At 39.3% G+C, this 72,089-nt stretch overlaps 1 pseudogene; it reads right to left on the bottom strand.

Annotated features, from left to right (window-relative positions):
- Positions 1-21,838: 21,838 nt before the first annotated feature.
- Positions 21,839-31,285, bottom strand: LOC123322320 (annotated as a pseudogene).
- Between the last annotated feature and the right edge of the window lie 40,804 nt (positions 31,286-72,089).

The following is a 72,089-nucleotide window of genomic DNA, read 5'->3' on the forward strand; positions in this document are numbered from 1 at the left end:
CCCTGATGAAATTAATTCTATTGAAAAATACCCAACCGGGTAGTCGTAACAAATATGCAAGTAACTCATTAACTTGACACAATGAATGAGGCATTTTTCAAGTATTTCAGCCCACCAACCGTAACGAGTAATATTCAACAAAACAAGTCCTTCTATTTTATCTGCACAGTTTACCCAAAAGTGAAAAATGGTCTGGCCGAGCGGCGGCCGTTTGCGGGTTACTTTACGGCCCGGTGTACACATCCGATTTTTCAAAATTGGGCGGCGTTGCGGGGCCGCATCAATTCAATGCAATAGTTTGCTCCGCAACGACTCTGGTGTAACAACAATTATTAAGGCTCACAGTGTACATAACAGAGGGATTCCAAAATAAACAAGCTACAGGTCTTGTTTTACTAGACGTCGCCAGAGAATTCGACAGAGTATGGATGAATGAATGAAGGATTAGTATATAAGATGAGATGTGCTGGATATTCGATCAAAATATGCAAGTTGATCAGGAATTATCTCAAAAATAGAAGATTTTACGTGAAAGTGGGAGGAGAATGCTCCTCAACACGAGATATAGAGGCTGGAATACCCCAAGGATCAGTACTTGGGCCACTTCTGTACAACATATACATCCATGATATTCCGAAAGATCCAAGAACCATGCTAACGTTATATGCTGACGACACAGGCATAGCAACTCGACACCGCAACCCAGAAGTAATAGAACGAGTTCTACAAGAGACGATTGACGAAACAAATGACTGGTGCATAAAGTGGAAAATCAAGCTCAATGGACAAAAGAGCCAAGCAATATTACTACAGAAGGGAAGACTGCGACCCACAACGAAACTGGATGTTGACGGCGAAGAAATCGACTGGAAAAATGAAGCCAAATATTTAGGAATAACGCTTGACAAAGGACTTACCTGGAAAAGTCATATCAAACAAGCAATCGACAAAACGAAAGCAGCGATGAATAGACTCTATCCTCTGATAGGAAGAAGAAGCCACATGTCGAAAGAGACAAAATTGAAGATAATAAAAGCCGTTGCTAGGCCTCAACTGACTTATGGATCAGTTGCCTGGGGTTTCGCAGCAAAGAGCCATATCAAAAGAATTCAGGCCACTGAAAACAAGCTGCTACGATGTGAAATAGATGCACCTTGGTTTGTTAGGAATAGGCAGATTTATAAGGACCTGAAATGGGAAACCATAACGGAATTCATGAACAGAAAAGCAGAGAAATTATTCAAAACAGCGAAAAACCATCCGAATCAAGAACTCAGGAGACTAGTGGACTACGACCCAGAGGAAGACAAAAGGAGAATGCGAATTTACCGAAGGAGACCACGAGATCAATTAAAAAGAGATTAAAATAACAACAGAAACTTATTGAAAAATTCAATAAAGTGTTAATCCAATAGAGGATAAACACATAAATCCCAGCACGATAGTGTGCGAGAAGAAAACCGACCAAGAAGATGAACGGTTTATAGGCAAATGCCCGGAACCAAAATTCAAGAAGCAGTTGAGGGTTTTTAGTGGGTCTCGAGCTCAGGTAGTGAGAAACCCCACACTGTTTCCCCTCAGGAGAGGGTGGTTCGTCTGTCTTGCAGATTTTCCTCCTGCTACACAAAAAAAAAAAAATCGGAGTCGTTGCGGAGCCTGTGAAAATGACAGTTCTATGGCCGTTCCAGCGCCGCAACGGGATGGCGGTTGGTGACGGTGGTGTACATCCTCCCATCTGATCTATGTACCTCCGAGTGTACCTCAGACCGCAAGAGCGGCCCCGCAACCTGAAAAACCGGATGTGTACACCGGGCTTAACGGACACCTGCAACGGGCCAGCGTATATGTGTCGCTCCGGTCGTTGGTCGGCCCGATGTCTTTCACGGTCCGGCAACCTTCGATGTGCCGATGAATATCTGGTAATCGGCCGATTAGCTTTAGTAGCGTTGTGCCGTCGATGGCATAATGCCAAAATAAATTTTTTTATTCTTGTTATAATCATGTGGAAAATAACTTATTCAGAAAATGAACATATTTATTACACAACTTACATCAAAAAGTCTACATATAAAAATTCTTCTTAATAAAAATTTCATATTGAAATATCTTTTTAGGTTTGCTTCTTCCGATTGGCTCTTCCCCCTTCACGGTCCGGTGCATTTCTCAACCAATTTTTTATATTGAACTCTGCTTCCTTCCTCGAACATTCCTTTAGAAAAGGGTATTTCTTAATCATTTTGAAATAAATAGGAGTGTTCAATGTACTCAATGAAACATTGAATTTTAATTCAAAGAAAAAATGATGATAACATAATGAACCATTTCTGAGATGAATAGAATTTGTAACGTAATAATTTATGAGACGAACTGAATAGAACTGGCATTAATGTTATTCGAATTTTGTGAATGCAGCTCGCAGCTCCAGCACAGCGGGTATTTGGCGACCGGTAGATAGACTGGGGCCCTCTCCTGGGGGTCCGGAACCGGCGGCGTCACTTCCTCCTCCAGGTCCACCTCCTCCTGCAGCACCAGCACATTCGAATCTCCCATGTCGAACGGAATAATCTGGAAGCACACGGGGTAAAGGTCTACAAAAACAGAAAAGGCAGCCTTCAAATTAGTTTAATTCGGAGGAATAAAAAAGAAAAACAACAAAAATCAGATGTTGGCCGGGATCTTAATACACCGGTTCTGCCCTCCCACTAGCAGCTTTACCCGGTAATACCGGTCGGTAGGCCAATTTACCGGCCAGGTTTTTTATTTCCGGCGTCCAGTTCGCTCCTCCTATCGTGGACAACAAATGGCCGAATTCGGCCAACAATTCCTCCCTTGTCGGCGGTGGCGGCGGACGAGTTGGGGTAAAGAGCTTATCGGTCTCACCACCATAAGATCTTTTTGTTTGTATTTGCCAGAAGCGTCCTTTTCAAAACCAACATAGGGCTTCCCAAATAAGCACATATTTGCGTTTTTCTGTCTTTTATACTCGTTGCTGTTCCTCTTCCCCCTACATTTTTTCTTTTTTCTAACTGTTCCTTCAGTAGCTGATTGTTCATTATTTTCAGCTTGGAGGACGGTGGCTACTCTTATTGAATCATCCGTTTCAATGGATGTATTGCAGCCTTAAAATTAGTTTAATCTGGCGGAATTAACAACAAAACAAAAAGAATAATAAAAATCAAATGTTGGCCGGGATCCTGATCCACAGGTACTGCCCTCCCACTAGCAGTTTCACTCGGTAATATTTGTCTGTCGGCCAATTTACTGGGCGCAGGTTCCTGGCCAGGGTTTTCATGTACGGCGTCCAGTTCGCCTCTCCCGGGGGTATTTGAGACAGTAAATGGCCGAACTCGGCCATCAATTGCTCTCTGGTCGGCGGAGTAGTCGGGGGCAAAGGACTGATCGGCCCGACCACCACAAGGTCGGGGAATAGGGAAGTTTCCATTCCCTCTTCCTTTGTGGTGGCCTCATCTTCAATGGTTTCGTAGATTTTGGCATTCTCTCTATAAAACAGTTGAGGGGTTCATGGTAGGGTTTGAGATCCTTGACGTGGATCTGTCTGACTAACTTTCCGCGTTCATCCCGCAAATCATAAACTACGGGCGATAGCACTCGTCAAACAGTAAATGGTCCGGTGAATTTAGGGGCTAATTTTGCGGTAAAATCGTTAACGGAGCGCGAAAGAGGATGCACCCACCTCAATACCCTATCACCGATATGGCATCTCAAAGCGCGGTGTCATAGGTCATAGTGTTTCTTCTGCTTGTTGAAAGCCTGGGCCAAGTGCCGACGTACTAGAGTGAAGATCTCCTGTAGTCTACCCTACTGCGTTCTTGGATGGTGGTTGGACAGGGTCGGTGTCATCGGTTTCTCTGTAGTTCTTGGTGGCCTCGCGGTAGATCGTCTTTGGTGCTTCCAATTCTCGGCCGGTTCAAGAAGGCAGAAGAAAAGCCCATGGGCTCATGTCGGGAGCTATTGATGGCGAAAGTGAGTTCATGCAGGTAGCTATCTCAATTCTTATGGTTGTTCGCGAAAAATTGCGCCATCATGGTCTTCAAGGTTCGGTTTGTCCTCTCTACGGGATTGCACTGGGGTGTATAAACTGGTGTGACTCGATGTTGAATACCCTTCCATCTTCCATCACTCCACGAAAAAGCATACCGGCGTACTATGGTCCATTATCGGAGATGACTGTCTTAGGGCACCCGTAGCTAGTGATGATTTCTTCATAGAGAGTACTTTTCGTAATTTGTCCAAATGCTCCTCAAATGTTGAACCAAAGACAATGATATCCTCCAGATATGCAAACGCCCGGGGTTCCATATCTGGTCCGATGATGCTATCCAATAGTCGTTGGAATGTTGCGGCCGCTGAGTGTAATCCGAAGGGCATAACTTTGAATTGGAACAAACCCTTAGAAGGCAAGATGAAAACGGTAATTGGTCGACATTCTTCTGCTTACGGAATCTGCTTATATCCCTGCTTTAGATCGATACTTGAAATATATTTTTGCGGCTCGAGTTCGTTCGAGTATGGCCAAGAAGTATGGTAGTGGGTACGCATCTTTACGGCTGACCTCGTTTACTTGACGAAATTCGATGCAAAAGCAGAGATTTCCATCCTTCTTCTTCACAATAATGACCTGGCTGCTCCAAAGGCTGTTAAAAGGTTCGATGATTCCCTCAGCTAACATTCGATTTACCTCTTGTTCAATGAGCTGCATCATTTCGGGATTTTGAGGCCCGTAACGTTGTTTTATTGGTTCCTTCTTCAGGAGATGTATTTTGTGTTCCACTAGCGTTGTCGTTCCTTCGAAGTCGTTTTCTACTGTAAGAAGGCTGAACTAGTCGAGAATTGACCCTATAATCTTCCTATAGGAACGATTCAAACATATGACAACGTCTCGATTTGTTTTCTCTAGGACAGCTCCTTCTAGCCCAAAATTACGTGAACTACTGTATATCATGTGCAAATACCTGCAAAAGGGCCCCCAAACTGTTGGCGGTGTCAAGTTGCCTGTCAAATTCCCCCTGACTCGAAGGCAAAATTTCATCGATATAGAATTCATCATTAATAAAATCGGTAGGTTGATGGCCCTCGTTAGGGGACTTGGGTGACTCCACTGTTAGATTTTTCGGACTTACGGGATTATTACAATCAGGTTTCGACTGACAGTCTTGAACGGTTGGCATTTGCTGGTAGTGAGAGTAAAAGCAGCTCTCGGTATAGTACGAATAATTTTTCATTCTCACTCATCGATTAAATCCAAGGACTTAAAGTGATCCTGAAGTAAATCTAATAAATTGTCCACAGTTGTTTCCGTTTCAAGTTCGACACATAGAATATGCTGAACTTTTCTATTCCTTCAACAGACGAATCATCAGAACAGCTACCAACAACCAAGACTCGGTTACGTGTTCTAGTTATTCTTTTGCGGGATACAGTAGTCCACTTTTCATTTCGCCTTGCAGACGAAGTATTAGGTTGATCAGAATCTACAATTCTGGTGTCTTCCTCGATAGCTGCGATTGATCTTCTCGAACTAGTTCTCACAGGAGCGTCAGAAGTTCCTGCATCCGCAACTGTGTGATACCCGCGCATGCCCATACAACGTATTCGTACGTTTTTCGGAATCAGGAAACCCATCCCCAGCAAGATATCATGGCTCAGCCTCGGCATGTACATCAGGGGCATCTCGTACAATTTTCATGTTTGATGATGAGTGGAAGCTTAACGGCCAACGGTATTTTTGCTATACTTCCGTCAGCTAGGAGGGCGTTCGGTATCCGTTCCTGGGTTGTTGACAGTCTTTTGGTCTTACACAGGTTAAATATGATCTGGAGGCTCCAGTGTCCAAAAGAACTCGGAAAACATTCCCAAATATCTCGACGTTGATGTTAGGACACTAGTCTCCCTTGTGTTGGGCGGCGGCACACGAGGCAGGGAGAAAGGGGATCCGGTATGGCCCCGTAACAAACCTTTCTCTGCTTGGTTTGCCGACCTGGGACAGTCACAATCCCGACTCATAATTACTATTCGTCCGCATCTTGAACAAAATAATAGTGGCCGGTTTCTACAGTCCTCTTAAGTTGCCGGTTTGTCCGCATTCCCAACAAGTCAGAGACCTGGCCGGATGCTTTTGCTTGGCGGGATATGTCGCTCGTGATCCCTTTAGTGTTGTCTGTCTCTACAGTGGCTCTCTGGATGTCGAAGGGTCATTCTAGTGGCGAATTGCCCTTTTCTATAATCAAATCGATATAGGCCTTGTTGTGGTGAGATGGACAGCTTGAAAGATTCCCTGGACAAGTTGTCCAGGGCACCACTGAAGCTCCAACAACGTCTGTGGGCTCTAAGGATAGTTGTGATACCGAGCATCATGTATCACCTGGTCCATGGTCGTGTTAAGTTTGGACATCTAAAGAAAATGGACAGGTTAACAAGGAGGACAGCTGTGGATTATTCACTCTGAGGTGAACGACTGTGCAGTTTTTCATTGTTTGAAAGGCAGATGTCGACCTCAAAAACATTTACTTGCGCAATACGAGTTGAGTTTTTTTGAAAATTAAAGCCCTTTTGATGACTCCATCATTCTTATTGATTTCACTCTGACTGTAAATCATATTGTATACTCCTATTTGGAAAATCGACTCATCAGACAACCTAAAAGTCTCAGACAACACTATGCATTCGGGAAGTACTCCACACAACCACAAGATGGCGTCAAATGGTGAAGATGAGTTAAATCGTCTTCAGTCTGAAACGGCGAAAATTAGCAGTATAAAAGAGAAAACTTGCAGTCATTGCAGCAAAAAAGTTCTAGATTATGTAAAGTGTCTAAAGTATCCTGTTCGCCTGATCCATCTTTTTGTAGGAGCTGCGTTAGAAGCTGTTGCGGTTTCGACTAGATTATCTTGTGGCACAGGTATCCTGAAACGACAAGGTCTAAGACGTAACTTAAGCAACGCAGAGAGCCATTTTCTGCTCAAGCCAATGTTTAGGCTTAGTAATTGTGGGAAACAGAGTTATACCGCTCATGTTCGATCGCCAGAGCCTCGTTCGTAAGAACAGGGTGCACCGCAAGTAGGTGAAGTTGGCATTTGAGGGGAGAGGCTATAAAACGCATCTTTCCCCTTCATGCACACCCCTGATATTACTTACTCAAATGGGCGGCACAGCGGTAGCAGTCAGAAGGCGGGTGCGAACACTTTTGCTTCATTGTCCCAGTTTCCTGGGACAGGAAGTGAAATTATTGGTCCACTGCTTTGTTATAAATCTATAGATAGTGCAACAAACGATAATGAAAATGTTTAGTACAACATTATGTATCTCTAAGGCGAAACAAAGTTCGCCGGGTCAGCTAGTTTAATATACCGGGTGTCCCAGAGCTTTTAGGCCAGCAAATATCTCAGTTACCTGCGGAAAAAAAAAATTGAAAAAAATACTTGTCGTAGGAGACCATACGCTCTTTCATGCAGCATAGCAATATCCACCCCCTGACAAACAACCCCCGAGAAACCACCCCTAACTTTTGTTTTTCAAATGGCACCCCCATGTTTGTTGTGCTTCAACTTACAGTTTTTTCCATTTCTCATTCAATGATGTATCATGGTAGCTAGAATGGCATGCAGAATTATGGAAAATAAAAATACAAATGAAATACGAATTTATACGCTCAGCTGTAATATCACGACTGATACCAATTTGTCATCCAGATACCGTAGGAATAAAACAAAGCACAAAAAGTTCTAACATTTTATTGACTCTTTTTTTTCAACATCCACTTTTTCTTGTCTCTACAATGTGGACTAATTCGATCAGTCCAATTAACAGTACCCACTAACGAATTCAATTTTATCGAATGACTATCTTTACAACTACATATTATGATATATCATTGATTGAGAATTAAAAAGAGCTGTCAGTTGAAGCCAAACAAACATGGGGGTGCCATTTGATAAACAAAAGTTAGGGGTTGTTTCTCAGGGGGTGGATTTTGCTATGCTGCATGAAAGAGCGTATGGTATCCTACGACAAGTATTTTTTTCAATTTTTTTTTTCCGCAGGTAACTGAGATATCTGCTGGCCTAAAAGCTCTGAGACACCCGGTATAGTTCATATCGCTTTCTCAAGTTGGTAGGACTATTATAGATACATTTTTTATGGTTCTGATTCAGTGCATATCGCTAACAATGCAGTTTTTTGATTTATCCCAACCTACCCTTTGAATGGGGCTTGCCAGGAGGTTTCTTAAAAAAGAAAGATATACCGTCATATACATATATATTCGAATTCAGGATCAGGAAATTTGATTTCTAGTCTACATATTCTTGATAGGAAGAGGAGAAATATAAGGCAGATGATCCATATAAAAATAATCTTACTCTGTTAGTCACAGAGAAGATGTGCAAAACCTGAGCACGATTTATAATAATATACTTAGAAGATGAGTACTGGTCTCGTTAAAAGTGTTAGGTCCAATTAATATCATTATGTTATATCCTTATGTCGATGTCCTTGTCATAATGAAGGTGACAAGTAAAAGTTTGATTTCTGAATGTTTATTAAATATATGCGTACAATATTTTTTTGTCGTAACTAGAAAATGTATTCTCACATTAGGTTATATTGTATGCCTTTTATTTATATATATTCATTTTCAGCCATGAAAAAATACCTGTCGCGAAACGTCGGCGTTGTTGCAAAGTAAACAATAGAAATAAAATAGTATCCTGCATTCCTTATATTCTCCTTAGTCTTATAAACACTTTCTTGGTTAATTACTTTCTGTAATTGATGAAATTTTTATTGGAATTTACTCCCAAATTTTCACTACATCAATAATTTTAGTTGGAATTCGATATTTTCACCAAGAACAAATTTAAAATAATCCTGCCAAATGGTAGGGAACGATGTTGATATATAATTTCAGAATATTAGTGCTCTAGCTACCCATGAATGATATTCGAAAAGTTTGAAGAGAATCAACTATATTTAAGTTTTGATATAAAACATCTGAGTGAACATTTGTCTCCGAATTCTCTCCGTATCTTAATATTGATTGTGGTGATTGAAAACGTTAAACACTCTCGAAATATATCACAGACCAACACACATTTTGGTGCCTGCGATTTTTTAACTGTTCCTGAGTAATTTTTGGATGCAGAATGTAAAAAAGTTCTCAGATTTTGTCTATTAGATCTAGTTTTTGAGATTTTATTAAAAATTTGTGTATATAATTTACGTTATAACTGTTATAATATATAATATTACTATTGACAGTTAAAAAAAACAAAGACACATGGATTTAAGTATTAATTGCAAAAACTTAATTCACATAATTACATTAGTCACTAATCACATAAAAATTTTCTTTTATACGATTTTCTAGAATGGAGTTTACTAGGGCGGTCTCGCTGAAGGCTCCAGCAGTAGTCCGCCATCATGTGGCTATCCCATCGTCCTTGATAACGATCTTCCATAGTTTTAATGTCCTGATGGAATCTTTCCCCCTGTTCTTCACTACAATCACCTAAGTTTTCTGGAAAACGATCTAGGTGGCTGTGGAGGTAGTGAACTTTGATACTCATGTTACAGCCGAGAATATTGAAATTTGAAAGCATAGTTTCCACTAATTCTACGTAACTCTCTGCTTTATGATTGCCAAGAAAATTTTGTACTACTTGAACAAATGAACTCCAAGCGTTAGATTCAGTCTCGTTCATTGATGTGGTGAATTGTGGATCTTTAACAAGTTGCCTTATTTGAGGACCATCAAATAGACCAGCTTTTAGTTTTTCCGTGCTAATGCCAGGAAATTTACGTGACAAATACCCAAAACAATTTCCATCTCGATTTAAAGCCTTCACAAATTGCTTCATTAGGCCTAGCTTGATATGCAAGGGCGGAAGTAAGATTTTTTTCTCTTGAAACCAAAGGTTCGTTGATCACGTTTTGTATTCCTTGAATCATGACATCTCTTGAAGGCCAATTTTGTTAACCCAGTGCTCATTTTTAGCTCTGCTGTCCCAAAGGCACAAAAAAAAGGATATTTTGTATAACCACTCTGCTGTTCAAGGAGGAAGTTAATCATTTTTAAATCAACACAAATTGACCACTGATGTTCTTCGTATTTAATTTTTCTCAAAACTAATGCTATTGTTTCATATTCTTCCTTCATGGTAGTAGAATGACCAATAGGAATTGAGCCATATTTGTTACCGTAATGTAAAAGAACACATTTTAATCTACGTTTTGAACTGTCAATAAAAAGGCGCCAATCATCTGGAGTGTATTCAGGCAAACCCATTTTTTCTAAGAGCCCTTTTATATTGTTACAGAATACCAAGTTATTCTCCTGAGTGAAAAAAGGCAGCAGATCCTTATCTCTTTTACGATAAAATGTAATATTAGTACCTCGACAAAGTAGATTTTTTTCTTTTAATCTGGATGCAAGTAATTCAGCGGATTCCTTTGAGAGATTCAGGTCTCTTATAAGATCGTTTAGTTCTTCTTGATTGAAACACTGCGGAGTTGCTAAATCTGCTTCAAAATCGCTGTCGTTTTCTGATTGAATTCTTTCAACTTCGTCAGACGTTGATGTTTCTGTATCATCTTCTGTCAGTTCGGGTAGACTGCTGAATGATGGAACGGGTATTTCTTCCGAATGCACTACAGGCCTTCTTGCAGAATCTAGATCAGGATATGTCCATTTGTGTCTATTGTTTCTATTTATGCCTTTAATATTAACGAGACAAAAAAAGCAGTCGTCATGATGGTTTCGCGGTTCTCTCCAAACCATTGGTACACCAAACTTTAGGCACTTCCTCTTCCCAGTTGTCCACTGTCGCAAATATTCAACACATGTTTTACATATGGAATGTGGGGCCCAAGATTTATCTTGATCTCCTAAATGCACGCCAAAATAGGCAAGATAAGCTCTTTTCACAAAGTCAGAAATCGTTTTTCTGCTCTTTTTCAAAGTGTATTCACCACACACATAACAAAAAACATCGGGATGATTTACACAGGTACGTCTGCTTGTGGATGCCATTGTTTCAGTTTAGTGTCTTGATACTACAAAACGACCAAAATTTACACAAAATGATAGCACAACTTTTTTTGGGAAAACTCAGTAATATACTAAATCAAGTACAGCCAAGCAGGTATAGAAGGATCGGGTCATAGGCAATTACAGGTATAAAAGTAATTAAGAGCATTGTATTGAGTAGTTCCTAGTATAGGAACATTGGGTCAGGGACAATTCCAGGTGTCCATTTGGCTAATTAGATTCTGGGAAATTTCTATTTTGACGATTAAGTACATATTTATCTCTTTATTTGTTGTCCTTTATCAGAAAAAAATATACCATTTAACCTGTAACGTGTATCTCAGAAACTAGAGCTGATAGAAAAAATCTGGTGGCATTTTTGGAATCAGCACATTAAAAACATCTAAAATCAGATGTTAGATTTCCGGCACCAATTTTTTTTTTCATTTTGTTGGCCTGTAATTATTTCCTTTTTCAATCGATATCATTATCTCAATATTGTACTGCGTAACACATAATTGAAAACTAAGTCACTTATCTCCAGAAGATGAAGCATCACTAAATTCCAGTAATGAAAATCATAAATATGTTTTATAAGAACTATATAACAACAACAATAACAACATATATTTATTTCAACAATTATCACAGATACATAAATGAAATACAGTGATGAAATTGAAACAAGTCAAAACAGATATATTAGTCCTTAATTGACCGACAATAATTATAAAATTCCTCTACATTATAGGGTTCCATATTGAGTATGAACTTGCGTAACTTTATCTTAAATAAACGCATATTGTTGGTTTGTTGAGGTGATCTCAGAAGAGCATTAAAAAATCGCATACAACTATATTGGCAGCTTTGCTGCGTGAGAGTAAGCGAACATTTGGGGAGGAGGTAAGGCACCATCCTTCTAGTATCGTTCGAATTAGAAAATTGTGAAAAGAGATCTGGATGCGTGCGAATAAAACACAAAGACCTGAATACAAATAACCCTGGCAGCGTCAGAATGTTGTTCCTTCTGAAAAATCCTCTACATGATTCTCTGTAGGGTAGTCGTAAAATGGATATATTTGAACCATATATCTCAGTCTTCCATTTATATATTTTTTTTTGGTCAGGTTTGCATTGCATTGAAAGAAATAATTTAAGAGCACTCACAATATTTATTTCATTTAGAAAACTTGAATATTCAAATACATGGAAAATGAAGGAAACTGAAACAAACTATCAAAAATAGAAGAAAACAATTAACTGAAAAATATAAAATTTTCTGTATATAAATGAAACAACCGATATAAAAATATATTTTCAATTAATGAATTAAACTATCACAGTGAGAATGAAAATTCCTTATCTTTGATATGAGACATAAATGGACTCTGTATCTGTATCTGTTCTCTCCTCCAGTCTTCGTAGGACTCCCAATCAGAATCACTTGATTCTTCCTGTTTTTCAACATCGACTTCCTTCAAAGTCTTTTAACGATTTGAACATCTTATATATAAGTCTAATTCATTCTTCTGCGAGAAGATTTTTAGCTTACTTTTAGCTAGCTTCAGAAGTTCTTTTTCGAATCCGTATCTAATTTTACACTATCTTCTTTTTGGAACTGAAAGAGAAAAAACTTTTAGAAATGATGACACCTTCTAATTTCTAGCAAAATATGATTTCAAACTTTGAGGTCTTGAAATGATGATTGTTAAGGTTATTTTACAAAATAATATAACACAATGATAATAATAAAATATTGCACATACGCACGAAAGAACATAATCTACACAAACTATTAAATTTCAGAAAGAATCACGAAAACTTCATTGAATTTAAAAGAACTTTTCAAATTAGTACATTACACGGAAGAACATTCAAAACTTACATTTCATTTTCCTCTGTGTTTTTCTCTTTATCGGAGAGGTTTTCATTCATTTGCTTCATATACTCAGTCGTTCAACAATGACATATTTATGTCTTTGTGAATCAGTTCATTGGTATGATACCAAGGTGTGCAAATGTTCTGGATTCTTTGCAATTTGCGGATGTTTGAGTCGGATGTTTCCTTCCAGCTCGCTGCTGCGTATGTTATTGTCGGTCCTATAACTATCTTGTATATTCTCAATTTATTTCTTTCATCTAAATTGCTGTTCTTGTTCAGTACTGGGTAGATATAGCTTTTGATTCTTCTAGCTTTGATGTTTATTCCTCTGATAGGTGCATTGAAATTGAGTTTTTCGTCCAATGTTACTCCCAAGTACTTGGTGCTCTTCTTCCATGGAATTGGGATGCTATTCATGTGTATATTACGAGTAGGTTTGGATCCAGCTTTTATATGAAGATATCTCAGATATCAAAAGGATCAAGCTCTGTTGGAGCCCTTTCCAGGTTTTCGGGCTCGTGGTGGTGGTCGGGTCCGGGTCGCTCCTCGGCTCCCTGCTATTGGTTGGATTCCTGCTCTACCCGAACTTCCTGTCGGAGCAGACGGTGTTCTTCTGCATTTCCCATGTACCTGCGTACAGTTCTCGCCGTTTCGAGCAGTACCGCCTTCTGCATGACTCTATAGATATTTTCGTCCAACTGAACGCGAACTTCTGACATCCCCCGGTGATGTGCTGGACAGTTTCATGTGTCGCACAGCCATAACGACAGCTATCGTCCGCCATTGAGGCATCCTTGGCGATATATTTCATGTAGTTCCTTGTTGAAATCACCTGATCCTGGATGGCGAGCATGATGCCCTCTGTCTCAGGAAACAACCCTCCGGAAGTCAACGAGTAGTTCGACGCAGATATGTCGACGTTCTCATGGTTGACCTCGTTTTGGTGTCTTCCATGCAAAGGTTTGCCAATCAGTTTCTGCATTTTACTTTCTGCAGAGTGTTCGACGGTTTCCAAGTGGTCCTGCTGTAGCTTTAACGAACTAGAACTATCAGCAACACAAACAACTCGGTGGAGTTTTGACGAAGTAGCCTTGCTCAGGAAATATTTTCGAAGTCCTTCAATTTCAACAATTCCTCTACCCCCAAAATGTCTAGGCAGCTCTGTCAGTTCTATTGAGCTTTTGGCGTGATGTTTATTGTGTTTAGTCAGCATCGTCCTTATTTTTCTCTGTAAGGCTGCTAAGTCGGTGGTGGCCGAAGAGATGATACCGAATCAGTAGCTCAGCGCCGAGCAAGCGTAGGTGTTAATCGCTTTTATCAGATTATTATTATTATTATTATTATTATTTATTTGATGAGAGTTAAGAAACAATTCTATAAACTCAAAGAATACAAAAAAAAAGTAATGCAAAGAATACAAAAAAAGAAGTAATGCATATCCCGAGAGAAAAAGAAAAAAAAAAACAAAACTTGAATGAGTTACAACTTGAAGATAGAAAAATTATAAATATTGAAAAATATTGAATGAAACAGATGAAACAATGCAACGTCCTCAAGATTGGCGACCCTGCATCCATCCATCGTATCTGTTCTTGAAATTGTTCACAGAGGTGGCATCCACGACGGCAGATGGTAATTGATTCCAAAAATGAAACACTCTGTTGGGAAGGAAGTGTTCCCTCTGAGATGTTTTGAAATTTTCCCTCTGCAACTTATATCTGTGGCCACGCAAACGTACATCGTTGTTAAGAGAGAAAATTCCACCGAGATCTACATTAAAAAGGCCGTTGAGGGCTCTATATGTGATGATGAGGTCCCCTCTAGTCCGTCTTTCAGAGAACAGGGGAATATTCATAATAGAAAGCCGTTCGGGATAGCTAGGCCGCTGCACACCATACGGGATTCTAGTCGCACGACGCTGGACACTCTCGAGTAGTTCCGCATCACGAACCAGAGACGGGGCCCAAATTGGACCGGCATATTCCAGGATTGGACGGACATAAGTAGTGTAAAGAATTCTGCAGGTGGCCGGGTCGCAACGGGAAAATGATCTACCCAGCAGATAAAGGACTCTTTTCGCCCTGTTAACTGTCTGCAAGATGTGATCAGACCAGGAGAGGTCATGCGAAATCACCACTCCAAGGTCACGATGAGAGCTCACGGGAGTAATGGCGTGGCCACTAAGAATATATTGAACGCCAGGATTATTCTTTCCCATGTAGACCACACAACATTTAAGTAGATTTAAGGGTAAAGACCATTTCACAGACCAGTTGTAGAGGGTGTCAAGATCCTGCTGAATGACACCAGGATTACCGAGGGGATTACCAAAGATCTTAGCATCGTCGGCAAAAAGTGAACAATGGGATCGAATGGTTCTTGGCAAATCCGACGTATAGAGGAGAAAAAGAATTGGACCCAGCACTGATCCCTGGGGGACCCCACTAAGAACTGGTCTAGAGGTCGATAGAGAATCTCCCACGCGAACGCGAAAACTACGATCAGAGAGGAATGACCTGATCCACTGAAGGAGGGCACCCTGAATGCCCAAACCCTCAAGTTTAGAAAGTAAGCGATTGTGTGGAACGCGATCGAATGCACGAGAAAAATCGAGGTAGACTACATCTACAGGAAGACTGTTGTCCAGCATCCTCGACCATTCATCCACACACATCAAGAGATTGGTCAACACAGAACGGCCAGGTAAGAAACCATGCTGTTCCTCCGGAATCAAGTTGTTGTCGAGCGCGAACTGAACGACTCTCTCCAGTATTATCCTTTCACATACCTTTGCAGCTATGGGAACCAAGCTGATGGGACGGTAGTTTCCAGCATCCAATTTATCACCTGATTTGAATATAGGGGTTATAAGCGCCCTCTTCCAACAGGCAGGTAGTGAGTGGGAGGAAAAAGATTTGTTGAATAAAATGGATAAGGGTTCAGCCAGGGACGATGCGCAGCACTTGAGAACCTTCGCAGAAATTCCATCCGCCCCAGGAGAAGAAGAGATGTTCAACTGTTGGAGATGCTTCAATACGATGTCAGGAGTAAATTCAACATCATTTAATACGGCACCCGGGTCCCCAGTCGACAGCTTCGGCAAGCTAGGAGGCTTCAAAGAAAAGACCGACTCGAAGACGTCCGCCAACTCCTCTGCGGACTGCATTGGTGAAGAGGTGACATTTCCATGTTTGTCTCTGACTAGTGGAATGGTAACTTTTGTTTTCAAGGATGACCTCAGGTATCTGAACATTCTCTAACGATCCCTCGAAGAGACCAATTTAGATTCAAATGTAGACTTAGCTCTTTTAATTACGTCTGAGAGATGTTTGGAATAGTCTCTGTGCTCTTGGTAAATATGACCAGACTTACGACGCATGTATCTCTGCCATATCGCTTTCTTATGTCTGATCATCTTGAGGATGGTGTTATTGATCCAGGGTTTGGTAGGAACACAAACAACTGTCCTGGACTCGGAGCAACTATCAATCAAGGCCTTAGTTGTGTCCAGAAAGATGTTCCACATTTCATCAACGTTGGCACAAGGCGAGAGAATCCTCCCCCAATCCACATCAAGAGCCTCAGCAAGGAGGTCAAAGTTTATTGACTTGATCGTTTTTTGATGTCTAGTACTTGATGAACCCAGTGACAGGTGAATCTTCGATGAGAGGGTGACATGATCTGACCTGCCGAACGGAGGCAAGTAGTGAAGCTGGGATACCAGGTCTTTACTGTTGACGAGAACGAGATCGAGGAGCGATGGATTTTGATTTGTCCGAAATCTGGTGGGCTCGGTGACTAACTGAGTGAAATTGGCGTCGCGCATCAAATCAACGTAGGGCTTTGAGGACGAGTTACACTGTCTTCCACCTGATAATGGCCACTGTACGTCGGGTAAGTTGAAATCACCACAAAAAAAGACATTCGCCTCCGATGAGGAGAGTTCAGCAAGAGAATTGCAGAAGTCAGTATCATAATGACATTCACGGGGTCTGTAAATGCAACCAATTGTCAGCACAGCGGAGTTTTTATCGGAAATTTTAATGAAAACATTGTCTATACCAGGGTAACAAAAAGAGAACGAATTCAGAGTGAAATCTCTGCTTATATCATCGCTGCAGTAGATACAAACTCCTGCATAACCAATCGTTGTTACGCTGTCACTACGAAAGATGGAGTAACCAGGAATTGACACGGATGCATCAGCGACACCAGGGTGAAGCCACGATTCCGAGATCAGTATAAACTTGGGGTGGTAGTTTTTAACAAAAGATTGGAGCTCAAGAAGTTTGGAGTGCAGAGATTGGATATTTGTGTAGACAATAGTCCATTCTGTGAGAGTAGAATTCAGTTTTTTGAGGTTTTATTGGCAGAAGATACTATGTTGGGGACCCCCCTCACAAACTTTATGTCGATGTTGGTCTCACCCATTTCTCTTCTATGTTTGAGCTGACCTCTTAACATATTGAGTTCAGACTGCTGTTTGGGAGTTTTGTCGTCGGATATAGAGACTTTGTTGTAGGATGGATTGCTGAGCACTACCTTCCAGTTACGTAGGATTTTTTGTACGATTAGCGGATTTGAAAAGGAAACCTTGATTGGTCGAGGCCTGGAACCACCAGCCCTGCCAAGACGTCTACAATCCAAGTGGCACTCATTTGCAGTTGGTAGAATGAGATTTATAATCTCAGAAACAGCAGCGCCGTCATCGACTGACGCCACCTCAGGTATGCCCCTCACCAAAATATTGTGAGATCTCCGAAGCCGGTCAAGTAATTCCGAATGGTCACTAGTGACGACAGAAGTAACAGAAGACGCGGCATTCTGGTTGAGCTGACCAACTCTGTCAACAACAGAAGAAATATTATCTCCTAGGCGTTTGGAGTTTTCGATAATGGAAAGTATCTGTGACTTGCACACCGCAATATCACTCTCATGTTTATCAATTGAGGCTGTTAAGACCAGTTCTCATTATCCTTCTCAATCTTCGGGTAAACTCCTCCGTTAATTCTTTCTTCATCTGGTTCTGATTGATTTTTCTTGCCTGTTTTATGCCTAGATATTTGTATGTGTCTTCTTCCTTTAATGCTACAATTTCTGTACCTTCCTTGAGTTTGAACCTTGAACCTTGAGTCGACATTTTTCTAGTCCAAACTCCATTTTGATTACTTCCGAGAATCCTTCCACAATTTTCAGCATCTGTTGCATTTGTTTTTTGGTACATGCGAAGAGTTTCAAATCGTCCATATAAAGGAGATGATTCAGTTTCATCAAAGTTCTACTGCCGCTCGTGATGGAAAATCCGTTGTTCGTAGAATTCAATCTATGACAAAAAGGATTCAGGGCCATGCAGAACCACAGCGAATCTCCTTGGAAAATTTCGCGTCTTATTGGAATAGGTCCTGTTGTAATTGAATCATCTGCTGCTTTCATTTGAAGACTAGTAAGCCAGGTTGACATGGCGTTTTTCAGGAACTATTGGGATCCACCTTGTAAATCTTCACGATCGTCAAGAGCCATTCGTGAGGTATAGACTCGAATGCTTTTTTGTAGTCTATGTACGCAGCGTAGAGATTCCTTCGCTTGGAGAACGCTTGATTGCAGATAACTGAATCTATTATTAGTTGTTCTGTGCAACGGCGGCTGTCTTTGTACATCCTTTCTGTTGCATGGCGATGATATTATTCCTTTCGCACTGGTTGTGAATTCGGTTTGAAATGCACGATGTGATTAATTTGTACATCGTTGGAAGACATGTGATTGGTCGGTATTTGGATGGGTCTTCTGTATTCCTTTGGTCTTTAGGTAACAGGTATGTTGTGCCATGTGTAAGGAATACTGGCATTCTTTCAAGATTTTCATGACATCATTTATTGCGGAGCAATTTGTCATGCATGATGTAAAGTTTCTTGATCCAGAAGTTCTGTAATCCATCAGGCCCTGGTGTTTTCCAGTTGTGTAGTCCTCTGATAGCTGATTCTACTTCTTCAATTGTGATCATGTCATGCTGCATCGGCTCATATTTTATAGCATAAGATTTTTCATCTTCAATGACTTCAATCCATCCGTTATCTCCATTGAACTGAGGTTTCGTTGATAATTGTTCGGTCCAGAATTGTTCAATGGCTTCCATTTCCTCCATCAGACGATGTGAGTGACCGGTAGAAAGTTTCTTCCGACTTTTCGAATGAATTATTGTCTCTTTTCCGGCTATAATTGCTTTTATATCTCCTCAGGCGTTCTGCATACAGGCTTAACTTTAGCTTCAGAGTGTCGAGGCAGTGGTGAGCTATAGCATTCTCCGTCTCTCGTTCTGTGTGTGTCCTGTTTCTATCCGTGATCTCTTTGGCAGCTTTCACAACCTTTCTTCCTCGATTCCCGTTCAAGTACTCCGTCAGTCGTCCAATGTCTCTTCTTAGCCTTTCTGTTTTGTGTTGAAGACATTTCTGCCATGGTGGCGCGTGCAATTTGTGTAATTTTGGACCATCATTGTTCGTTCGGCGAATTTTCGGTTCTCGATGTTGTTAGCGTTACACAGTAAAAAACTAGATGCAGATATTCCAATGAACTTCCGTTCTGAAGGTACTCAGGTAAAACGTCCTTATTCAAGATGTCAATTATAAGTGACAGTTTCTTGGATGTATTGAGTCGGGGAGGTGCTATTCGATGAAGAGGATCTGTTCCTTTCAGTTCGGCAAAGTATCTCCTCATGTCAGAGTCTACTTGTCGGTGGAGTTCTTCCCTATCGTCTTGGTGTTCTGGCTCACAAGATGGACTTTCAGCGTCAATTTCTTCTGGGTGTTGTTGCCCAGGCATGTGAATTTCATCAGAGGTGTTGGTGTTGCTTTCTATTGCTGGCGGACGCTGAATTTCTTGTTTAATTGCGTCGATTCGGGCCATTGGTATTAGCTCATTTCTCAGAATTACGCGGTACTGGTCTGCCACTCGTTGTTCAGTGACATTGAGATTTGGGTAGGCGTTGCAGAATTCCTCATGGAGCCTTTTCCTATAGTTGTTCGTGTTCTGCCCTAGTCCCGTGATGGAGTTATATATGCGCAAAATAGTTTCATTCAAGGACGTTGTCCACTTCATGAGCTTTCTAACTAAGCCCGCTTGGGTGAGCACTGGCTGAATATCCTGCGCAGCACCTTCAGCGGTTCGAGTCGGCAATTGAATTGGACTCGTTGGTTGCTGTTGTTGCTTTGGAACTCTAGCTTCTTTCGCAGCAGGAGCCCGCTTCCTCAACATCCTACCACCGACGTCCCGCATGCTGTCATGTCCAGCGCCGGCTCCAGACATGCCCTGACGATCCCCAGGCAGCGACTTTTTTCTGAGGCTTCTCGTTATCACCATTTTCATGGGGTTGCGCTCCCCTTTCTCGGTTTGAGTAAGGTGTAGAGAAATGGAAGTGAAAGAGCACCCCTATAAAGGATGTGAAAGAGAGAGGAAAAAGGAATGGGACTGCGGACAGCAGGCGTGGATGGCTGCACCGTCTACGTCGTTAGGATGGCTACCCGACAGGCCATCTACGAGATAGCTGCCACTCAGGCCAGACATAATTATTATTATTATTATTTTTATTATCATTATGTAAACACAGAATAGACCATCGAAGAATAATTCAAAATTTGTTGGATTCATTCAAGTTTTAATATTTTCAATATTATCTCTGAATTTTTTCCTGATTCATTTTTTTATTCAGCCCTGAATAAGTGCTTCGATTCACATTTTTCATGATAAAGAGACCGTACATTGAATAAAATCGGACAGAACTTACCGAAGGATCTGCTGCCCAAAGTTTTATTATCTTATGCAACAAATCTCTTTAAATAAATTTGATCTTTGTTTTCGTTTTTTGCGGGTCGGAATGTATTTTGAAGTCAATGACATACACTTTTTGAGTGATAGGTGTTGTTATACATTTTCTTATATATAATTTCGCTAATATTTCTTCTATATAGGTGTTTTGCTCTGACCAAAATGGTAGTATTAAGGAAGTCAAATGTGTGTCCCTCTGTGTGTGCGTGTGTTGTCAGTGCAATCTTGTTTTGGTTCTTGTCTCTTATGTCATATCTATGTTTTCTAAGTCTCTCTTTAAGGTGTTGTCTGGTCTGTCTAATGTATGTGTTATTACAATTTTCACAAGGGATCTGATATACTACTTCTGATTGCCATTCTGTTGAGATTTTGTCCTTGATTTTTCATTAGATGAATCATTATAAAATGCGCATGTGCAGTCCAACTCATTAAAGATCTTTACAATTCTGTATGATAAGTTGGGTATACTTTTATTAATGATGAAGAATCTTTTTTTTCTATCAGGATGGCGGTTAATTTATATTACGATTGATGCTTTTTAATTCAAAAGAACTTATCTTTGTTGAAGGATGAAATAATATAATAATAATATCGAATCAATAGAGTCACATAAAATAATAAATGCAAAAAATTTTCAATTGTCACAAATTTATTTGAAGGACTGAAAATAACTTCATTCTCAAAAAATTCTACTCTGAATTCAATAGAACTACCAAAATATACATACAAGAATTATGCGAAAGTGCAATAAATACCCACATTTTTTTTTCTTCTCTGACTTGTTCCCCAATGGAGTGGATACATTTTTTAAATTTTCTGAAACCATTTTGTTGCCGTAAATGAGGTTCGCTAGCTTTCTCCGAAAAAACTACAGTAACCGGTTGACCGTTCGGCAGATACTGTACTACCAGAATAATGATGAATTACCCCTGAAAATTCTGAGTAATCCTGTAGCAGGTAAATTTTGTTGCTCAAATTCAACTCATTATTTATGCACTATGCACAACCTCATTATATTTGGGGAATGACGGATGACGTAGATAATAGAATATCAAAAAAATTTCAAAATTTTCAGTTACTTATTTCCTCGATTATAATTTCTTTGACCATTGGAACAATGTCGTAAGCTCAAATTTTTGAGCTTACGACATTGTCTCCGAATACATTTGTATTCGGAGATCACAAATTCTCACTCACCAAATTAAATTTCTCATTCAATCGAAGAGCACAGTCCTTTAAGATGCGTTAATAGCATTGTACATACGACATATATTGTACAACCTGTAGATGTTTATCATAAACGTGTCCTGATTAAAAGTAGTACAGCAGTATTACTCAACGATAACGTCATCTATTCTGTCGAGCTCGCTATTCTCTGAATGTGGATCATTCAATTGTTTTTGGTACAAGAAAGTGTGAATTGATAATAATAATAATAATATAATTTATTGATCCTTTCATACATAACAACTTTATGTGTAGGACAAGTCATTAACAAAAACAATTTATAAATTTTTCCCTACATCATCACTTAAATATTCATCGATGGTATAATAACATTTTCTTGGTAGTAAGGAATTAATTACTAATATAATAATGATTCAAATATAGAATCTCAATGGAAACAGTACCACAGTTAGTAAATTTCACAATGGGTGAAACTTATTAGAATAGTTGTCTACTTAATAAGAAATGGAATCTTCGACCTCGAAGAACACAAAACAAGAGGTCCATGCCATATATATTCCGACACTTTTTGTTCTCGCCCCTAACTCTACGCGGCGATGCAGGGTGAGTCTTAGGGCTGTGCGTTCTCGGCGATAGCTTCATGATCTTATGGGGCCGTTGCGGTATCATGGGGACGGTGCTGAACAGTAGATTTTGGCGAATAGTTCCTACGAGCTACCTCTGGTACTCCAGAACTTCATATGGCGGCCATATCCCGATGGGGTAAAGTGGGAGGGGGACTTGTCAGACAGTGTTCAATATACGTGTAATAGAAATCTTCCTCACCTGGCACAAGAACTCTGTCCGGGATGTGCTCTATCGTAAGAGTTGGTGTACGATCCTAGTTATGTTTTTCTTATTTCTCGGCTGTTCATCGAAAAAGAAGTCCATAACAATACCTTCGTCGGACACATTGCTCAAGGACAATTCGGATTTGGGGGGTATCTCTCGAGCGTTGCCGTTGTCGGTTATGATGGGGAATTGGTGGATCTGTACGAGGCAGAGCTTCTGCAGCTTCCTGGAGAAGAACTTAGCCATTGAAATCCGTTGAAGTTCGGCGAATGTGGAAAACTTGAGAGGCTCATCAGGACCAAGGCCGCACTGCACTCATCCATCGTTGAATCCTTTGAGCTGTCGTCGTAGGTGCTGCTAGTTCGAGGTTTTCGCGATCCTTGATGGTAATTAGATCGAGACACATCTATGGACTGCGATGCGGGTCACCAGCCATAGCTGCCAACCGAGCGAAATCGGTGTCTGTATCTGCCAAACGGGCATACTTCCTTGTCTCCAGCAGCCTTACTTCTTCGAGAGTCGGAGTCTTCACCGCGTGTATCACCCCCTGTATTTAACGGTAATCATTCACTACAACGAGGTGAAAAAGAGACAGACAGAACGGATGTATCTCATTTATTATCATCTGTGCCTATAGTCTATCCAAATCCGAGAGGCCAGCGTTAACAAACTGACTAACGCGTGATCTTATTTGAGGTACTCCTCCTATTGGTCAAAGCTTCAGGAACGCCATGTTTGCAGGCGGGAGTAAGAAGCACCTTCCGCAGAACCGCATTACGTTTGATTCATTGATTGTATGCGAATTTTTGTGCAAAACTGCAGAGGTCATTCATTGCTTTTTCTTTCGTAAATTGGTTTATAGTTGTAGCAAGTTATTCAAGTTACAAGCATTTAAGATAATGTCAAGTACTGATACTGCTGAGGAATCGCGTGTTGACTTAAGTCCTCCAAAAAAGAGACGTCTGAAACGACACTTGAGTGTCGAGATAAAAGAAATGATACTTATAAAATTAAGATTATTCAAAATGAAGGAATGTGTTTAAAGGACGTAGAACTCCGAGTTGCTGAGAGACTTGGCATTGGAGGTCGAAGTGTTAGGAGAATTATTTCCGAAAACATAAATTCCGGTGTTCTATCACAGCCGGTAACAAATCAAAATCGGACCACCAAATGGGAGTCCTTATCAGATTTCGATAAAAATGTAATACGGCGAAAAGTTCACGAGTTTCTCTTCAGAAATGAACACCCGACTATAGAGAAAGTATTAAAAATAGTTAATGAAGACTCGAACTTGCCAAATTTTAAGAAGAGTACCTTCTCTAATATATTGAAAAAACTTAATTTCAAATATGGACGTCGCCAACGCAACAGGTTTTTAATGGACCGTGACGACATTAAATGTTGAAGAAGAAACTATCTCACGAAAATTAGGGCCTTTCGTGATGGAAACAGGAAGATTTACTACTTGGATGAAACTTGGGTAAATGCCGGTCATACTAAATCCAAAGTGTGGACTGATGAAACAGTTACATCTTCTCGGCAAGCGTTACTTGCTGGACTATCTACTGGATTAAAAAATCCGTCTGGTAAGGTCTTGAATTTTGAGTTTAACCCTCGGTTTCATAAAGCTTGATCAGAGAATCAACGATCGATTGACGGATGAACGTCAATTAGTTTTAAGTCGATAAGTTGGTCATAAGCATTCTGAATATCATTCTTGCACCAAATAATTATCTTTTTAATGATTCCAATTTAATGATTCTCAACTGCTACTCCTCCAATATATTCGGAAATATGAAAGTTTCAATGATTTCCTTCGGGAAATCGAATGCCAAATCGTTGATCGAGCAATCAAAGTTTTGTGAAACTTGATGTTAGTACCTTTTTGGTGGCAAACAATTTCAACATTCTTTTTCAAATGAAGTGAATATATTTTTCCAGGCAAAGGGCAAAGAATTATAGTATGTCATATTGGCAGTGACACTGGTTTTTTTAACTGGAGGACTCTGGACTTTCCAATCCAAAAGAACTGATTACTACCATGAAGAAATGGATGGTCAGTCCTTCGAAAAGTGGTTCGAGGGTATACTTCCTAAATTGGAGGAAAATTCTGTAGTAGTTTTAGACAATGCTCCTTACCATTCAAGGAAAATGGAAAAAATTCCTAACTCACAATTCAGAAACAATGGTTGAGGGAGAAAAATATTGATTTCACCCCTGACCTCATAAAAGCGCAATTGTTGCAGATAGTCAGGCAGAAAAAAAAAACTTTGAAAAATACATCGTGGATGAAACCGCAAAGGCCCAAAATATTACTGTACTTAGATTACCGCCCTACCACTGCGAACTGAACCCTAATGAATTGATTTGGGCCGATGTCAAGAATTTTGTGGCAGATAAAAACACCACATTCAAAATGACTGACGTCCAAAATCTTTTTCAAAAAGGCTCTATCACGGGTTACTTCCGAAAGATGGAGAAAGTGCGTGGAACATGTCAAACAAAAAGTTGAGGTGGACGTGGACATGTGGAAATTGGATAATATTATGGATGATATAACACCAGTCATCGTCAACTTAAAAGAAAGTTCTGCACCTTCTGACGACACTACGGACTAGTCACTTTTACAAAAAATATTGTTACACATTTATATACATAGTATGTATTAAAGGGGGAACTTTAGATTAATTTTTCATTACTGAGACTCGTAGATAAGCATACATATTTTTCACCGGAACTGAAACACTTACAAAGTTTCAAAATATAACGCTCTCGGAATAAAATTTATTAGTACACCTCTGCGTTATCACGTTCTTGACGCGTGATTACTGCATGCTGCTATGTTTACGGCTGGCCTCTTGAATTTGGATATACTATAGTACAGAATAGCGGTACGGTTTGTATGTTTGTTATTAACGGGACTTCCTATCACAGGTCTTTGACACATAATGGCAGCTTGGGCAGGCCTGGGACAGCTTCCTGGACATTTTCCGGCAGAGTGGTTATTTCTTCGGGGTTGGAGCGGTTCGAAGTTTCTTGTTCATTGGACCCGTTGGAGACAGTGCAGGATCTTTCCTCGTTGTATTGACACATAAACAGTTACGGGAAAGTGTACCCAGTAGGCCGCAACGGCTTCAGAACAGGATGGGCGTTCCCTTTTTTTTTTTTTTTTGTGTAGCAGGGGGAAAATCTGCAAGACAGACGAACCACCCTCATCTCCTGAGGGGGAACAGTGTGGGGTTTCTCACTCTCCTGAGCTCGAGACCCACTAAAAACCCTACTGCTTCTTGAATTTTGGTTCCGGGCATTTGCCTATAAACCGTTCATCTCTTGGTCGGTTTTCTTCTCGCACACTATCGTGCTGGGATTTATGTGTTTATCCTCTATTGGATTAACACTTTATTGAATTTTTCAATAAGTTTCTGTTGTTATTTTAATCTCTTTTTAATTGATCTCTTGGTCTCCTTCGGTAAATTCGCATTCTCCTTTTGTCTTCCTCTGGGTCGTAGTCCACTAGTTTCCTGAGTTCTTGACTCGGATGGTTTTTCGCTGTTTCGAAAATTTCTCTGCTTTTCTGTTCATGAATTCCGTTATGGTTTCCCATTTCAGGTCCTTATAAATCTGTCTATTCCAGACAAACCAAGGTGCATCTATTGCACATCGTAGCAGCTTGTTTTCAGTGGCCTGAATTCTTTTGATATGGCTCTTTGCCGCGAAACCCCAGGCAACTGATCCATAAGTCAGTTGGGGCCTAGCAACGGCTTTGATTATTTTCAATTTTGTCTCTTTCGACATGTGGCTTCTTCTTCTTATCAGAGGATAGAGTCTATTCATCGCTGCTTTCGTTTTGTCGATTGCTTGTTTGATATGACTTTTTCAGGTAAGTCCTTTGTCAAGCGTTATTCCTAAATATTTGGCTTCATTTTTCCAGTCGATTTCTTCGCCGTCAACATCCAGTTTTGTTGTGGGTCGCAGTCTTCTCTTCTGTAGTAATATTGCTTGGCTCTTTTGTCCATTGAGCTTGATTTTCCACTTTATGCACCAGTCATTTGTTTCGTCAATCGAATCTTATAGAACTCGTTCTATTATTTCAGGGTTTCGGTGTCGAGTTGCTATGCCTGTGTCGTCAGCATATAACGTTAGCATGGTTCTTGGATTTTTCGGAATATCGTGGATGTATATGTTGTACAGAAGTGGCCCAAGTACTGATCCTTGGGGTACTCCAGCCTCTATATCTCTTGTTGAGGAGAATTCTCCTCCCACTTTTACGTAAAATCTTCTATTCTTGAGATAATTCCTGATCAACTTGCATATTTTGATCGAATATCCAGCACATCTCATCTATATCTCATCATATATTAATCCTTCATGCCATACTCTGTCGAATGCTCTGGCGACGTCTAGTAAAATAAGACCTGTAGCTTGTTTATTTTGGAATCCCTCTGTTATGTACTCTGTGAGCCTTAATAATTGTTGTTCTGTTGAATGCTCTCTTCTGAATCCGAACTGTTCTGGTGGTATTAGTTCCAGATTTTCGGTTTCCTCATTTAGCCTCGTGGCGATAATTCTTTCTACTACTTTTCCTAACGCCGACAGTAGACTTATCGGTCTGTAGTTTTGTGAAAACTTCTTCTCTTTGAATGGTTGATTGAGTACTATGACTTCTGCTGTTTTCCATTTTTCTGGGTAGTGTTCTGTCCTCATAATTCCATTCGCGATATTTGTTAGAGCGGCTATACCTTTTCTAGGTAATTTCTTTAACATAACATTCGTTATTTCATCGCTTCCGGGAGCTTTCCTCTTCTTCAAACTTCTAATTATTTCCCTGATTTCATTTGGCGATGTTGGCTCGTCTATTTCAGCAGTTCTTCCAAATCTTCATTATCGTCGTCTATCCTGTATTGGTATAAGCCATTCCCCTTTCTCCGTGTAGGGGTGGAATTTTAGTCTTTTCTCCTCGTAGGTTTTTTTGCATTCTCCATGCAGAATGATCGATTGTATTCAGTTCTTGAAACATTTTGTTCCATCTGCTTGTTCTTAGATCTTTCAGGGCATTTTTCAGAACTTGGCTATGTCGGTTGAGGTTCCTTCTATTTAGATAATTTTTGTTCATCCTATATATTCTTCTGAGTCTTCGATTTTCTTGTATAAGATCTTTTACTTCTTTAGGCGTATCGCCATGCGGATGACTTGGCGCTGGTCTCTTTACTCTTCTCGTGCTTTTTTCGTAAGCTTTCAATATAATCTCTTCCAGTTTATCAACCGCACATTGCTTATTGTTGGAATTTCTGTTATTTCCGATTGTATTAAATGGCTGTATTTAGTCCAATTGGTATATTCTCTTATTTCCAGCAGTTTTTCTCTTGGTTCTTCTCCAATTGTCAATTCCACGGGATTGTGGTTTGAGGTTCCATCTTCCAAAGTTTCAATCGAGAATTCTTGAGTTATATTTTTCAATATCGCGATATCTATTACATCTGGTATTCCTCTTCCTAAAGCAAGATATCTCGGTAGCTCTGGTCCAATAACTTTGGCATTTTGTTTTTCGGCGAAATCCTTGAGTTTTTTGCCATTTCTATTCTCTGTTATGCTATTCCATAATGGGGATTTACAGTTGAAGTCTCCGATGGAGATTTTCGGGTTTGATCCTTCCAACATGTTGTTTATCTCTTCTTCCAATAGATTGTTTTGTGGTGGCTTATACGCCGAGGTTATTTCGACTCTTTGCCGATTTAATTCGGCAACAATCGTCACTTTTTCTGTTTTTCCTTGTGTTTCGTCGGATCTACTTTTAAAGTAGTGTTTCAGATCTGTTCTCACTAATATTGCTACTCCTCCTCCGGTGTTTGTAATTCTGTCACATCTATATGTTTCATGATTCATGAAATTCAGTCTTCTGTTCCGGTTTATTCTTGTTTCCTGTAGGGCTATAATATCAGGTTGTCTTTCTGATATTATTTGTTCTATCTCGGCTTTCCGAGTGTTGATCCCGTTTATGTTCCACGAGATTATCTTGAGGGATTTCTTCCTAATATCCGTAAGGTCCATTAATTAATTAATGTGGTTTCTTTCTCGTGGATTTATTTTTGTTGCTATTGTTAAGCCGGAAGTTTGTCCAATTGGACACATATGGGTAGTGTTTGAATTTTCTATTTGAGACATGTTTATTTTTAATTAGGAAATTAAGAAATTAAGTATGATGTATGAATATATTTTTTTTAAATTTCAATTCAGTTGGTGCTATTGTGGATTCATTATCTGTTTGTACCTTTTCTTGAATAAATAAATAAATAAATAAAAAAAATTCAGTTTACTAAATAATGCTTGGAGTTTTTTCTCCATTTCCCTCTCAATTTTCAACATTATCTTGTTGAAAATTTTTTCCGTGAAGATATCTAAATCATCGGCTGATTCATATATCTTTTTCTTCTCCTGTTGACTGTTCACAGCCTGTTTCATTGTAAGCTTTTTCTGTCCTTCTTTTTTCTGGACGGGTTTTGGAGTCTCCCTCTTCTTTTCCTGCTCTGTAGGTTGTTGTTTTTGTTACCTTCTTTTTCTGTTCAACTGATTTTCGGGAATTTTTCTTTCTGGTCACCAACTTGAACTCGCTACATCCTTTGTAGCTAGCTGGATGGCCCTCTTCTCCACATAAGACGCATGTGGCATTTCCCTCTTCACCTTTTCTGGTGAGTGTGCAGTCATTGCTGCTATGACTTCCTGAGCACTTCACGCATCTCCACGGGAAGGAGCATTTGTTTTGTGCATGTCCGTACCTTTGGCACCTAAAGCACTGGCTTGGACTTTCAGGCCTCTTTTCATGTTCAACCACAATACAGAGGTTGTAGTGTCGCTTCACTTCGAAGATTTCCTTTTTCTGGGTTTTAACCAGGTAGAGAGGTATTGGCTTCTTTGTCTTGTTCGATGTCATTCTGGACACCTCAGCGTCTGATATTCCCTGGAATATCAGGTCGTCCTTAATCAACGCAAGATCAGCCTCGATTGGTAAATGCCTAATAACGGCATATATCTTCTTCTCCTCCTCCATTTGGTAGGTAAAAAATTCTTTACCATGCTGCTCGAAGAATGTTGTGATTTTTGTAAAATCATCTACGGTTGACGCGATGATTTTTATACCGTCTTCAACTGTAGTTGCACGGTTGTGGTTTATCCTTTTTGTGTAGAGAGCTGTAGATATCTCTACCCAATCTGAGGTGCCCATCATCGTGATGGGTGGAATTTTATCTCTTTAAGGAACCTCATCAGAAGAGGAGCTTTCTTTTCGCGCGCATTTAGTTGGGGGCGCGTTCTGGGTTTTAGCAACTTGAGTTGCAAAATTTTTCTTCTTTTCCGGTTCTAGAGCTACTTCCTGTTTGGAGGAATTTTTGGGGACCGCTACCGGCTTTGCAATTTCTGCAAATGTGGGGGATTTCTGTGCCGTAATCTGTTTGGCAATTTCAGCAAAACTAGGGGATTGAGGCGCTTTATTCTTGTTAACTTCCTCTCTCAAGAGGCGTATCTCCCCGACCAACTGAGACACGGTTTCAGTCAGTTTATTTATTTGAGCCTTCAACTGCCCATCCTCTTCTTTGAGCCTTACAAGCTCCTCTGCATCTCCATCGCTGAATTCTTCGGTGTCCGTAGCTTCCATGTAGGAGCTCTCATCGTCTGAGACCTCCGACATGGCTTTTTGTCCGTATTGAACTATATGAGATATTTCGGAATAATAATGAATATTGGAAATCCTTACTACTATGTTACTATTAAGCTATGTGGCTAAATTAAATATTTTCTATAATATCAGAAAAATAAATCGACTCACCAGTGATATCCGTGGAACCAGCGATCTTGGGATCTGGACTCGACACTGAATACACTGAATTTGAACGAATTTCCGTTCTATAACACATACACTTATAGAACTTACAAAAAACTTCGGAAGTTTCGTAGACGGAATCATAAATTCCGCAGCTTTGCCAGTGTACACTTTCACCTCCGCTTTCACTTTTACGGCACTGTGACACTTCGACTTTCTCGTCCGCTTTCTCTTTTATAGCACTAGGAGCACTGTAGCACGTCTTCTCTTGTCAAGCGATTGACTCGGAATGGTGATGGGCGTTCCGGTACAGGTGAATCGGCTATGTTTCCCTTGGCCACACCTCCAACACATACCTGAGCGGACATCGAGGTATTCCTGTTGGCCCATAGTTCTAACGGTTCTTCTGGACGGTGGTAAGTACTTGCTTTGGGACTGTTGTGTCTGTTCCTTTTTCTGCGCTCCTTCCTTATAGCTGAGGTATCTCTTATTCATCCCCGAATTTCCCCAGGATTCGACGGTGCTGGATTGGGTCCTCTCCCCGGATGGTGTTGTACTCTAAAATCTTACCGGTTCGGGAGCAGCGAAAGGCCTTTGCTGCTCCCAACGGCAAGGGAACCGGTCTGGGTGGATCCTCGGACATCTGGGTGTCCTCTACTTCGGGATCCACAAATCCCAGCTCTTTATCCAGGCGGTGCAGAATCTCCATCTCTATGCTATCCTCCGCCATTGCGGTGGCAGATGGGGAATGATTCGGGGCCTCAACGGTTTGTTACTTCTGGAAAAAGAGATGGGTGAGTGTGGCACTATTTTTGCATGATCGTTATGTGTATCCGTCTCCATCTGTTGCCGTGTTTTCCTCCGAAAATAGAGACCTCGGGCGCCACCTCTAGTTTAAAGTATTGAGGACACTTGGAACCTGTAGGTGGTATCCTACAGGTGTCCAGGAGCTACAGTCAGAGAAGGTTTTGTCCAGGGGTCAGATGTTCGCAACTATCGGAGATGTCCACTATCTCTGAACATGTAAAATCTTCGGGGAAAATAAAATACACAATAATATTGTACGAAACAGGTGTGCGTGATGAGCCGTTTCAAGGTCACATACACACCCCTGCGGTCTCGGAAATCTGGGAAGTCATGCACGCCGTTCCAAGCTCTTACACAACCTCCAAGAATTCGAGCGGAAAAGTAAGGATGTCCAGAGATGCATAATGCGCCGTTTCAAGCTCACACTGTATACTCAGAAACCCATGAAGTTATGCACGTCGTTTTCACGGCGTTTTCTCACACACAACCTCCAAAGATCTCGAGCGGTACGGGATAGGGAAAAATACAGGAATGAGAAAAATTAGACAGAGGTCAATACATTAGTTAACAAGAAAATAAATCAAACCTGAAAGTCCTGCCCATGCGAAACACCCCTGATATTATTAATTACTCAAATGGTCGGTACAACAGTAGCGGTCGGAAGTCGGGTGCGAACACTTTTGCTTCATTGACCCAGTCTACTGAATCTCTCGAATTTATACCCCACATGTCCCTTTTTTGCCTAATTGTCTAATGAGCAATTAACGAATTCCGGGATCCACCATCCCCACCTGTCTTCACGTCGAAGACATCGCGATCTAGGGCCATATGGGTTCACGCTGCCTGCAACCGGTCGGTTTAATCAATTCACTCCGCGGAAATGAGCAAATAATGCACTCAGGAACGAACAAATTTACAGTTTCGTTACAGTTAGTATTTTCTTGACTTCTCTCCATCCTATGTACAGAGAGACGGAGTACCTCATGGCTTGTCGAAGTCTGGCTTCACCCAGATGCGGCGGACGGTACCGGACGGGAACCTAAAGCGGTGACGAGCTCGTGGACCGCCCCTGCCCTCCGGCAAGAGCGCCCTCGCTTTCCGCTTTAGGCTCTGGGTCCACTCTGGCCACGTCCATGGCCACGAGCCCTGAGGCCCACAGGTCCATCGCGGTGTTGTACGGTGCCCGGCGGAGTTGTTTCGGGCTCCAATACATCGGAGTGCCAGCCAACTCTGTCAGGAGTGGTCGGCACGGTGTTATTTGCTCGGCCACTCCAAAGTCGGCTCGCATAAACCGAGCCCCCTGTCTCAGCACATTGCCGGGTTTCAGATCCCGGTGGACCACGCTCTGCCGATGGCATTCTGCGAGGCCCACAGCGATCTGGCGGACCACCCGGAAAAAGGACGAGGGGCTCCTCCTCGGACCCTCGCGGGCGAGGAAGGTCCCCAAATCCTCCTCACATAACGGCAAGACCAGATACATGTGTGGGGGCTCCACCAACGTCTCGATGAGCGGCAGGATATTGCGGTGGTCAAAGAGGCCCATGAATTTAGCTTACCTGGCGGCTTCCGGATCCAGGCGGACCTCTTTCACGGCTCGACATTGGCCCTCTTGGCCACGTTCCCTGGCACTTTGAACGCTGCCGAAGCCACCTTCCCCCAGAATGGTCTCGCAGCGGTATTTCTCCATCTGCAACGGTAATCAATATAATTATCAAATATCGACAGAAAACACGGTTCTGGCTGGTCCAGGTGCCGCATCCTCGTTTAGTTAAAAAAAAAAATTTCTTGGGGCCGGGCAACTTGCGATGCACCGACACCGACACCGACACCGACAACAAATTTACAACCCGGCACGGGGCCACTTCCAACGTCTTCTTTAACGGGTGAGTCAACGGTGAAACGACATCGGAAAAGTTCTTTATAAAACGGCGGTACCAGCTAGCAACTCCCAAAAAACGACGCAATTCACGGATGGTTTTCGGCGCTGGGAATGCTACTTTAGAGGAAACTTTATCCGGGTCAAAAAAAAAGGTGCCTGGGGGCACGTTCATTCCAAGAAAGAGCATTAAATTGGGTGCTTGAGATACAGGCAATTCATGATTACAGAAAACATAATATAAAATAATATAATGAAAATAATTAAATATAAAAAAGATTACAGAGCACTATATGCAACAACATCCAACATTTTGTTGTTTACGAAATTACAATCATAAATTATAAGTATCAAGGGAAGGATTAACACATTGAGTAAACCTCATAAACAGGGTTATCGATTGTGAACACTTCAATTGGTCGCACTGAATGGGTCATTATCACTCGTAGGCGCCACAGTACACTGCCACTTGGCACACTTCTCTACCTGCTCGAGACTCTTCTGTCTCCGTCGATAAGCATGTTAGGATTCCATGCCGGTTCATTGTTCACACGACACTCACTTACTGTCTATTGTCCGAAAACACAGTTTGTCACAGATTGAGAGTTTATAGATTATGTAGAACCATGTGATCTTGAATTGGAAAAGGGCAGGGGCGTTTTTTCTCACATAAGTAGCCACAGATATCCTATGTCCAGAGGTCATTTGACGGATTGGCATCTGATAAGATGTTAAAGATTTCTGGGTTTCCTAGAAAGGGAATATCCTCCAAGTTTCGCGGCCAGGTGTACACTTCTTCATGTATGAGTTCTTGGGCACTCAGGTATTTCGGACAGTCCAGTATCCTGTGTCGCGGGTCATCGAGTCGACCGGGACAAACGTCACACTCGTCATTGTAATATTCTCCTATATTAGATGCGGGTTCATATTAAAACTGCTTGATGCTTTTATACGTTTATTCTAATTCGTCTCACAATCGACTGACTCCTCTCGACAAGACGACAGGAGTCTTCAAACTCAATACGCATGTACAATATATGACATCTTCCTTTTTCAATTATTTTTATATAATATTTACATTACATACAGTTTTATTGATAATTCAGTATTTAATATCTTTCAGGTTTTCTAACCTTCCTACCAAACTTGCTTTTATACATATATCGTTCGTCTTGTTACCTTCTGACTAGATATATCATCTGGACCTGAGACGAGTTCATGTTCAGAAATATTTTCATTTATTTTACTACTGTGATAACTTGCGGTTAATTTGCAAATAATGATACGAGATTCGATTTAATACTGATTTATTGTGGAACAACGAATACATAGGGAAAACACATGTCAGAATTTTCATGCGCATCACAACATCCTTACATATACAGGCTGGGCAGTATAACACCCCTGTTCTTATTTCCTAGCTTCATAATTTAAATAAACAAATATTCATACAATTATATCAACATGGATAAATATACACATATACAACATCAATATCCATATATAACCTGTTTCATCAAGAAAATACCCATGAAACAACAATATCATGTTTTCATTCCTCATTATTAACTTTTCTAGATCTTAAATTATATCTTTTGACCTCAGAGTTTGAATACTCCCCAGTATTCCCTGTTTCTAAAGTGTTACCAGATTCCGGTATACTTTCCTCAACTTGCCCGGTTGAATTATTTTCTAGAACAGTTTCGCCATTGAATTCCCTATTAAAAGAATCATCTTCGCCAGAAGCGCGTATTGGATAGGAATTCAGTGACGATCTAGGAAAAATTTGATCAGAATGTCGTTCAACATTCTTTCCATCAGGAGATTTAACCTCATACACAAAATTTCCTTCTTTTTGGACAATTTTACCTTCACGCCAAGTAGGTTTATTTGGTACAGAATAATCCCTAAAATTCACTTCATCTCCTACATCAAAGTCCCTACTTCTACCACCCTATTGCTCTACCTGTTTTAACTTTTTATCATCATATTGTTCATTCCTATTCGGCAATAATAAATCAAGTCTACTTTTGAGTTTACGAACAAACATTAATTGAGAAGGACTAGAACCAGTTGTGCAATGTTCTGTGTTGCGGTAATCGAATAGAAAACGAGAAATAAACACATTGACATCCAAACCTTCAGAAAATGCCTTAACTAACGCTCTTTTGAAAGTTTTTACTGAGTTTTCGGCCGCTCCATTACTGGATGGATGGTAAGGTGGTGAAAATAGATGTCTAATTCCATTGTTTTTCGTGAAAGTGTTGAACTCAACTGAATCAAAAGGTGGACCATTATCTGAAACAATAACATCTAACATCAGGCAACCCGAAGCGTGAAAAAAGATCTCTAAGCACATTTATAGTTTTGTCAGCAGTGGTCGATGTCATTTCGAATACTTCTAACCATTTACTATAAGAATCAGTTACAATAAAATATTTTCTATTCCTGATTGGACCCAAAAAATCGATATGTAAACGAGACCATGGTTTTCTGTTATTTTGCCAGGGAAACAAAATCGATTTATTAGGACTTTCTCTGAATTTACTGCATATCTTGCATTCCGCGCATAATTTACAAATATCCGCATCTATATTAGGCCAGTAAACATACGATCTCGCTAGAGATTTGCATTTATTCACCCCCATAGTAGTGTGAATTTCATCAAGGATATTTTTACGTAAACATTCAGGAATAATCACACGATATCCCCAAAGGATACATTTATTTTCAATATGTATTTGATCTCTTTTATTTCAGTACGGTAGTAATTCGTTATCATTCACAATGTCCGGCCATCCATGCAAACAAAAACCAAATACTCTGTTCAGAATTGAATCCAACCTAGTTTTCCTCGCTATTTCTTTAGAATTTATCGGTAAATTCTCTTGAATATAGCACAAGTAACCAATTTCATTTACTTTAGTATTTTCAACATTAATTTTCATTGGAAGCCGCGAAAGAGCATCGGCAATTGAGTTATCTTTGGTATTTATAAATTTAATTTTATAATCATAGGCCGATAAAATAACACTCCATCGTTGCATTCTACTTCTGCGAAAATGGAAATACCCTTTTTATCACCAAAAATAGAAATGAGAGGTTTATGGTCTGTGAGTAATGTGAAATGACGACCGAAAAGGTATTGGTGGAATTTTTTAACTCCAAAAATTATTGCCAGTGCCTCTTTGTCAATTTGACTATATTTGCTCTCCGATGGAGACAAAGTTCTTGAAGTGAACGTTATGGGTTTAGTTTCACCATTGGGTAAAATGTGTGAAAGAACAGCCCCTATTCCATAAGAACTAGCATCTGTTGCCAGTAACAAGGGTAGTTCAGAATTATAATGAATCAGAACACGTGATGAAACTAACTCTCTTTTAACTTTATCGAACGCTGATTGCTGATCACTTCCCCATACAAATTTTTCATCTTTTCTTAATAATCTGTACGAAGGATTCAGTTTGTGAGCAATAATAGGAATGAATCAGGCATAATAATTTGGAAGGCCTAAAAAGCATTTTAATTCTGTTTTATTCTTTGGATTTCTCACTTTAATGATAGCTTCAATTTTCTTCGGTGAAGTGTGAATTCCTTTATTATCAATGACGTATCCTAAGTATTCAATTTCCTCTTGAAAGAAACTACATTTCTCCATTCTGACTCTTAAGCAAAACTAATTTCGAAAAAACCAAAGTAAGTAATTCTAAGTGCTGCTCCTTGGTCTGGGAAACTATTAAAAAATCATCTAAAAATATGTAAACGCCCTCAATACCTCTGAAAAGGCTTTCTATTCGTTTTTGAAAAATTCCTGGACTTGATGGAACACCATATGGTAAGCGCGTATATTGAAATAGCCCCATATGAGTGTTTATAGTCACTAATTCTTTTGAATCCTCGTCCAATTCGAACCGAGCATATGCCTGAGCAAAATCTAATTCACTGAAATATTTGTGATATTTAAGTGAGGCTAGCAAGTCCTCTACTTTGAGTATAGGATACTTTTCAACTAGTAAATTTGGATTTAAAGTTACTTTAAAATCGTCACATATTTTTATATCTCCGTTCTTTTTAATAACTGGTACAATCGGAGTTCGCAAAATTGTACCCTCTGTAAAATGCCTTCTTCAACTGAAGAATTTAATTCATCTTCGACTTTGGTTTTCAGTGCAAAAGGCAACGATCTCGGTTTACAATAAACAGGTTTCACATTAGGTTTAAAATAAAGCTTAACTTTACCACCATTAAAATGACCCAATTGATTAACGAACACCTTAGGAAATTTACTCTCTAAAAACTTTGCTGTTTCATTAATTAAGTTTTCATCAATTTTGTTGATATTCAAAACTTTCTCGATTGGTATACTCAAATAATCTTCTCCCAAAAATTAAAGGAACAGAGAAATTTTCGGAATTTTTTGGTGATTTTCAACAGGCTGTTTTTCAGTGAAAAATGGTCGTACATTGGTCAAAAATTTTTCGGAGCACCGGTAGCCATGCAATCCTTAGATTAAGTACAAAGAAAAAATTGTCAAAATTTTTCACATTTTTGCTTTATTGGCATGGAAAAAATTTTTCGAGCTAGACCAATGCATAGGTCGCATAGCCTCTTTATTCAGATTCGATTTGCTTTTTACAGGCTTCAGATACGACCATTTGTCTTTGAGATATCAAGTTTTGAATGCAAAAGGATCCTTTTTCACTCAACTGCCAATATCTCTGGAACTACTGGTCGCCCAGCGAGCTGCCAGGCGGCGTCTTTTTCTGCAGAAAATTTCTCACAAAAATCTGCTATGGTTAATTTAAAAAAAATTTTTTTTTCACCTGTTACGTTAACGTGAAAAAAGAGCAAAAAAATGCCATTTTTCCTTTTTTTCGTTAATCGCCTATATCTTCGTCAATATTGGGGGGAAAGCTTAGGTTAGAAGAGAATTTTACATTCTAATGTATCCCAAAGGCCCCCCTAAATCAGTAGATTGATCGGTTCAGCGGTTTTCCTGGACCGATTGATTGAAATTTTGAAAAAATTAAGGGAACAGGGTTTTTGTTCCTTAAACTTGACCTAATCTTTTTAAAATCAATAATTTAATTTTTTTTCACTTTTTACTCAATTTTGTGTTTTTTAAAGATTAATTATCGAAAAAAAAATCCAAAAAAATTTTTCAAAAATTTCGAAAATTTCCAAAAAAAAATTTTTTGAAAATTTCCAAAAAAAAATTTTTTGAAAATTTAAAAAAAATTTAGAAAAAACACTTTTTTCTCGTTTTTTTGTAAATCGAGGTTTCTTACAAAAATTTTGAGTGATGATTGATTTACCGCCGGCATTAGCGTTACCCAAAGCATACCACGTGGAGGTTGCACGGTCGGATTTACGCTTCTTTTGTGCTTACGCACGTGTGTTTATGATTCTCCAGAAAAATGAGACCCCGTGGTTCGTCAGCTCCACAGTATTTTATGACTCCAAACTCATTTTCTAAAGAGTGTGTGTGTGTGTGTGTGTGTGTGTGTGTGTGTGTGTGTGTGTGTGTGTGTGTGTGTGTGTGTGTGTGTGTGTGTGTGTGTGTGTGTGTGTGTGTGTGTGTGTGTGTGTGTGTGTGTGTGTGTGTGTGTGTGTGTGTGTGTGTGTGCGTGTGTGCGTGTGCATATCGTGTTCAGTATCGAGTGTTCTCGCCTCTACTCCTAATCACAGCTTGCAATCTTTGTCGCATATTGGAAATGCAATTTCGGATCATCCGTTGAGGGATCTGACCCCAAATCCCTATCAATGCGTTCTCTAATGCTGTTAAATTATTCAAATTTGGATAATTTTGACGCAATCGACGGCCCAATATGTCCCAGACGTGCTCTATAGGATTCAGATCAGGACTCATTGCAGGATGCCTCAGCAATGTGATGTTGTTTCTCTGAAAGAATTGACGGGTGATATTCGCCGTATGAGGTCTAGCATTATCCTGTATAAAAATGAATCCTCTCCTGTTTCTCGCTAAAGGTGACACCTGAGGTCGCAAAATTTGGTCGAAATAACGCCTAGCATTAAGAGTGTCTCGAACAATCACTAAAGGAGTTCGAGAATCTCTCGAAACTGCAGCCCAAACCATCACCGATCCTCCACCGTAAGCAGCTATGGAACGAATAAACCGTTGTTCATAACGTTGACCTGTACGACGCCAAACTCGAGGTCTTCGGTCGTTACCATACAGGCAAAACCGAGACTCGTCAGAGAAAAAAACGTTATTCCAATTTCTCATTGGCCAGTTTACATGTTCGCGAGCGTACTGCAGACGAGCTCTGCGATGTGCAGCGGTCAACATCGGTCCACGGGCAGCAGTTATAGCACGGAGTCCAGATTCGCGAAGACGATTTGTTACCGTCGATCGAGAAATGTTACGCGGCTGTCGTCGTTGTCGTTGTTGTTGACGGTTAGGAAAGTTTCGGGCGATGACGTTTGTTGGAGCAGAAGGGTCTTGGATAGCCTGCCGAATGATAGCCCGGTCGTCTCGACGAGTCGTTACTCGTTGGCGGCCTTGTCCAGCACGTCGGTCATAACCATCTGTTTCCAGGAATCGGTTGTACGCACGAGACACAACCGAAGCACTTAAACCAAGTCGTTCACCAACTTGCCGATATCTGTACCCCTCCTGAACAAGAGTCACTAGCTGAGCGACTTCTGGGGCAGATAAATGTCGCCTGGGGGGGCATTATGACCCAAATTGAATTTTTACAGCTGCTGTCAGTAATTTCTTTTTTGAAAATTACAAAAAAAGGTTAGTTTTGAAAAAAATAGGTTGTCTGTTTTTTTTACTGAATAGGTCGAAATGTTTTGAAAAAACTCTTTATTAACACGTAATGGCTCTGAGGAAAAGGAAAAATTCTATCGCTCAGAATTTCGCACAACGAGTACCGTGGGCAGCTTAGGGGTATCAATTTTAAATATATTCAATAAATTTTTTTTTTTTTGAGGAAAATAAAGGTTTGAATGTGTCCATAGCTTCAGTGGAGGTGAGTCAGAAATGGCTTCTTGATTTTTTTCGATTTTTTTAAATTTTCGAAAAATTTTTTTTTGGAAATTTTCGACATTTTTGCAAATTTTTTTTTGGATTATGTTTTTCGATAATTAATCTTCTAAAAACACAAAATTGAGTAAAAAGTGAAAGAAAATGAAATTATTGATTTTCAAAAAAAAAAGGTCAAGTTTAAGGAACAAAAACCTTGTTCCCTTAATTTTTTCAAAATTTCAATCAATCGGTCCAGGAAAACCGCTGAACCGATCAATCTACTGATTTAGGGAGGCCTTTGGGATACATTAGAATGTAAAATTCTCTTCTAACCTAGCTTTCCCCCCAATATTGACGAAGATATAGGCGATTAACGAAAAAAAGGAAAAATGGCATTTTTTGCTCTTTTTTCACGTTAACGTAACAGGTGAAAAAATTTTTTTTTTTAAATTAACCATAGCAGATTTTTGTGGGAAATTTTCTGCAGAAAAGGACGCCGCCTGGCAGCTCGCTGGGAGACCAGTAGTTCCAGAGATATTGGCAGTTGAGTGAAAAAGGATCCTTTTGCATGCAAAGTTTGATATCTCAAAAACAAATGGTCGTATCTGAAGCCCGTAAAAAGCAAATTGAAGCTGAATGAAGAGGCTATGCGACCTATGCATTGATCTAGCTCGAAAATTTTTTTCCATGTCCATAGAGCAAAAAAAAATGTGTAAAATTTTGAAAAATTTTTCTTCGTACTTAATCTAAGGATTGCATGGCTACCGGTGCTCCGAAAATTTTTTGACCAATGAATTCAAAAACTAAAGTCTTCAAGCTTCAAAAGCGTTTTTTTTTATTTCCTGTACGACCATTTTTCACTGAAATACAGCCTGTTGAAAATCACCAAAAAATTCCGAAAATTTTTTTGTTCCTTTAATTTTTGTGAGAAGATTATTTGAGTATACCAATCGAGAAAGTTTTGAATATATGTATTTTAACCAGTCACGTCCTAGTAATGGAGAACCACCACCCGGAATGACAAATAATTTCAAATTTGATTTACAATGACCATCGATTTCTACCTTCACTTTGAAATAACCAAGAGAATTTATTTCTGACCCAATGTATTTGAATTTCAGAGAAGTACCCAACAATTTACACATATGAAATTTAGATTTATAGAATATTTCTGAAATGGTTGAGATCGCTGATCCTCTATCAATTTCCATCTGAACATTTTTAGAATTTATCAGTACATCTAATCTGAAAGGATTTCGATATTTATCATTTATATTGAATAAACATTCCGAAAAATGAAATCATCATCAATAGTGGCTTGAGAAGCATCAACAAACTTATTAAATTTGACAGCTGACGTCGCCGTCTTCATTTTACACACCGTGCTCACATGACCTAGTTTACTATATTTGTGACACTGCGCATCTTTGAAAAAGCTCTTTCCGGACAGATGATTCGTCTTTCCACAATGGCTGCATATCTGTTATTTTGGATGTGACCCTCGTTGTGAAGAACAAAATGGCGGTTTCTGCTGATGACCCTGGGACGACTTCTTCTCGATTTTATTCATGGTAGTACCCTCGATCATTCCATAATTTTTCTCGGCAGTTTCCATGCTTACGGCTATGTTGATGGTTGATTTATGTGTGAAATTAATTTCGGTGAAAAGTCGCCGACGAATAATTTCACTTCTGAGCTCTGAGACCAAAGACTAACTTATCTCTAAGATTTGTTTCCAAGGAAAATCCGAAATTGCAAAATTTTGCAAGATTTTTCGAACTTACGATGTATTCTGGAATTGATTCCTGAATTTGTTGCTTCCTTTGTCTGAATTTATATCTTTCGGCAATTTCAGATGGTTTCGGTTCCAAATGTTCTTGCATGATCTTCACTATTTCTTCGAATGATTTATTTTCTGGTGACTCTGGAGCACAAAGATCATTAAGTATTTCGAATGCCTCATCTCCCATAACAGTGATCAGGATGGCTGTTTGAAGTTCCGCATCCGTTTTATTGGCCTTGAAGTACTGTTTAATACGTGTTATATACGTATTCCAGTTCTTCTCCGACACTTTAAATTCCTCGATTTTTCCAAAAGACATGATTTGATATTCACTAGTCCGATTTTACTTAATAATTATCATGATTTAATAAATTTCTTTTTTTTAATCCTCGTCACAACTGTGATAACTTGCGGTTAATTTGCAAATAATGATACGAGATTCGATTCAATACTGATTTATTGTGGAACAACGAATACATAGGGAAAACACATGTCAGAATTTTCATGCGCATCACAACATCTTTACATATACAGGCTGGGCAGTATAACAACTACAACTAGGTTCATTGCTTGAACTCGTCCCATCTTCAGTGTGTAAGTTTTCAATAGTTTCTTCCCTTTTTTCCTTTTTACAATTGCCAAAATCTTCATCATCAGTAACATCTAAGTTATAATCAGTGGTGTTTTGTTTAATTGGTTTTTAAACCATTATTGTCAGAGTATTTCATTAGGTAGGAATTATCACCAAAATCTTCAATTACAATACCAGGGGTCCAGATATCCTCCCTGATAAATACTGTTATGGTTCAGTTTTAACCAAATGAATGTATTGTTGAATTGTAATTGAGTAACAATTCAAATCGTACAAAATTTAGTTTCATATAAAAGAATTTTTCAGTTGGAAATTTCAAAGAGGTTTCTCAGTTCTAATGAGATCTAGGCTAGTTAGTTGTTCTTCGAATTTTAGAAAATTGTTACATTTATTACCATTAATGAGGATATTTAAATTATCATAGATCAGATTTGAAAATTTCAAGATGACAGGAAACAAAAAAATAGATTTGTCAGATTTTTTGATAGTATGAATGAAAGCAATGTTTTTGGAATTTGAATATTGAAAGATTGCATGAAATATTATCGATACATTATGTATAGAGTTCGGAGTTCGAGAATGTTATAATCTCTTATGAGATCTTTAATTGAAAAATTGGATACAAGAATAACCATAAACTTTGATGGGAGAAAATCCTAAGATGGAGGTGATATTACACATAAGAAATTAAAGAAGAAAGACAAATTCGATAGGAACATTGAGATTCTTCAAGTAATATGGAGAAAATTTCCGAAATTTTGAGGTGCAACAATATAGTACAACAACAATGAATTCGACCAGTGACAGAGCATAGACTTTATATCAGATAAGTAGTGTCATAGAAGCTAACTTCCGTGAAGTGATATTGACAGGACAATCAGAGATATAAAGTAAGGTAATTTAGTAATTAGTATTTAAGTGTTTGTACTTTATTATTTTCTGATTGATTATAGGTTGTTGATTGAATATTAAATTTTTTTATATATATAATTGATAAATATCATAAAGCACTTTACAGCTGAGAACCCCCTTGAGAAAGAGTTTATAGAAAAATATTTCAAAATTCATTGAAAGTTAGTATTAAATCAATTTCAAAAGGTTTATGAATCCGTTTAAACTAAATTTTAATTTTTTTATTCATGACAGGTTGACAATAAAGGGAATGGTATAAAACGGATCGTAACAATACCTCCCGATCTGGCAGCAATGGTTCCAGTTGTTTTACACTAGAATCATGATAATATTTCTGATATATTTGTCTTTCCAATAAGTTTTTTCTCTGATAACTATAATTAATATGCATAGGATTGAGCTTTTTTTTTGCAATATTGGTAAAATTCCTATAGTTTTTCTTCCACAAAATAGTTCAGATGGAGATAAAATATTGTGACTAATAGGATAATTTCTTATTTCTAAAAGTGCTAAATTTAAGTCTGTTTTGCTATTGATACATTTCTTCATTGTATTTTTTATTGTCTGAATGGCCCTATCGACCATACCATTTGATTTGGGATAAAGCGGACTAGATGTATCGTGGTGAAAATCATAACTTTCTGAAAATTCTCTGAACAATGAATTCTTGAACTGAGGTCCATTATCACTATATACAATCAATGGAATTCCGTATTTGGAAAATACATTCTTTAAGATATTAACAATGGTAATTGATTTCGTAGAAAACAGTTGATGCACTTCAAAAAATTTCGAAAAATAATTTATATGAGCTGGTAAGTCTGCTGAAAGCAGTATCGAGAAGTTATACAAGTTAATATAGATAAAGAATTCTTGAGTCAGAAGTTAACGGTGATTTTGAAGATCTTGAGACTGGAGAGAAGCATGCTTCTCAACCTAAAGCTGAAAAACGGAAGAGAGATGAATCTGAAACTGACTATAAGGAATACAGATTGAAATTGTGGGAATATAAAAATGTTCTCTACGAATGGCCTTGTTCAATTCAGAGGGATCCATGCAAATTCTAAAATCACCTCCTTTTTTACCTACTACAACGAGAGAATTAACCCGTTCTGTTGGACCTTCCTCTTTAATAATTATTTTTTCCTTCCCTAATTTATTTAACCTTTCTTTAAATTTTTTCATAATTGCATTTGGAAACTTACGTGCTGCATGTACAGCAGGAGAAACATTCCTGTCTATCTTAATATTATATTATCCAGGCATTTTTCCGATACCTTGAAACGAATCAGCAAACTCTTCCGTTGACTCTTTTTTCTCCACACCAGCGACCAACTTAGCAATACCCATTTTTTCTAACGCCTCCAAACCTATAATACAAGGGGCATTACATTTCGTAATACCAAACTTTAATGAATATGAATTGTTTCTGTATAAACAACTCAAATTAACACTACTATTTCACTAGGCAGGAATTATCACCAAAATCTTCAATTAAAATACCAGGGGTCCAGATATCGTCCCTGATAAAAACCACTTGATCTGGCAACAATGGTTCCAGTTGTTTTGCACTGAAATCATAATAATATTTTTGATATATTTGTCTTTCCAATAAGTTTTTTCTCTGATTACTATAATTAATATGCATAGGATTGAGCTTTTTTTGCATTATTGGTAAAATTTCTCTAGTTTTTCTTCCAAAAAATAGTTCAGATGGAAATAAAATATTTTGACTAATAGGATAATTTCTTATTTCTAAAAGTGCTAAATTTAAGTCTGTTTTGCTCTTGATACATTCCTTCATTGTATTTTTTATTGTCTGAATGGCTCTATCGACCATACCATTTGATTTGGGATAAAGCGGACTAGATGTATCGTGGTGAAAAACATAACTTTCTGAAAATTCTCTGAACAATGAATTCTTGAACTGAGGTCCATTATCACTATATACAATCAATGGAATTCCGTATTTGGAAAATTCATTCTTTAAGATATTAACAATGGTAATTGATTTCGTAGAAAACAGTTGATGCACTTCAAAAAATTTCGAAAAATAATTTATATGAGCTGGGAAGTCTGCTGAAAGCAGTATCGAGAAGCCAGCAACAAGTTAATATAGATAAAGAATTCTTGAGTCAGAAGTTACCGGTGATTTTGAAGATCTTGAGACTGGAGAGAAGCATGCTTCTCAGCCTAAAGCTAAAAAACGGAAAAGAAATGAATCTGAAACTGACGATAAGGAATACAGATTGAAATTGTGGGAATATAAAAATGTTCTCTGCGAATGGCCTTGTTCAATTCAGAGGGATCCATGCAAATTCTAAAATCACCCCTTTTTTACCTACTACAACGAGAGAATTAACCCATTCTGTTAGACCTTCCTCTTTAATATTTATTTTTTCCTTCTCTAATTTATTTAACCTTTCTTTAAATTTTTTCATAATTGCATTTGGAAACTTACGTGCTGCATGTACAGCAGGAGAAACAATCCTGTCTATCTTGATATTATATTTTCCAGGCATTTTTCCGATACCTTGAAACGAATCAGCAAACTCTTCCGTTGAGTCTTTTTTCTCCACACCAGCGACCAGCTTAGCAATACCCATTTTTTCTATCGCCTCCAAACCTATAATACAAGGGGCATTACATTTTGTAATAAAGAACTTTAATGAATATGAATTGTTTCTGTATAAAAAACTCAAATTAACACTACTCTTTCACTAGGCAGGAATTATCACCAAAATCTTCAATTAAAATACCAGGGGTCCAGATATCCTCCCTGATAAAAACCACTTGATCTGGCAACAATGATTCCAGTTGTTTTGCACTGAAATCATGATAATATTTTTGATATATTTGTCTTTCCAATAAGTTTTTTCTCTGATTACTATAATTAATATGCATAGGATTGAGCTTTTTTTGCATTATTGGTAAAATTTCTCTAGTTTTTCTTCCAAAAAATAGTTCAGATGGAGATGAAATATTGTGACTAATAGGATAATTTCTTATTTCTAAAAGTGCTAAATTTAAGTCTGTTTTGCTCTTGATACATTCCTTCATTGTATTTTTTATTGTCTGAATGGCCCTATCGACCATACCATTTGATTTGGGATAAAGCGGACTAGATGTATCGTGGTGAAAAACATAACTTTCTGAAAATTCTCTGAACAATGAATTCTTGAACTGAGGTCCATTATCACTATATACAATCAATGGAATTCCGTATTTGGAAAATACATTCTTTAAGATATTAACAATGGTAATTGATTTCGTAGAAAACAGTTGATGCACTTCAAAAAATTTCGAAAAATAATTTATGTTGTTATATTGTTTCTGTATAAACAACTCAAATTAACACTAGTATTTCACTAGGTAGGAATTATCACCAAAATCTTCAATTAAAATACCAGGGGTCCAGATATCCTCCCTGATAAATACCTCTTGATCTGGCAACAATGGTTCCAGTTGTTTTGCACTGAAATCATGATAATATTTTTGATATATTTGTCTTTCCAATAAGTTTTTTCTCTGATTACTATAATTAATATGCATGGGATTGAGCTTTTTTTGCATTATTGGTAAAATTCCTCTAGTTTATCTTCCAAAAAATAGTTCAGATGGAGATAAAATATTGTGACTAATAGGATAATTTCTTATTTCTAAAAGTGCTAAATTTAAGTCTGTTTTGCTCTTGATACATTCCTTCATTGTATTTTCTATTGTCTGAATGGCCCTATCGACCATACCATTTGATTTGGGATTAAGCGGACTAGATGTATCGTGGTGAAAATCATAACTTTCTGAAAATTCTCTGAACAATGAATTCTTGAACTGAGGTCCATTATCACTATATACAATCAATGGAATTCCGTATTTTAAAATTCATTCTTTAAGATATTAACAATGGTAATTGATTTCGTAGAAAACAGTTGATGCACTTCAAAAAATTTCGAAAAATAATTTATATGATCTGGGAAGTCTGCTGAAAGCAGTATCGAGAAGCAAGCAACAAGTTAATATAGATAAAGAATTCTTGAGTCAGAAGTTACCGGTGATTTTGAAGATCTTGAGACTGGAGAGAAGCATGCTTCTCAGCCTAAAGCTAAAAAACGGAAAAAAGATGAATCTGAAACTGACGATAAGGAATACAGATTGAAATTGTGGGAATATAAAAATGTTCTCTACGAATGGCCTTGTTCAATTCAGAGGGATCCATGCAAATTCTAAAATCACCTCCTTTTTTACCTACTACCACGAGAGAATTAACCCATTCTGTTAGACCTTCCTCTTTAATAATTATTTTTTCCTTCTCTAATTTATTTAACCTTTCTTTAAATTTTTTCATAATTGCATTTGGAAACTTACGTGCTGCATGTACAGCAGGAGAAACATTCCTGTCTATCTTAATATTATATTTTCCAGGCATTTTTCCGATACCTTGAAACGAATCAGCAAACTCTTCCGTTGACTCTTCTTTCTCCACACCAGCGACCAACTTAGCAATACCCATTTTTTCTATCGCCTCCAAACCTATAATACAAGGGGCATTAGATTTTGTAATGAAGAACTTTAATGACTATGAATTGTTTCTGTATAAACGACTCAAATTAACACTAGTATTTCACTAGGTAGGAATTATCACCAAAATCTTCAATTAAAATCCAGGGGTCCAGATATCCTCCCTGATAAATACCTCTTGATCTGTTAACAATGGTTCCAGTTGTTTTGCACTGAAATCATGATAATATTTTTGATATATTTGTCTTTCCAATAAGTTTTTTCTCTGATTACTATAATTAATATGCAGAGGATTGAGCTTTTTTTGCATTATTGGTAAAATTCCTCTAGTTTATCTTCCAAAAAATAGTTCAGATGGAAATAAAATATTGTGACAAATAGGATAATTTCTTATTTCTAAAAGTGCTAAATTTAAGTCTGTTTTGCTCTTGATACATTCCTTCATTGTATTTTCTATTGTCTGAATGGCCCTATCGACCATACCATTTGATTTGTGATAAAGCGGACTAGATGTATCGTGGTGAAAATCATAACCTTCTGAAAATTCTCTGAACAATGAATTCTTGAACTGAGGTCCATTATCACTATATACGATCAATGGAATTCCGTATTTGGAAAATTCATTCTTTAAGATATTAACAATGGTAATTGATTTCGTAGAAAACAGTTGATGCACTTCAAAAAATTTCGAAAAATAATTTATATGAGCTGGGACGTCTGCTGAAAGCAGTATCGAGAAGCCAGCAACAAGTTAATATAGATAAAGAATTCTTGAGTCAGAAGTTACCGGTGATTTTGAAGATCTTGAGACTGGAGAGAAGCATGCTTCTCAGCCTAAAGCTAAAAAACAGAAAAGAGATGAATCTGAAACTGACGATAAGGAATACAGTTTGAAATTGTGGGAATATCAAAATGTTCTCTACGAATGGCCTTGTTCAATTCAGAGGGATCCATGCAAATTCTAAAATCACCTCCTTTTTTACCTACTACAACGAGAGAATTAACCCATTCTGTTAGACCTTCCTCTTTAATAATTATTTTTTCCTTCTCTAATTTATTCAACCTTTCTTTAAATTTTTTCATAATTGCATTTGGAAACTTACGTGCTGCATGTACAGCAGGAGAAACATTCCTGTCTATCTTAATATTATATTTTCCAGGCATTTTTCCGATACCTTGAAACGAATCAGCAAACTCTTCCGTTGACTCTTCTTTCTCCACACCAGCGACCAACTTAGCAATACCCATTTTTTCTATCGCCTCCAAACCTATAATACAAGGGGCATTACATTTTGTAATAAAGAACTTTAATGAATATCAATTGTTTCTGTATAAACAACTCAAATTAACACTAGTATTTCACTAGGTAGGAATTATCACCAAAATCTTCAATTAAAATACCAGGGGTCCAGATATCCTCCCTGATAAATACCTCTTGATCTGGCAACAATGGTTCCAGTTGTTTTGCACTGAAATCATGATAATATTTTTGATATATTTGTCTTTCCAATAAGTTTTTTCTCTGATTACTATAATTAATATGCATGGGATTGAGCTTTTTTTGCATTATTGGTAAAATTCCTCTAGTTTATCTTCCAAAAAATAGTTCAGATGGAGATAAAATATTGTGACTAATAGGATAATTTCTTATTTCTAAAAGTGCTAAATTTAAGTCTGTTTTGCTCTTGATACATTCCTTCATTGTATTTTCTATTGTCTGAATGGCCCTATCGACCATACCATTTGATTTGGGATTAAGCGGACTAGATGTATCGTGGTGAAAATCATAACTTTCTGAAAATTCTCTGAACAATGAATTCTTGAACTGAGGTCCATTATCACTATATACAATCAATGGAATTCCGTATTTTAAAATTCATTCTTTAAGATATTAACAATGGTAATTGATTTCGTAGAAAACAGTTGATGCACTTCAAAAAATTTCGAAAAATAATTTATATGATCTGGGAAGTCTGCTGAAAGCAGTATCGAGAAGCAAGCAACAAGTTAATATAGATAAAGAATTCTTGAGTCAGAAGTTACCGGTGATTTTGAAGATCTTGAGACTGGAGAGAAGCATGCTTCTCAGCCTAAAGCTAAAAAACGGAAAAAAGATGAATCTGAAACTGACGATAAGGAATACAGATTGAAATTGTGGGAATATAAAAATGTTCTCTACGAATGGCCTTGTTCAATTCAGAGGGATCCATGCAAATTCTAAAATCACCTCCTTTTTTACCTACTTCAACGAGAGAATTAACCCATTCTGTTAGACCTTCCTCTTTAATAATTATTTTTTCCTTCTCTAATTTATTTAACCTTTCTTTAAATTTTTTCATAATTGCATTCGGAAACTTACATGCTGCATGTACAGCAGGAGAAACATTCCTGTATATCTTAATATTATATTTTCCAGGCATTTTTCCGATACCTTGAAACGAATCAGCAAACTCTTCCGTTGACTCTTCTTTCTCCACACCAGCGACCAACTTAGCAATACCCATTTTTTCTATCGCCTCCAAACCTATAATACAAGGGGCATTACATTTTGTAATAAAGAACTTTAATGAATATGAATTGTTTCTGTATAAACAACTCAAATTAACACTAGTATTTCACTAGGTAGGAATTATCACCAAAATCTTCAATTAAAATCCAGGGGTCCAGATATCCTCCCTGATAAATACCTCTTGATCTGGCAACAATGGTTCCAGTTGTTTTGCACTGAAATCATGATAATATTTTTGATATATTCGTCTTTCCAATAAGTTTTTTCTCTGATTACTATAATTAATATGCATAGGATTGAGCTTTTTTTGCATTATTGGTAAAATTCCTCTAGTTTATCTTCCAAAAAATAGTTCAGATGGAGATAAAATATTGTGACTAATAGGATAATTTCTTATTTCTAAAAGTGCTAAATTTAAGTCTGTTTTGCTCTTGATACATTACTTCATTGTATTTTCTATTGTCTGAATGGCCCTGTCGACCATACCATTTGATTTGGGATAAAGCGGACTAGATGTATCGTGGTGAAAATCATAACTTTCTGAAAATTCTCTGAACAATGAATTCTTGAACTGAGGCCCATTATCACTATATACAATCAATGGAATTCCGTATTTGGAAAATTCATTCTTTAAGATATTAACAATGGTAATTGATTTCGTAGAAAACAGTTGATGCACTTCAAAAAATTTCGAAAAATAATTTATATGAGCTGGGAAGTCTGCTGAAAGCAGTATCGAGAAGCCAGCAACAAGTTAATATAGATAAAGAATTCTTGAGTCAGAAGTTACCGGTGATTTTGAAGATCTTGAGACTGGAGAGAAGCATGCTTCTCAGCCTTAAGCTAAAAAACAGAAAAGAGATGCATCTGAAACTGACGATAAGGAATACAGATTGAAATTGTGGGAATATAAAAATGTTCTCTACGAATGGCCTTGTTCAATTCAGAGGGATCCATGCAAATTCTAAAATCACCTCCTTTTTTACCTACTACAACGAGAGAATTAACCCATTCTGTTAGACCTTCCTCTTTAATAATTATTTTTTCCTTCTCTAATTTATTTAACCTTTCTTTAAATTTTTTCATAATTGCATTCGGAAACTTACGTGCTGCATGTACAGCAGGAGAAACATTCCTGTCTATCTTAATATTATATTTTCCAGGCATTTTTCCGATACCTTGAAACGAATCAGCAAACTCTTCCGTTGACTCTTCTTTCTCCACAACAGCGACCAACTTAGCAATACCGATTTTTTCTATAGCCTCCAAACCTATAATACAAGGGGAATTAAATTTTGTAATAAAGAACATTAATGAATATGAATTGTTTCTGTATAAACAACTCAAATTAACACTAGTATTTCACTGGGTAGGAATTATCACCAAAATCTTCAATTAAAATACCAGGGGTCCAGATATCCTTCCTGATAAATACCTCTTGATCTGGCAACAATGGTGCCAGTTGTTGTGCACTGAAATCATGATAATATTTCTGATATATTTGTCTTTCCAATAAGTTTTTTCACTGATTACTATAATTAATATGCATAGGATTGAGCTTTTTTTGCATTATTGGTAAAATTCCTCTAGTTTTTCTTCCAAAAAATAGTTCATATGGAGATAAAATATTGTGACTAATAGGATAATTTCTTATTTCTAAAAGTGCTTAATTTGAGTCTGTTTTGCTCTTGATACATTCCTTCATTGTATTTTTTATTGTCTGAATGGCCCTATCGACCATACCATTTGATTTGGGATAAAGCGGACTAGATGTATCGTGGTGAAAATCATAACTTTCTGAAAATTTTCTGAACAATGAATTCTTGAACTGAGGTCCATTATCACTATATACAATCAATGGAATTCCGTATTTGGAAAATACATTCTTTAAGATATTAACAATGGTAATTGATTTCGTAGAAAACAGTTGATGCACTTCAAAAAATTTCGAAAAATAATTTATATGAGCTGGGAAGTCTGCTGAAAGCAGTATCGAGAAGCCAGCAACAAGTTTATATAGATAGAGAATTCTTGAGTCAGAAGTTACCGGTGATTTTGAAGATCTTGAGACTGGAGAGAAGCATGCTTCTCAGCCTAAAGCTAAAAAACGGAAAAGAGATGAATCTGAAACTGACGATAAGGAATACAGATTGAAATTGTGGGAATATAAAAATGGACTCTATATAAAAATGGACTCTACGAATGGCCTTGTTCAATTCAGAGGGATCCATGCAAATTCTAAAATCACCTCCTTTTTTACCTACCACAACGAGAGAATAAACCCATTCTGTTGGACCTTCCTCTTTAATAATTATTTTTTCCCTCTCTAATTTATTTAACCTTCCTTTAAATTTTTTCATAATTGCATTTGGAAACTTACGTGCTGCATGTATAGCAGGAGAAACATTCCTGTCTATCTTAATATTATATTTTCCAGGCATTTTTCCGATACCTTGAAACGAATCAGCAAACTCTTCCGTTGACTCTTCTTTCTCCACACCAGCGACCAACTTAGCAATACCCATTTTTTCTATCGCCTCCAAACCTATAATACAAGGGGCATTACATTTTGTAATAAAGAACTTTAATGAATATGAATTGTTTCTGTATAAACAACTCAAATTAACACTAGTATTTCACTAGGTAGGAATTATCACCAAAATCTTCAATTAAAATACCAGAGGTCCAGATATCCTCCCTGATAAATACCTCTTGATCTGGCAACAATGTTTCCAGTTGTTTTGCACTGAAATCATGATAATATTTTTGATATATTTGTCTTTCCAATAAGTTTTTTCTCTGATTACTATAATTAATATCCATAGGATTGAGCTTTTTTTGCATTATTGGTAAAATTCCTCTAGTTTTTCTTCCAAAAAATAGTTCAGATGGAGATAAAATATTGTGACTAATAGGATAATTTCTTATTTCTAAAAGTGCTTAATTTAAGTCTGTTTTGCTCTTGATATATTCCTTCATTGTATTTTTTATTGTCTGAATGGCCCTATCGACCATACCATTTGATTTGGGATAAAGCGGACTAGATGTATCGTGGTGAAAATCATAACTTTCTGAAAATTCTCTGAACAATGAATTCTTGAACTGAGGTCCATTATAACTATATACAATCAATGGAATTCCGTATTTGGAAAATACATTCTTTAAGATATTAACAATGGTAATTGATTTCGAAGAAAACAGTTGAGGCACTTCAAAAAATTTCGAAAAATAATTTATTAATATAAGATATGATGTATCATTCAAGTCAAACAAATCCAATCCTATTTTCTCCCAAGGAAATGCTGGAACCTGGTGTGGAGAAAGTGGCTGCTTCTGATGATTCCTTGAATAACGCATGAATGTTTCACAAGATCCGACAAGATTTTCTATATCGCGATTAATTCCGATCCAATATACAACATCTTTTGCTCTCAATCTCTATCAAAGATAAGGGCAAAGGAAATGGATGAAGAGGGTGTGTCTGAAGAGGAAGAAGATGAAACAGAAATAAATATGGGGAATGACTCTGATTCGAATCTGGACTCTTCAGATGAATCAGATGCAGATAAACATTCAGGAGTGAAATGGATAGAAAATCTTGCTTAAAAGGCACAAGAGGCTTTCTAAGAGAGACAAAGTACATCCAAAAATTGAATGAAATTAGTTTATGGGGTATTCGAGCTGAAGACTGAGAGAATTTAAGAAGATTCAACAGATGTGATTCAACAGATGTGCCGGTTTGATCAATTCACTCCGCGGAAATGAGCAAATAATGCACTCAGGAACGAACAAATTTACAGTTTCGTTACAGTTAGTATTTTCTTGACTTCTCTCCATCCTATGTACAGAGAGACGGAGTACCTCATGGCTTGTCGAAGTCTGGCTTCACCCAGGCCCTTTTTTTTTTTTTTTTTTGGTGTAGCAGGGGGAAAATCTGCAAACAGACGAACACACCCTCTCCTGAGGGGGAACAGTGTGGGGATTCTCACTCTCTGAGCTCGAGACCCACTAAAAACCCTTAACTGCTTCTTCATAGGTTCCGGGCATTTTGCCTACTAACCAGTTGACTTTTATGGTTTCTGGACTCTCACACGACTCTCATAGTCGTGTTGATATTTGTATGCTGCCTATAGCTTTTATAGGTTAAGCTCTTCTTTGGTTACATTTAAATCCTTAACTGATCTCTGGGTCTTCGGTGGTAGGTTCTTGACCTTCTAGCTTCTTCCGTTGGATCGTAGTCGACTAATCTTCGTAGTTCCTCATTTGGATGTTGTTTGGCTTTGTCGAATATCCTTTCCGCTTTTCTCTTCATAAATTCTGTAACTGGTTCCCATTCCAAGTCCTTGTAGATTTGTTTGTTCCTAACAAACCAGGGTACGTCCATCGCCATTCTAAGGAGTTTATTCTCAGTGGCCTGTATTTTCTTGATGTGGGTCTTGGCTGCGAAGCCCCATGCCGCCGATCCATATGTGAGTTGTGGTCGCGCAATTGTTTTAATCATCGTCAACTTGATGTTCTTATTCATATGACTTCTTCTGCTTATGAGTGGATAAAGTTTACTCCTCGGTTTACTCATTGCGGCTTTTGTTTTATCAACTGCACATTTGATGTGGTTTTTCCATGTAAGTCCTCTGTCAAGCGTCACTCCTAGGTATGTTGCTTCATTTTTCCATTCAACCTCTTCTCCATCAACTTCAAGGTTTTCTTCCATCCTCAATCTTCCTCATAAACGTATATTACGTAAAGCAGAGGACCAAGTACCGATCCTTGAGGCACTTATGATTCCAATTGTCTGGTTTGAGAGGTTGCTCCATCTATTTTCACATAAAAGTTTCTATTCCTCAGATAGTTCCTTATAATCTTGCATAACTTTGTCGAATATCCTGCTTTTTCATCTTGTAGAGTAGGCCTTCGTGCCATACTCTATCAAAAGCTCTCTCGATATCCATCAGAACTAATCCTGTGGCCTGTTTGGTCTGCATTCCTTCGGTGACGTATTCTATGAGCCGTAGTAATTGGAGTTCAGTCGAGTGTTCTCGTCGAAATCCAAATTGTTCGGGTGGAATTATCTTCAACATTTCTGTTTCCTCATTCAGCCTTTTGGCGATAACCCTCTCGACGACTTTTCCTAGTGCTGAAAGTAGGCTGATTGGTCTATAATTTTGAGGAAATTTCCGTTCCTTTCCAGGCTTGTTGAAAACTATCATTTCTGCAGTTTTCCATCTCTTTGGGTAGTATTCGGTCCTCATCACTCCGTTTGTTATATTCGTCAAGGCTGCTATTCCTTTTCTAGGCAATTTCTTCAACATATAATTCGTTATCCTATATTCTCCCGGTGCTTTCCGGTTTTTCAGTTTCATTATTATCTCTTTGATTTCTGTTGGTGAAGCCGGTTTTGGAATGATTTCGGTTTCCGGTGGTTCCATCATCAGTTCTTCGTTTGCCTCCACTTCTTCTTCTAGATCTTCATTGTCATCATCATTTCTGTAATTTATTCTGGCTTCTCTCTCAATCGAGTCGGCAAGTGCTTCGGCTTTTTCAAGTCTCGTATATACCATTCTGTTTGCTCCATGCAGTGGAGGTATAACTGTCTGTTCTCGTCGTAAGCGTTTTTGAATTTTCCAAGCCGAGTGATCTATTGTATTCAGTTCCCTTAATCTCTGGTGCCATCTGTTATTACGCAGTTCTGTTAAAGCATTTTTCAATATCTGACTATGCTTATTCAGTTTCTTCTTGTCTTCTTCTCGTTTTGTTGTTCTGTAGATTTTCCTGAGTCTTCTGTTCTTTTTTATAAGTTCCTTTATATCCCTTGGCGTATCTCCATGTGAATGTTTCGGAATTGGTTTCCTTATTCTCTTGGTGCTTTCTTCATAGGCTTCTTTTATTTGATTTTCCAATTTTTCAACTGCTTCATCTAATTCATCGCGGGTGTTTATTTGGGGAATTTCCGTGATTTTCTCCTGAAGTAAATTCTTATATTTCTCCCAGTCTGTGCGATCCTTGGTTTGTGTCTCTTCTTCGTTTCTTGGGCCATGTCCCACTATGAATTCTATGGGATTGTGGTCTGAAGTTCCGTCTTCTATTGTATCAATGCTGACTTCTTCAGTGATGTCTTTCATTACGACAATGTCCAGTACATCGGGTAGTCCATTTACTCTTGGTATTTAGGTCGGTATATCAGGTCCTATCACAACTGCATTAAGTTTTTCAGCATAAATCTTCAGTCTTCTCCCGTTGGTATTTTCCACCCTACTGTTCCATTCCTGCGATTTGCAGTTAAGATCACCAATTATGATTTTCGGGTGTCTTCCTTCTAGTAGCATTTTCAGATCCTCTTCCAGCATGTCCTTATCCGGTGATTTATAAGTCGAAATAATCTTCACTTGTCCTCGATTGGTATTCACAATAATCGATATTGCTTCTACTTCTTGACCATTGAATATTTGGTCGAAATGGTGATCCATATTCCTTCTAGCCAGTATAGCAACGCCACCTGTGCTGTTAGGTCTATCATTTCTGTAGATATCGTAATTGGGAAATGCTATCCGAACGTTGGGGTTAAGTCTTGTTTCTTGGAGAGCTATGACATCCGGTCTCTTCCCTTCAATCAGTTCTTCGAATTCTGGTCTGCGGGCTCTCAATCCTTCGACGTTCCAAGAGACGATTATGAGATTGTTCTTTATCGTCGTATCAGCCATTAAATATTCTTAATAATTTGCTGCATCTTCTTCTCAATCTCTTTCTCCAGATTCTGCATCATCGTGCTGAGGAGGTTTTTCGTGAACTTATCCAGTTCCTCAGTGATTCCAGAAATTCCTTTTCTGGTTTCGGCTTTTTTGACGGTTTTTGCCTTTTCCGTCTTTTTCTCTGGTTTCTTCGTCTCTTTGACTGCTTTGGTTGCAGTTTCCTGGGGTTTCTTCACTTCCGAAGAGTTTTGGGCTGGCTTCGGAGTATTTTGTGTTGGACTCGAGCCGGTTTGGTTTGATCTTGGCGATCTCTTGGCCTTTTTAGTGACCAATTTCCATTCGCTACATCCCTTGTAGCTGGCTGGATGTCCTTGCTCTCCACAGAGAATACAAGAAGCATTTCGCTCCTCGTTCTCCCTGGTAAGCGTACACTCCTTGGAGCTGTGATTACCGGAGCATTTCACGCACCTCCATGGAAAAGTGCACTTACTTTGGGCATGTCCATATCGCTGACAGCGATAACATTGTCCAGGCCCGGTCGTCCTTCTCTTAGGTTCAACAACACAGTTCATGTTGTAGAGCCTTCTCACCTCGAAGATACCCTTATTCTGGGTTTTAACCAGCAATAAGGGCATCGGCTTTTTTGTTATATTTGAGGTCATCCTTATGACCTCAGCATCGACGATCCCTTGATCCTTGAGGTCGTCAAGGATCGTCGGGATATCTGCATCCAGCGGTAGGTATCTCACTACCGCGTAAATTTTCTTTTCCTCCTCTCGTTGGAGAGTGTAAAACTCTCTGTTGATTTTGTGGAGGAATTCAGTCATCCTTCGATGATCATCGGCGGTTTGTGGGACGATTCTTATACCGTCCCTTACTGTCGTCGCTCTTTGGTATTTAATAACGTTCCGCATCAAGGCGTTTGAAATTGACGTCCATTCGGACGTACCTCTCAGGGTAACTGGGGGGATTTTTTCTTTTCTCTCTACTGGAGTGGTTTTCTCTTGGGTTTCCAAGACTCTTTTTTTGTTTGAGTCTTCATTGGACGAGGAGCTATCCTTTCTCACTCTTTTGGCGGGTGGGGAAATTTTGTTTTGAGGGGTTTTGACCACCTCCATCTTCTGTTTTTGAACAGGTAAGGTCACTTCTTGGACATTTTTCAAAATAATGTTCTTTTTGAGTGCTTTGGAGTAAGCACTTTCCTTATTTCCCTCCTGCAACTCGAGCCTCTCCCTGAGATTTTTAATCTCAGCAACTAAGCTAGATACGCATCTATCTAGCTCATTCACCCTCGCTTTCAAACTTGCGTTCTCCTCTCTCAAAATATCGTGTTCGGACACGACATTAGCGATTTCTGGCGCGTCTTCTTCCATTACGGAATCGCAGTCCGAATGGTCAGACATTTTAAAATCTAATTAATAATTACTTTGCTACTCAAAGAAATTGGAAATAAAATTTTTCAAGACAAAAAAGAAAAATGTATCTCATGCATAAAAATAAAACGACTCATCAAAAATTCTCTACGCTATGAGAAGAATCAGAAAGAAAGATACGAAAAATAAGCTCACTTGATGTTTTCTGCAGTACCAACGAGAAAAAAATCCTCTGGACACTTAGGATGAACACCAACTTTGAAAATTTTAACGAATTAAAATTCCGATAGCAAATATAGAACCTACACAAACTTCACAGACGGAATCAAATATTCCGTAGCTTTGTTAGTGGGCACTTTCACCTCCGCTTTCACTTTTACGGCACTGTGACACTTCGACTTTCTCGTCCGCTTTCTCTTTTATAGCACTAGGAGCACTGTAGCACGTCTTCTCTTGTCAAGCGAATGACTCGGAATTACCCAGATGCGGCGGACGGTACCGGACGGGAACCTAAAGCGGTGACGAGCTCGTGGACCGCCCCTGCCTTCCAGCAGGAGCGCCCTCACTTTCCGCTTTAGGCTCCGGGTCCACTCTGGGGGTTGCGGTGCGGTTCTTATTCGGTGTGCCAGGTCCGGTGGTAAGCGGACGATCCACGGACCATCGGACGGTGGCGGCGGGGTTGTCTCCAAGTCCACCACGGTGGACAGATGAACGGCCGGTCGGCAGAACGGCTCGTCCATCAAAAGCCCTTCGACAAACCAGACAACGGACGGGTGCAGGAGGGCCAACTCCGTTTGGAGTTCTCCGCTCGGGGAAGAGACTCCCGTTGGTCTGGCAGGGCCGGCCCGTGGCCACGTCCATGGCCACGAGCCCTAAGGCCCACAGGTCCACCGCGGTGTTGTACGGTTCCCGGCGGAGTTGTTTCGGGCTCCAATACATCGGAGTGCCAGCCAACTCTGTCAGGAGTGGTCGGCACGGTGTTATTTGCTCGGCCACTCCAAAGTCGGCTCGCATAAACCGGGCCCCCTGTCTCAGCACATTGCCGGGTTTCAGATCCCGGTGGACCACGCTCTACCGATGGCATTCTGCGAGGCCCACAGCGATTTGGCGGACCACCCGGAAGAAGGACGAGGGGCTCTTCCTCGGACCCTCGCGGGCGAGGAAGGTCCCCAAATCCTCCTCACATAATGGCAAGACCATGTAAAGGAACGGGGCTCCACCAATGTCTCGATGAGCGGTAATACGTAACGGTGGTCAAAGAGGCCCATGAATTCCGCTTCCTGGCGGCTAACGGATCCAGGCGGACCTCCTTGACGGCTCGACGTTGGTCCTCTTGACCACGTTCCCTGGCACTATAAACGCGGCCAAAGCCGCCTTCCCCCAGAATGGCCTCTAAACAGTATTTCTCCATCCTGTAACGGTAATCAATATTAGTACAAATATTCATAGACAGCACGGTTCTGGCTGGTCCGGGTGCCGCATCCTCATTTAGTAAAAAAATTTTGTTTCTCTAATGGCCGGGCAACTTGCGATGCACCGAGACGAACAAATTTACAACCCGGCATGGGGCCACTTCCAACGTCTTCTTTAACGGGTGAGTCAACGGTGAAACGACATCGGAAAAGTTCTTTATAAAACGGCGGTACCAGCTAGCAACTCCCAGAAAACGACGCAATTCACGGATGGTTTTCGGCACAGGGAATGCTACTATAGAGAAAACTTTATCCGGGTCAAAAAAAAAGGGTGCCTGAGGGCAGGTTTATTCCACCAAAGAGCACCAAATTGGTTGCTTGAGATACAGGCAATTCATGATTACAGAAAACATAGTATAAAATGATATAAAGAAAATAATTGGATATAAAAGTGATTACAGAGCACTATATGAAACAACATCCAACATTTGTTTACGAAATTACAATCATAATTCATAAGTATCAGTTAATAGAAAAACAACGAAAGGATTAACACATTAAGTAAACCTCATAAACAGGGTTATCGATTGTGAACACTTCAATTGGTCGCACTGAATGGGTCATTATCACTTATGTGTCAATCACTCGAAGGCGCCACAGTACACTGCCACTTGGCACACTTCTCTACCTGCTCGAGCCGCTTCTGTCTCCGTCGATAAGCAGGTATTTATTTAGGCGGCATTGTTAGGATTCTATGCCGGTTCATTGTTCACACGACACTCACTTATTGTATATTGTCCGAAAACACAGTTTGTCACAGATTGAGAGTTTATAGATTATGTAGAACCATGTGATCTTGAAGTGGAAAAGGGCAGAGGCGTTTTTTTCATATAAGTAGCCACAGATATCCTATGTCCAGAGGTCATTTGACGGATTGGCATCTGATAAGATGTTAAAGATTTCTGGGTTTCCTAGAAAGGGAATATCCTCCAAGTTTGGCAGCCAGGTGTACACTTCTTCATGTAGGAGTTCTTGGGCACTCAGGTATTTCGGACAGTCCAATATACTGTGTCGCGGGTCATCATTCATTCATTCATTGCTGTATCCCGTTACCGGGAATGAATCTACAAAAAGAAGAAGAGAAAAAAAAAAAAAAAAAAAAAATTCGAACAGACTTGTAACTTCTTAGTGCTAGTTGCGACTGTGTGCCCTCCTGTGACTAAAGAGACCCAACCGCGACCTGCAGATCCTTCCACACTCAGGGCATGGATAGTCTCCAACCAGATCTGGCCGCCGCTGTATCCTTCTCGATTCTCCACTATAACTGTGGACCAAAGACCTCCACTGTGACCTGTCTAACGCTAGTTGTTCCCAGTTATGATTAGCATTAACTGATTTTAGGGATTGATGTAGTGTATCCTTAAACCGCTTATACTGGCCTCCTGGTTTCCGGGCTCCCTCAGTGAGTTCGCCGTATAGAGCTATTTTGGGGAGTCTTGTGTCTTGCATCCTCAGAATGTGGCCGCTCCATCTGAGTCGGGCCCTCGTTACTTGAGTCTCAATTGTTGTACAATTCGCGCGCTGCAAGACTTCTGCATTCGAAACTTTGTGGAACCATCTGATGTGCATTATCTGTCTTAGATGACGTTGCTGCGTCTGTTCAAGCTGTTTAATATGTCGCCTGTAGGGAGTCCAGCTTTCGCTTCCGTAAAGAAGCGTTGGGAGGACCACTGCTCTGTAAACAGCTGTCTTGGTCTTCAGATTGAGGTCGTGATTTTGGAACACTCTGTCCTTCAGCTTCCAGAATGCCCGTGATGCCGAATTGATACGGTTGTGTATTTCCGTGTCAAGGTTAGCCCTAGTATTTATGAAGCTTCCCAAGTATTTGAACTGCTCAACCTGTTCTAGAGTTTCATTGTCCAGGCTGATATCTGTTTGAAGGCTTTCTGGCGGACTTACCAGGATTTTGGTCTTGTCAATATTGAGTCTAAGGCCTAAAGCTTCGTATATATGTTTATAGGTGTCCATCATTATCTGTAGATCCTCTGAGCTGCTAGCGATGAGTGAACAGTCGTCTGCATATTGAAGTTCCGTGATAAACTTGGTACGGGTTTTTGCTCTGAGGCGCTTCAGGTTAAACAGGCCTCCATCAAATCTGAATCTTATCCCAACACCTCTTACGGGCATGCTCATGTCAGCAATTATCGATACAGCTATGGCGAAAATATTGAACAGTAAAGGCGCTAATACGCAGCCTTGTTTTATTCCAGTGTTGGTTGAGAAATGGTCGGTTGTAGAGCCATTATGCTGTATTCTAGCGGTGTTGTTGGTATGAAGGCTTTTACACACTGCTAGGAATTTTTCGGGTACTCCTAGACGTGCCATGATTTTCCAGAGCGCTCTCCGATTCACCGAGTCGAATGCCTTGCTTAAATCGATGAAGGCTGTATAAATCCTTGATTGTTGTTCACGGGCCTTTTCTTGTAGCTGTCGAAGTGTAAAAATTAGGTCCACCGTACCTCGATTTGGTCGAAAGCCGCACTGGGATTCAGGTAAAAGCCTCTCTAAGAGTGGAACCAGACGATTAGCCATAATCTTCGAGAGAATTTTACCGGCCACATTAAGCAACGATATGCCCCTGTAATTGTTGCAATTCGACGTATCGCCTTTGTTCTTATAGAGGTTGATAACTAAAGCGTCTCTGAAGTCTTGTGGCACATCTCCCTGTTCCCAGATCTTGCGGAATAGTATTAGGAGACTATTGACAATGTCCTCATCCAAGGCTTTGAATATCTCCGCCGGAATGCCGTCTAGACCAGGGGACTTATCATTTTTCATATTTTTAATCGCGCTTATGATTTCCGACATTGAAATTTCGTCATCAAGCGATGTCATCGGACTATACGCGGGAAGCAGTTCTAAAATGGATAAATCCGAGTCGTTATTTTGATTCAAGACCTGTGAGTAATGCTCCTTCCATCTTTCGAGAATTTTTCTATCATCAGTTAGAATAGCTCCATGAGCATCTCTTATAGGAAAGCTAGCTTTTCTGCTTGGACCGTAAACAGTTTTAATAGCTTCGAAAAAACGCCTGTAGTCATGGTTATCGGCGTAAGCTTGTATTTCTCTAGCTTTTTCTTTCCACCAGCTGTCCTTGATTTTTCTTATTTCTTGACGGACCTCGCGTTTTATGTTTATGAAACCTATTTGGGCTGCAACATCGCCAGGCTTGTTAATTGCGGTTTTCATCGCTTTGTGTTTTGCATCCAAAAGGGGTGCGATATGAGTTTCGCTGTCGGCAAACCAGTCTGGGGATTTTCGGGAGCGTTCCGTGCCCAGTATTTCCTTCGCTGTATCTGTAAGGGATGACTTGAAACGGAGCCAATGAGTCTCAATGTCGTCGTTATAATCCGGTGGTGTTAGGCTACTTTTGACGGCAGCTGTGAATCTGTCCTTTGTAGAAGGGTTTTGTAGTTTGGATATTTGAAGGCGCTCTCTTAGATACTTCGGCTTGCGTTGATATTTTGGGCGCATTGAGATTTTCATTTTCGAGATTACCAGCCTATGATCAGTCCAGCACTCCAGATCTGATCTGGGTTTAGTGACCAACACCTCTTTCAGATCTTTCCTTCTCACGATCACATAGTCGAGGGTATGCCAATGCCCTGAGCGCGGGTGGCGCCAGGTCCCCCTTGAATTGGGTCTCGTAATAAAATAGGTGTTCGTTATACACAGATTGTGTTCTGCACAAAGAGCCAGCAGACGTTCTCCATTCGAATTGATGCTGTCTGTGCCGTGTTTCCCTATTATTCCCGGCCATAGTTCTGAGTCTTGACCTCTGCCCACTCTAGCGTTGAAGTCTCCAAGGAGAATTATTCGTTCCCGTTTTGGGATTTTACTTAATGTAGCAACGAGTGTTTCGTAAAAAGTGTCCTTTAAGTTGTCAGAGGAGTTCAAAGTGGGTGCGTATACTGCAATGATGTTCACAAACGTGTTATTCGCTGCAGGAAAACGTAGGGTCATTAAACGTTCTGAGATACCAACTGGATTTTCGGTAAGTTTGGCGGCCAGGTCGTTTCTAATGGCAAAGCCTACGCCATGTTGTCTGATTTCGCCTTCCGGCAAGCCTTTCCAGAAAAATGTATACGCTTGTTCTACCAAGCTACCTTCGTCCGAAAAGCGTGTTTCGCTTAAAGCAACTATTGCAATGGATGTTCGTTGCAGTTCCTTATCGATTAGGGCAGTACGCCTCTCTGGTCGGTCGGCCTTACGGTTGTCTAGCAAGGTTCTGACGTTCCATGCTGCAAAAGCTATGTGCTTTTCATTGGTGTTTGTTCGATGATTCACTCGCTCAGGCACCCTCCCCCGGAGATCCGAATGGGAGGGTATTTTACCTCCGGATACGAATTTTGTCCTGTTCGACTGATCCATCTTTTTGTAGGAGCTGCGTTAGAAGGTGTTCAAAAGCTGCACTGGTAACGCTGTCAGTGCAACTTTGGTTGCGGCTACGACTAGATTATCTTGTGGCACAGGTAACCTGAGACGACAAGGTCTGAGACGTAACTTGAGCAACGCAGAGAGCCATTTCCTGCTCAAGCCAATGTTTAGGCTACGTAATTGTGGGAAACAGAGTTATACCGCTCATGTTCGGTCGCCAGAGCCTCGTTCGTAAGAACAGGGTGCACCGCGAGTAGGTGAGGTTGGCATTTGAGAGGAGAGGCTATAAAACGCATCCTTCCCCCTTACACCCCTTACACGCGGGTCATCGGGTCGACCGGGACAAACGTCACACTCGTCATTATCGCTTTTTCCAATCCGCGTATCCCAAAATCGGCAGAAGTGCTCCGCGGTAGATTAGTTGCATAGCGGCCTTGGATCTCTGTCCCCAGTTCCTGCTAGCCTTTTTTCTGATAGCCATGCAGATACGCCTCGCCTTTGTTACCGAATATGCCCCGTTTCTTTCAAAATTCAGCTACGGATCAATTATTACACCCAGGTATTTGTATTCGTTTACTTTCTTGATTATCGAACCATCAATGTTTATCCGAATGTTCCTATGGAGCACTCGCGGCGGCGATTTGTTCGGCATGACTACTGTGTTGTCTTCCGATTTCCGGAGTTTATTGGAACGGGCCCAAGCGACTATTACGTTCATGGTGTCTTGCGCGTTTCTTAAAATCCTGTCTGCAATTGCCTTCTATGATTATGACGAAATCGTCTGCATATGCCAGTATTGGGACCCCTTCCCCTTTCGTCTAGCGTCAGGTCCCAGAGGATCGGCCCTAGTACAGAGCCCTACCGACATCTTTTCGTGTTGCGTTTCCGTACCGTACACTTCTTATGGGTGTAGACAACCTCGCGATCCGACAGGTAGCTTTTAATAAGTGCAATCAGCCTGGTGCAGCCCCTTTTTTTTCCGGATAAGCGCAGGCCACCACACATTAACAAAAGCACCTTTGACGTCCACAAATATTGACATGACGTATTTCGCGTCGGAATTCTTTATTTTGTCCCGATATCGAATCAGCGCATCGGTCGTGGATCTTCCAGGGACAAAACCGTACTGATCGTCACTATGTAGCAGGATGAAGGTTCTTTGGATTTTCAATTTAATTAGTTTCTCCAGAGATTTTCCATATTCCGGTAGAAAAACATTCGGCCTGTAATTATTCACACTGCCAGTGTCACCGTTCGGATTTTTAAGTAAAATTATTATTGCAATATTGGACGTACGAAACGGTGCATCAGTTTTACCACTTTGCCCTTTATAGCATCAATGCTTGGGGCTTCATTCGGATGGATCTTTTCTATTATTGTGTCAATATCTTCCCCGCTGAAGGCATCTTCATCCGGTTGCGTATCGCAGGGGGCGATTGAGTCAAAGTCTCGCTGCTCCATGTTTTGGATATTGTTGTTTTCCTCGGGATTGTCGTCCGGGAGTAGAGCGTTTACAATGTGTGCCATTGTGCTCTCTGGCGTCAGGGTGATTGTGTCATCTTCACGTTTAAAGGAACTGAGTGCACCAGTACGATGAAACTTTTCAGCCGCGATCTTGTAGACTACGCCCCAGGGATTCTGCTTCAGGTCATTTTCCTGGAAGTTGACCAACTTCGCTCCCGTGCCTGATGGAGCTTCTTATTAAAACGACGCTCCATTTCCACCTTTTTGTTATGCAGATATGTCGCATATTCATTAAACATGTGACGACCTCTTGTCTCCATCTGTTCGTCTTCCTCTCCGAAGATAGAAACCTCGGGCACCACCTCTAGTTTAAAGTGTTGAGGACACTCGGAACCTGTAGGCGGTATCCCACAGGCGACCAGGAGCTACAGTCAGAGAAGGTAATGTCCAGGGGTCAGATGTTCATGAAATTCGGACAGTCCCCTACCTCTGAAATATCTTAGAAAATCTATTCGGGCGAGAAATGAAACACAATAAACATGAAACTTCTATTCAATATCTTCTGTATTCTATATACATAATGATGTCCAACAGGGTATAGGGTGAGTAAGCGGTGCAGAAGCAGAAGCGGATGTAACGTGCTTTTAATGTAGAAACTCAGTTCGAGACGGATGAATGAAAGCATGATGAGTGAGCAAAGTAAGAATCGGAGTTAAAATGAAGCAAGAGCGTAAGTGAAAACAATGCAAGTAAACTCAACGTTGCGTGCAAGCGGCGGGTAGTTACATGGGCAAAACCAGTTATCGTAAGCTAGGCTGGTGTTAAGAATGTCTGCGGCTTGCCGGTATACTTTAGTGGACCGAAGGAAAACTAAGCCACGGAACAAGGACGACGAACACACCCGCAAAGGTGCCCTCGGAATCCAAGGTGTTCCGAAATCGCGGGGGCTGTACCCACCCCCGTAACCCCGGTGGGTGGCCTAGTTGAAAGGAGATCATACCGGACAGTGGTGTAGGATGGGCCATTTGAAGCTAATGCATAATCTCCAAGAACTCGGGTGGTACGGTTAGGGAAAGGCGGGGTAAAAAGGGGTCACAAAGGAACATACCCGGCAGGTGTGTAGGATGATCGGTTTGAAGCTAACATCGTACACTCCCGCACACTCGGAATTCCAAGAGAGATGCAGGCCGTTTCAAGCTAATGCATGACCTCCAGGAACCCGGGTGGTACGGTGGAAGGATGACACCCCATTTCCATCCAATAACCCAATCAGAACTTAAAAATCTGACAAAAAAATTGAAAAATAAAAAAAGCAGTGGTGATGATGACATTCCAACAAGTCTGGTAAAGGCCTCAATCGATGAGATAATAGAGCCTATAACATATATATTGAACAACTCGATTAAGTATGGTGTATTCCCTAAAAGCCTTGCATTGACAAAACCAATTTTCAAGAAAGGAGAAAGATTGAAAACTATAGACCAATAAGTCTCCTGTCATCCTTCTCAAAAATCCTTGAAATAATGATGGCAGAAAGACTAATGCAATTTCTAGAAAAATGCAACATACCAAGTAAGAATCAACATGGATTTATCAAAGGCAAATCGACAAATACTGCCATTTTCTTCTTCATCAGGAAAATAGTGGATTCTCTTGAGGAGAAAGTAAACATCCTCGGACTATTTTTGGATATCTCAAAGGCATATGACAGCGTCGACCACGATATACTGTTGGAAATATTGGAACAATATGGAATTAGAGGACAGCTACTGCAATAGTTCAGATCATATTTAACACAACGTGAACAAAGAGTGTTGATAACAGAAAGAGGTGAAGAAATAAAATCAAACAAAGGTAGCATCAAGCAGGGTATAGTCAACACTAATTATACTGAAGAATTAAAAATTTATGAAACAACTTTCAAACTTCAGAGAACCATGAAATTTCTTGGAATAACATTGAAACACATAGAAAAAACAAATAACAGCCTAAAGTCAGTGTGCTACACAATCAGAGTATTGTCCAAATACCTGAACGTGGAACTATTGAGAACTGTTTATTTCGCAAATTTCGAATCCAAAATGAGATATGGTATAATCTTTTATGGATGAAATACAAATATGGAAAAAATCTTTAGAACTCAGAAAAAAGCCCTAAGAATCACACTTGGACTCAGATACCGGGAATCTTGTAGAGGACTATTCAGGGAAAATAAAATCCGCACATCATATGCTGTATACATTCAATAATGCTCGAATTTCTTTATTTTATTTTCCTTACAAGTGAGCTCAAGACATTTTCCTTAAGAGTTAGGAACATTTTTTTTTCTACCAGAAATCCATTTTACTAAACACATCAGATTTTATTTGGTTAATTCATATGGAATGACAGTAGTTATTGTGCATGTTGTTACCATGGTTATCTCATCGTTAGCCTTCGGGAGACGACAGAATTCAATTCACCCTTAAACATTTGCGTGCGAGAAAGTGACTTTTTGCAACTTTCAATGCGTGCGGGAAAAGAGTTGAACGCGCACGCTTCTAGAAAAATGAAATAACTCCTGATGAAGTAAAAATGCTCCAAGGTAATTGAGATTTCCGTAGAATCAAAAAAGTTAGTCTATTAAGAAATGTCCTGAAAAAAGTCATCGTGTTAAATTTAAAATTTTGTTTTATTTTCATTATATACCTGATAATCATACAATAATGAATATGTAAATACATTAAAACCACTTCACACAAGCCAAACTAATGTCCATCAATTGCGTGATCTAAATAATATTCACAGAAATATATTAACATAAATTAAAAAATTATTATATATACAAACTTTCATTGCTTCACGAAGCCTTTTGGCGCCAAATTGTTTATTTTAATGTTTAATTTTACATTTAAGGATACCCAACCTAATGCCTCGCACTTTTTATATTTTCCATATCAGCTATCGAGAGGCGATCAATAACCATATCCACAAAAACTGATGGTAATTTCCACTTCCACATTGTGTTCAATATTTCTGCACTTTGGGTCATCAAATCCAACCTCCTTTTTCCTTTTGTAAACTTGTAAAGAATGTCTGGGGCATAAATTTAATAAGAACTATCACCGAATGTCTTCGGTGATACAGTTGTTATTGGCGTACAGTGCTATTTGTTTTATACTTTTATTCAGAAGTGTCTAATAAGTTACGTTGGTATTCTCTATTTTGATGGATTTGCGCATGTCTGTTTCTTGATAACATGTTCTCAAATAATTGCTTGCCTCCTCCCGTTCGTTCAAGATTTCCTTCAGATTTTGGTGAATTTCAGTTCCCTTGGAAACTTGCAAGGCTATATTTGAGAATAATCCTGCACATTTCGTCCGTTATTTCAGTGCTTGAAATATAAGGTAGGAGAAGAATAGCATCATCTGTAGTTATCTCCAGATGGGCACCGTTTCTCAGAAATAACAAAGCCATTGGTCCAATATTTTTTTTCAAGGTGAAATAGAGGTGTGCGTCCTCGGAAATCTTTGGTCTCCAAGTCAAATTCTCTATCCAGGAAAAACTCCACTACTGCTGCAGCCTCAGCTGCTGCTTCTTTTGATCGAGACACTAATGTATGCATCGATGTATAACCTTTAACGGTTCTCGATTATAAGGAGTTGTATTCCATGCATTTCTCAATGATCTCCTTATTTTGTGGATTGAAATAACAATCATAATATAGAGGAGTTTTTCTTTCCACATCTGTATTTTCCATGCTTCTTCCAGGTTCAATAAGTAAATTTATGAATTCTATTCTCTGGTAGCTTACAGCCCGATGAAGTGGGGTTTCTTTGTATCGTAGTTGCGCTTTTGACATCGGCATTCATTGCCAATATTTTTTTCGATGTTTTGAAAAATGAAATGCTGTATCTGCCGTCGATAAACCGTGTTGCTTGTTGATGTCTCTAATGAAATTCAACATAAAATTGAACATATTGTTATGTAAAAAAGAAGAGGAATTCATTGGAACTGTTTTTCAAAGAAAAATACATTTTTCGGAAACACTTGACATGGAAAGTTCTAAATTCATTCATATTATATAGTGTATAACACAGTTGAAATAAGATCCAATGCGTTACAAAATTTAAATTCGAATATATCCGAAACGAATGGATTAATTAAGAAACATTGAATATGCTGAACTCAGAAGAGAATTTCTTTCCAAATGAGCTATCTATTATCACAGTTTCCTTAAAATCGGCGTCTCAACAATGGAAAATAACAAGGGAAATGGTTTCAAATACCCAAAGGCGTTTTTACGATAATTAGTATCATTTTCTGCTACCAACTGTAGCGAACAATGCTATCGAGTTTGTTGATAGTGCACGAAATTTAGGGTTGATTCTGTATGATTCGCTGAGGTTTCGCGAGCATGTGGAGTAGTTGTTCGGAGAGCTTTTGGAGCTTTAAGAGCGTTATATCCGCAAAGATCTCATTTACCTATCTATACCAAAAAACTTCTGTGTGAGAGTCTGGTCTTATCTAATTTCAATTATTGCTCTCCTGTGTACAGTTTATGTTTGGATCAGGTCCCTCTCCGTCGAATTCAACGTGACCAGAACAACTGTATAAGGTTTATTTTCGGGATTAGAAAATTTGATCATGTATCCCATAAGTTAGTTGAGTTGAGTTGGCTTCCTGTGAGACTTCGCTTTAAGTTTCATGCTCTTAGTACATTCCATAAAATAATTGTGAATAGAAAACCTTCTTATCTCTTCAATAGGTTGCAATATAGAACTGATGTTCACAATGTTAACATTAGACAAAGAGGTTTGCTTAATGGCCTCACCATCGAACCTCCACCTTTCAGAGAAATTTTAGATACAACATCTATAAATTGTACAACCGATTTCGTCCAATCTTCCAGACACCTGAGGAGATTCGTTATGACTGATCTACCAGGTAAAAAGCCATGTTGGTTTTCCGGAATTTTGTTATTTCTTATAGCAACATTGAGAATCTCAGATGTTATCATTCTTTCGCATACTTTTGAAGCTACAGATACTAGGCTTATGGGTCTGTAATTAGAAGAAGATGTCTTACAACCTTTCCTGAAAATCGGTGTAACCGATGCGTTGAGCCATTCTCTTGGTAAAGTTGATGTGGCAAAAGAACTGCTGAATACCATAGAGAAGGGCAGAGCAAGATATTGAGCATAGTTCTTCAAGACGTAAGGCGATATCTCGTCGGGACCAGGAGCAGACGAGACATCCAAATTCATCAAATGTTTCTCGACATCATCTCTAGAAAAATATATCTCCTCCAAATTGTCTATAGATCTGGGCAATGGTATCGTCGGGAGCGGACCAGGAGGTTCCTGAGTGAAAGACGAGGCGAAAGCGTCCGCCAAAACCTCGACAGAATGTCTGTTGTCCGCGCATAATTCACCAGCAGCATCGCGCACTATTGGAGCAGAGACCTTTATTTAAAGGGAGTTAAGCACATACTTAAAATTTTTTTTGCCATTTGAAGTATTCAAAAGAGAAGCTTCGTATTTCTGCCTTGCTTGAGTGAGCCTGGCTCTCAGATCTTTAGAGTACGCTCTATGTTTATCATAATCGTTATCAGTTCTGCTGCGTCTATACCGTTGCCAGAGAGTTCTCCTCAATCGGATCATTCTTTGAAGATCAGGAGTGATCCATGGTTTCGATGGAAAGACAGACTCCACAATGCGGGTGTGCTTGGATAGGAACGAGTGTAATATTTCAGAGAAGGTCTTCCACATATCGCTGACTGACTGATCCCGAAACACTGAGTCCCAGTCAACTCACTGGAGGTCACGATTAAGCTCAGGAAAACTTATGATGTTTCTTGTTTTCGTTTGTCTCAGGGTAGGCACAGATGGCGTGAACTGAAGTGTAGAAGCCAATTTTGCATGATCGGACAGTCCAAAAGGAGAATGATGCGAAATCTCGAAGAGGAGACCTTCATCGTTCACCAAAACAAGATCCAGAAGTGAAGGATTCTGATTGCGTCGGTACCGAGTGTGTCTGTCCACTAGCTGTTGTAAGTTTGAGTCCAATAACATGGTACATAAATTATACGAGGGCGAGCCGAAGGAAGGCAAACCAGAAGGCGACAGATGCCATTTCACATCGGGACAGTTGAAGTCCCCGACGATCAGCA

Source organism: Coccinella septempunctata, chromosome X (genome assembly GCF_907165205.1).
Source record: "Coccinella septempunctata chromosome X, icCocSept1.1, whole genome shotgun sequence".
In the NCBI taxonomy this organism is placed as follows: Eukaryota; Metazoa; Arthropoda; class Insecta; order Coleoptera; family Coccinellidae; genus Coccinella; species Coccinella septempunctata.